At 43.4% G+C, this 61,080-nt stretch overlaps 1 protein-coding gene, 1 long non-coding RNA gene and 2 pseudogenes across 2 annotated transcripts; 2 read left to right on the forward strand and 2 right to left on the reverse strand.

The window, feature by feature from the left end:
• The first annotated feature begins 6,273 nt into the window (after positions 1–6,273).
• LOC134810233 (uncharacterized) lies at positions 6,274–11,403 on the forward strand. The gene is made up of 2 exons (XR_010157833.1): positions 6,274–6,365; positions 10,824–11,403. It is a non-coding gene; the product is annotated as an uncharacterized LOC134810233 (long non-coding RNA).
• A 10,028-nt stretch (positions 11,404–21,431) lies between these two features.
• LOC129144194 (protein capicua homolog) lies at positions 21,432–44,511 on the forward strand (annotated as a pseudogene).
• Positions 44,512–46,438: 1,927 nt separating this feature from the next.
• On the reverse strand, positions 46,439–47,640 carry LOC129144197 (putative uncharacterized protein FLJ44672; annotated as a pseudogene).
• A 1,814-nt stretch (positions 47,641–49,454) lies between these two features.
• Positions 49,455–50,752, reverse strand: LOC129144196 (putative uncharacterized protein FLJ44672). The gene is made up of 3 exons (XM_054685561.2): positions 50,630–50,752; positions 50,345–50,402; positions 49,455–50,251 (listed from the first exon to the last, which is right to left on the reverse strand). The coding sequence occupies exon 3, from the start codon at positions 50,173–50,175 to the stop codon at positions 49,552–49,554; it is 624 nt and encodes a 207-aa protein (XP_054541536.1). The 5' UTR covers positions 50,176–50,251; positions 50,345–50,402; positions 50,630–50,752; the 3' UTR covers positions 49,455–49,551.
• Positions 50,753–61,080: the final 10,328 nt, after the last annotated feature.

The raw sequence follows: 61,080 nt of genomic DNA on the forward strand, positions 1-61,080 counted from the left end.
CCGCTATCTGTATAAACATGGAAACATCTACACCGCTATCTCTATAAACATGGAAATATCTACCCCGCTATCTCTATAAATGTGGAAATATCTACACCACTATCTCTATAAACATGGAAACATCTACACCGCTGTCTGTATAAACGTGGAAATATCTGCACCGCTGTCTGTATAAACGTGGAAATATCTACACCGCTGTCTGTATAAACGTGGAAATATCTACACCGCTGTCTCTATAAACGTGGAAATATCTACACCGCTGTCTGTATAAACGTGGTAATATCTACACCGCTATCTCTATAAACGTGGAAATATCTACACCGCTGTCTGTATAAACGTGGAAATACCTACACCGCTGTCTCTATAAATGTGGAAATATCTACACCGCTATCTGTATAAACGTGGAAATGCCTACACCGCTCTCTCTATAAACGTGGAAATATCTACACCGCTATCTCTATAAAGGTGGAAACATCTACACCACTGTCTCTAAACGTGGAAATATCTACACCGCTATCTCTATGAACGTGGAAATATCTACACCGCTGTCTCTATAAACGTGGAAATATCTACACTGCTATCTGTATAAACGTGGAAATATCTACACCGCTGTCTGTACAAACGTGGAAATATCTACACCGCTATCTGTATAAACGTGGAAATATCTACACCGCTGTCTGTATAAACGTGGAAATATCTACACCGCTATCTGTATAAACGTGGAAATATCTACAACGCTGTCTCTATAAACGTGGAAATATCTACACCGCTATCTCTATTAACGTGGAAATATCTACACCGATGTCCCTAGAAAAGTGGAAATATCCACACCGCTATCTGTAAAAACGTGGAAATATCTACACCATAGTCTCTATAAACGTGGAAATATCTACACCGCTATCTGTATAAACATGGAAATCTCTACACCACTGTCTCTATAAATGTGGAAGTATCTACACCATTATCTGTATAAACGGGGAAATATCTACACCGCTATCTCTATAAACATGGAAATAGCTACACCGCTATCTGTATAAACGTGGAAATAGCTACACCGCTACCTCTATAAACGTGGAAATAACTACACCGCTATCTGTATAAACGTGGAAATGCCTACACCGCTCTCTCTATAAACGTGGAAATATCTACACCGCTATCTCTATAAAGGTGGAAACATCTACACCACTGTCTCTAAACGTGGAAATATCTACACCGCTGTCTGTATAAACGTGGTAATATCTACACCGCTATCTCTATAAACGTGGAAATATCTACACCGCTGTCTGTATAAACGTGGAAATACCTACACCGCTGTCTCTATAAATGTGGAAATATCTACACCGCTATCTGTATAAACGTGGAAATGCCTACACCGCTCTCTCTATAAACGTGGAAATATCTACACCGCTATCTCTATAAAGGTGGAAACATCTACACCACTGTCTCTAAACGTGGAAATATCTACACCGCTATCTCTATGAACGTGGAAATATCTACACCGCTGTCTCTATAAACGTGGAAATATCTACACTGCTATCTGTATAAACGTGGAAATATCTACACCGCTGTCTGTACAAACGTGGAAATATCTACACCGCTGTCTGTATAAACGTGGTAATATCTACACCGCTGTCTCTATAAACGTGGAAATATCTACACCGCTATCTGTATAAACGTGGAAATATCTACACCGCTGTCTGTACAAACGTGGAAATATCTACACCGCTATCTGTATAAACGTGGAAATATCTACACCGCTGTCTGTATAAACGTGGAAATATCTACACCGCTATCTGTATAAACGTGGAAATATCTACAACGCTGTCTCTATAAACGTGGAAATATCTACACCGCTATCTCTATTAACGTGGAAATATCTACACCGATGTCCCTAGAAAAGTGGAAATATCCACACCGCTATCTGTAAAAACGTGGAAATATCTACACCATAGTCTCTATAAACGTGGAAATATCTACACCGCTATCTGTATAAACATGGAAATCTCTACACCACTGTCTCTATAAATGTGGAAGTATCTACACCATTATCTGTATAAACGGGGAAATACCTACACCGCTATCTCTATAAACATGGAAATAGCTACACCGCTATCTGTATAAACGTGGAAATAGCTACACCGCTACCTCTATAAACGTGGAAATAACTACACCGCTATCTGTATAAACGTGGAAATGCCTACACCGCTCTCTCTATAAACGTGGAAATATCTACACCGCTATCTCTATAAAGGTGGAAACATCTACACCACTGTCTCTAAACGTGGAAATATCTACACCGCTGTCTGTATAAACGTGGTAATATCTACACCGCTATCTCTATAAACGTGGAAATATCTACACCGCTGTCTGTATAAACGTGGAAATACCTACACCGCTGTCTCTATAAATGTGGAAATATCTACACCGCTGTCTGTATAAACGTGGAAATACCTACACCGCTGTCTCTATAAACGTGGAAATATCTACACCGCTATCTCTATAAAGGTGGAAACATCTACACCACTGTCTCTAAACGTGGAAATATCTACACCGCTATCTCTATGAACGTGGAAATATCTACACCGCTGTCTCTATAAACGTGGAAATATCTACACTGCTATCTGTATAAACGTGGAAATATCTACACCGCTGTCTGTACAAACGTGGAAATATCTACACCGCTATCTGTATAAACGTGGAAATATCTACACCGCTGTCTGTATAAACGTGGAAATATCTACACCGCTATCTGTATAAACGTGGAAATATCTACAACGCTGTCTCTATAAACGTGGAAATATCTACACCGCTATCTCTATTAACGTGGAAATATCTACACCGATGTCCCTAGAAAAGTGGAAATATCCACACCGCTATCTGTAAAAACGTGGAAATATCTACACCATAGTCTCTATAAACGTGGAAATATCTACACCGCTATCTGTATAAACATGGAAATCTCTACACCACTGTCTCTATAAATGTGGAAGTATCTACACCATTATTTGTATAAACGGGGAAATATCTACACCGCTATCTCTATAAACATGGAAATAGCTACACCGCTATCTGTATAAACGTGGAAATAGCTACACCGCTACCTCTATAAACGTGGAAATAACTACACCGCTATCTGTACAAACATGGAAATATCTACACCGCTATCTGTATAAACGTTGAAATATCTACACCGCTATCTGTATAAACGTGGAAATATCTACACCGCTATCTCTATAAACGTGGAAATATCTACACCACTATCTCTATAAACGTGGAAATGTCTACACCGTTATCTCTATAAACGTGGAAATATCTACACCGCTATCTCTATAAACGTGGAGATATCTACACCGCTAGCTGTATAAACGTGGAAATATCTACACCGCTGTCTGTATAAACACGGAAATATCTACACCGCTAGCTGTATAAACGTGGAAATATCTACACCGCTGTCTGTATAAACACGGAAATATCTACACTGCTATCTCTATAAACGTGGAAATATCTACACCACTGTCTGTATAAACACGGAAATATCTACACCGCTATCTCTATAAACGTGGAAATATCTACACCCCTATCTGTATAAACATGGAAATATTTACACAGCTATCTCTATAAACATGGAAATATCTACACCGCTGTCTGTGTAAACATGGAAATATCTACACCGCTGTCTCTATAAACAAGGATATATCTACACCGCTATCTGTATAAACATGGAAATATCTACACCGCTCTCTCTATAAACATGGAAATATCTACACTGCTATCTGTATAAACGTGGAAATATCTACACCGCTATCTCTATAAACGTGTAAACATTTACACGGCTATCTGTATAAAGATGGAAATATTTACATCGCTATCTCTGTAAACATGGAAATATCTACACCGCTATCTCTATAAACATGAAAATATTTACACCGCTATCTGTATAAACATGGAAATATTTACACCGCTATCTCTATAAACATGGAAATATTTACACCTCTATCTCTATAAACATGGAAATATCTACACCCTAACACTACCCCTAACCCTAACCCTAACCCCTAACCCCTAACCCTGACCCTGACCCCGACCCCGACCCTACCCTGACCCTGACCCTGACCCAACCCCTAACCCTGACCCTGACCCTGACCCTAACCCTAACCTCTCACCCTCTGCACCCAGAGTGCTCGTGATGGCCAGCAGAGCCGGCCCCCATCTCCTCCGACCTCCTCCCCACCTCTCACCCTCTGCACCCAGAGTGCTCGTGATGGCCAGCAGAGCTGGCCCCCATCTCCTCTGACCTCCCACCTCTCTCTCTCAGCTAGTCCTCGAACATGTCTGATGTGGTCCCACCTTGGGACCCACATTGCTACTCCTCTGCTTGGAGGGTTACCCACAGTTATCCACACAGTTCACTCCTGTCTTTCAGGTCTTTGTGCAAATATCACCTTCTCAGTGGAGACTACACCTTCAGGACTTAGGCTGTGCCTGGCACATAGTAGGTGCTCAGTAGACACTGGGTGTAGGAAGGAACTACAGGTTGAAATAAGGAGATCATTTCCCTGAGCTTCCGAAGCTCATATTAACTCACCATTTGTTGTTTACTGCTAATATTGAGCACTACAGTAAAATACATAAAACCCTCTGCCAATCCAGGATGTGAAAATGACACTTTACTGTTTTAGTTTGCATTTCTCTGCTTACAAATGGAATACACACATTTTCATGTGCTGTTGGCTACTTATTCATTCAGAAAACATACTAACTGCTGGCTCTTTTTCATGTCCTTTATCAAGTTTGGATTATGTCATTTGCTGTTTTCTGTCTGATGTAAACTCTCAAAGTTTAAAGGGTATTGTCTTTTCCTGACACGTACATTGTGAATAATTTTCTGGCTTACATTTTGACTTTTAATTTCATTCACGATGTTTTTAATGAATAATTTTAATTTTTATGAATGCAAGTTAAAATAATTCTTTCATTGTGGTTCCTGACATGTCATGCAAATAAGGGTCTTCTCCTCCAAGAGCACAGAAATATTTGCCAATACTGTCCTTAAAATCGGTCACAGTTTCATTTTTTATATATGCCTTTTACTTCAACTGGGGCTTCATTTTACTGAATGCCCTATTTGAAGCAAGTTTCTCAGTTAATTCTTTTCTCAAAATGCTAAGTATGGTAGATTGCAAACATAAATGGCCACATAATGCTCCCACCTCCTTTGCCTCCTCTCCCAGGAGGAGATAGTCTCCATCTTTCCACTCCTTAATCTGGGCTTGGCCATGTGACTTACACTGGCCAATGGGATATTAACAAGTCTGATGTGCACAGAGGCTGTAGAACGTGCACTGGGGCTTGGTCTCTCTTGCTGCCCTGGAGACCAGCTACCCCACGAAGGAAACAGAGCCAACCTGCTGCTTCCTGGAGGAGGACAGTCCCTCTGTCCCTCTGTCTCTGCCAACCAGTTAACCTGCTGCTTCCTGGAGGAAGACAGTCCCTCTGTCCCTCTGTCTCTGCCAATCAGTTAACCTGCTGCTTCCTGGAGGAGGACAGTCCCTCAGTCCCTCTGTCTCTGCCAACCAGTTAACCTGCTGCTTCCTGGAGGAAGACAGTCCCTCAGTCCCTCTGTCTCTGCCAACCAGTTAACCTGCTGCTTCCTGGAGGAAGACAGTCCCTCTGTCCCTCTGTCTCTGCCAACCAGTTAACCTGCTGCTTCCTGGAGGAAGACAGTCCCTCAGTCCCTCTGTCTCTGCCAACCAGTTAACCTGCTGCTTCCTGGAGGAAGACAGTCCCTCTGTCCCTCTGTCTCTGCCAACCAGTTAACCTGCTGCTTCCTGGAGGAGGACAGTCCCTCAGTCCCTCTGTCTCTGCCAAACAGTTAACCTGCTGCTTCCTGGAGGAAGACAGTCCCTCTGTCCCTCTGTCTCTGCCAACCAGTTAACCTGCTGCTTCCTGGAGGAGGACAGTCCCTCTGTCCCTCTGTCTCTGCCAACCAGTTAACCTGCTGCTTCCTGGAGGAAGACAGTCCCTCTGTCCCTCTGTCTCTGCCAACCAGTTAACCTGCTGCTTCCTGGAGGAAGACAGTCCCTCTGTCCCTCTGTCTCTGCCAACCGGTTAACCTGCTGCTTCCTGGAGGAAGACAGTCCCTCTGTCCCTCTGTCTCTGCCAACCGGTTAACCTGCTGCTTCCTGGAGGAAGACAGTCCCTCTGTCCCTCTGTCTCTGCCAACCAGTTAACCTGCTGCTTCCTGGAGGAAGACAGTCCCTCTGTCCCTCTGTCTCTGCCAACCAGTTAACCTGCTGCTTCCTGGAGGAAGACAGTCACTCTGTCTCTGCCAACCCAGTTGACCGCAGACATGCAGGTCTGCTCAGGTAAGACCAGCACAGTCCCTGCCCTGTGAGCCAAACCAAATGGTCCAGCCACAGAATCGTGAGCAAATAAGTGATGCTTAAGTCACTAAGATTTGGGCAAAAGCTGAGCATTTATCCCAATCCCAATACTGTTTGTCCTTCTGTTTATCTGTCTGTCCTTCCCTGCTCATTTAAAATGACCCCACTGCATCTAGTACATTTTTATAGGATCAGGGATCTGCTCTTGGATTTATGTCGTGTTCCCACCTCGAGGCAGCTATGTAAGCTTCTGAGCACTTCCCAATTCCGGGTGACTTCAGGCGCTGGGAGGCCTGTGCATAAGCTGCTGCTGTCTGTAGCTGAGTTCCTTCACCCCTCTGCTGTCCTCAGCTCCTTCACCCCTGGGCCTCAGGAAATCAATGTCATGCTGACATCACTCTAGATCTAAAACTTGGGTTCTTGGACCAGGTGCGGTGGCTCACACCTGTAATCCCAGCACTTTGGGAGGCCGAGGCGGGTGGATCACAAGGTCAGGAGATCAAGAAGATCCTGGCTAACACGGTGAAACCCCGTCTCTACTAAAAATACAAAAAAATTAGCTGGGTGTGGTGGCAGGTGCCTGTAGCCCCAGCTACTCGGGAGGCTGAGGCAGGAGAATGGCGTGAACCTGGGAGGTGGAGCTTGCAGGGAGCCAAGATCACGCCACTGCACTCCAGACTGGGAGAGAGGGCGAGACTTTCTCAAAAAAAAAAAAAAAAAAACTTAGGTTCTTGGATGTTCGGGAAAGGGGGTTCTTTATCTAGGATCCTTGAAGCGCCCCCAAGGGCATCTTCTCAAAGTTGGATGTGTGCATTTTCCTGAAAGGAAAGCTTTCCCACATTATACAGCTTCTGAAAGGGTTACTTGACCCACAGATGTGAAGCTGAGGCTGAAGGAGACTGATGTGGTTTCTCCTCAGTTTCTCTGTGTGGCACCAGGTGGCAGCAGAGGTCAGCAAGGCAAACCCGAGCCCAGGGATGCGGGGTGGGGGCAGGTACGTCCTCTCTTGAGCTACAGCAGATTAACTCTGTTCTGTTTCATTGTTGTTGTTTAGTTTGCGTTTTGTTTCTCCAACTTTGTGCTTCATCCGGGAAAGCTTTGGATCACAATTGCCAGTGCTGAAGAAAAGGCCAAACTCTGGAAAAAATTTGAATATTTTGAGCCAAATGTGAGGACCACAACCTGTGAGAATGGAAAATAAATCCGGGGACCCCAGACTCACTAAGCCAAAGGGAAAAGCCAAGCTGGGAACTGGCTTATGCAAACCTGCTTCCCATCTGGTTCCTAAATAAGATAGCTATTACACAAAGACAAAAAAGCTACATCCCTGCCTCTACCTCCATCGCATGTAAAATGTGTATTCAGTGAACGCTGACCAAAGACTGAAGAATGCAACCATTTGCCTCTGATTTACCCACACCCATTTTTTCCACTTCTTCCCCTTTCCCCAATACCCACACTTTTCCCCTTTACTTACTGAGGTCCCCAGACAATCTTTGGGAAAAGCACGGACCACAGTTTTTCCTGTGGTTCTCTGTTCTTTTCTCAGGTGTGTCCTTAACCTTGCAAATAGATTTCTTGAAATGATTGAGACTCACCTTGGTTGTGTTCTTTGATTAGTGCCTGTGACGCAGCTTCAGGAGGTCCTGAGAACGTGTGCACAGTTTAGTCGGCAGAAACTTAGGGAAATGTAAGACCACCATCAGCACATAGGAGTTCTGCATTGGTTTGGTCTGCATTGGTTTGGTCTGGAAGGAGGAAAATTCAAAGTAATGGGGCTTACAGGTCATAGATAGATTCAAAGATTTTCTGATTGTCAATTGGTTGAAAGAATTATTATCTACAGACCTCCTATCAATAGAAAGGAGAGTCTGGGTTAAGATAAGAGACTGTGGAGACCGTGCATAGTTGCTTCCTGATCAGCTCTTTATTTGATTGAGAGTGAGGCAGGGAAGATTAGAGGGAAGCTTACAGTGGAATTCAGGGCTGAGGCTGCTATTCTTTTGCTCCTTGTAACTTCCTACAGTGTTGTCAGCATCCACATAATTCTCTGTGGCGTTGGTCTCAGAGCCAGGTTACCTTGTCTTAGGTCCAGTGGCACCCTGACTGGCTTGGTGTCCTTGAACAAGTTACCTAACCTCTCCATACATCAGTCCCTCAGCTGTAAAATTTAAAAAAAAAAAAAAAGAAGAAGAAGAGTACCTACTGTATAGCATTGATTTGAAGATTGAATGAGATGGTATTATACGTTTAGAAGCAGCGCCTGACACGCAAAAGACTCTGAACAAATACTATCCTTTACTAATATCCTGTGTGTCTGTATCAGAGCTGGTGGGGTGGAGGGACAGAAAGAAGTGGGCTTGCTCTTGGGCTTGCCCTTGGGCTCATCCCTTATCCTCCAGTATGTTAGAGCTTCTTACAGTGGTTTCAGGCAGCATCTGAAGACAGTAAAAGCAGAAGCTCCAAGGCTTCTTACATTCTAGCCTGGAAAATCACATCACGTTTCTTCCTTCATATTTTTTTGGCAAATCAGGTTGCAAGGCTTGCCCAGATTAGGGTAAAGAGGCAAAGAGGCTCCTTTTCTTTTCTTTTTCTTTTTTTTTTTTTTTAGTCAGAATCTCGCTCTGTTGCCCAGGCTGGAGTGCAGTGGCATGATCTAGGCTCACTGCAAGCTCTGCCTCCTGGGTTCATGCCATTCTCCTACCTCAGGCTCCCAAGTAGCTGAGACTACAGGCACCTACCACCACGCCCGGCTAATTTTTTTTTTTTTTTTGTATTTTTTAGTAGAGACTGTGTTTCACTGTGTTAGCCAGGATGGTCTCCATCTCCTGACCTCGTGATCCACCTGCCTTGGCCTCCCAAAGTGCTGGGATTACAGGCGTGAGCCACCGTGCCCGAGCAAGAGACTCCTTTTCTTGATGAAAGGAGTGGTGAAGTCACATTGCATGTCCTTGCAAAGGGACATGCAGACCACATTAGTGAGAGTATGTGCCTGTATTTTGCAATCTGTAACATGGGCATAAACTAAATGTTTTCCAAAGGGAATAGGGCAAAACAAAAAGGACCTTGACCACTCCTTTGGCCCTGAATAAATCCAGGAAGCCTAAGAGTATGACTATCCTGAGGTAGAAAGAGGGTCACATGCTGGATAAGAGGTACCTGGGCTCTCCACTTACAAGAAGAGAGCATGGTTACATTTATAATCACCATTCCCAACATGCTGTGAGTGCAGGCAGCTACCAGGAGGAGAACAAAGGAAATAACCAGGACACCCATCCCTAAACCTGTTAATTTAATCACATGGAACACTTCTATTTAAAATTCCCGAGAGTTAAGATGTAAGAATGCTTATCAAGGTAAATGCTGTTCACACTGCTTGGAGTGTCAGGCCTAGATCTCTATCCATCAGAAACAACAATATCAATAACAACAACAGCAACATGATGATGGGGCAATTTCTGAAAAGCACCATGTATTTTATCGATACATGTCCATTGCAGAAAATCCAGGTGAATCCAAAGAAGAAATAAATGTCTTCCACAATCCCATAGCCCAGAGCTAACTAACCACTATAAAGAACCCAGCGTGGTTTTAACTAATGGATCAAAAGATGCTCATCAAAGGCTCTGAGCCTTCCTGAGTGCTAACAGGAAACATCCAACATCACTGGTCCCTCCAAGGCTGCAGGTGTCTTTGCCCATAGTGCCTGTTTTGTGTCAGGGAAAGAATCAACCTGGGAGCCAAGCCCAGGAATCAGGATGACCAAGACATACTGGACAAGGAGGGAACAAAGCCATCCAAGGACACTCAAGGACAAATCAAGCAAATGAATTTAAGGGAGACCTGCTCATGGTCTGCTTTGCTGCTCAGCATGGCTGGGAGGCACAGTGGAAGATCATGCATCCTGCCCCTGGGACTCCTCTGCCAGAGCCTGAGAGCTTTCTCCTGCCCACAGGCTAGGGGTAGGACAGTTGGAATTGATCCATGCCTTCTAGCTAGACTGTGGGTCCCCTCAGTCTTGGGCATGGTGACAGCCCAGCATCAGACAGAGGTCAGTATCAAACTAGAAAATTTAATAAATGCTGTCAGATTTGTAGACCCAAGAAAATATAAACTGCCAATCACGAAGGAAAAAAATCTCTCAATGATCTCATCTTTATATGATTCCCTTGCTGCCTGGAAATTGACATTTCCTTGGGGATAATCTGGTCATAGGATTGGTGAAGGTGGAAGGGAGGCAACCTCCGAAGGTGGGGCCCTCTGCTCACCTGGGACAGGGAGGGCCTGAGGTAGGTGTCTGTGTGGGCTGGGGAGGAGGATGGGAGCAGTGCTTCTAGATGTTTCCACTTTCTCCTCATTAGATAATAACGAATGGGTGATTTCCCTAGTCACTGCAGTGTGAGGAAATCTACAAAATTAATTTCACAATACACTTTACAGGATAGGTGGAGAAACACATGAAGCACAACTGCAGTGGATTATAAAAAATGGCCTTTCGAGTTGAGCAATAAATTCGTTCAAGCAGCCATTCTGAAGGACAATCGTGGCTCTGTATTTAAGAGGGGCATTCCAGCACTTCTCTAGCCACTGGGTTGACAATGACTCACCAAAGCCTCTGGTAGCCACCACAGGACACCCAGAGCATATGTTTTAAAGCTGAACACCAAACTGCGGACTTCGGGAGTAAGTGAACTGACTGGTTTTTATTTTGTTTTACTGCTTTTAACATTACAGTAACTGTTACAGGTTCCAGCAGGCTAACTGGGTGGAAATGAGTTTGGTTTCACTTAGTCTCTCTAAAGAGAAAGCAAGTCGGTAGACTAATACCTAATAAAAGCAAAGCTGCCAACAATTGAAATTGCCTGGGCTGCTCTGTGTGTCCCACATGCATGGGTGTGGGTGCCAGTGTGTGTGCGTGTGTGCATGCATGTGCATGTGTGTTGGGATAGAGTGGTAAGAAAATGGGAAATAATAAGAATGTTCAGTCCATAGCCCTTCATTATAAAAAGGTGAGCTGTAATAAATACTAGTGCCACATTTAGCCAAAACTTTACTCCAGCCAAAGGTGATATTTTCATGATAACATCCTATGATTGCTTTGTTCTTCGTCTTTTATGTTCTTCCTAGATGGGCTCAGAACATACAAGAATTAAGTACACATCTTATTTTCCAGTGATAATGCTACCGGCAAATTCTGTTGTTTGTATAAACATCAGCCATATTTATATAACTAAACTAGTGTTTTGTTTTGTCAATTCAGCAAGAAATTAGACCAAATGGTGGCTTAATGCTGCATTGATTTGGCTATCCATTTCTTTTCACTTTTCTGCAAAATATTTAATACATTATTAAATTGAATTATGCTGACGCCACAGTTGTTCTTATCTCAATTGTCTTAAAATTCATTTAATTTTTTTTCCTTTGGTTTCATTATTCAAATTTTAACTTCAGTTCTCAAGATTTTATCTGATGGAAGAGATGGAGTCCATTACTAAGGACTCCATTGTGCTCCATCATGCCAGAGTTGTAAAATAGATCTTTTAAAGGAAATTTACTGTGATTTTTTTCTATTTAAGAGCTTCCTCTCCAGTTGAGCATGTAAGAAAATTATACCAGGAGAATACAGTAAACTCTATGAGGCAAGCTATAAACATGCAGCATTGTGATTAGGGCTGGTTCTCCTTCTAGAAACATGGTAGGACTGCAATTTCATACCATCCTTGAAGTTAGAGAGAGCCACGTGACTCATTTAGCCAATGAACTGTGAGCAGAATGACATGTCACTTCCAGCAGAAGCTTTAAGAATCTGAGAGACATTCATACGTTTTCCATGTGCTGTAGCCTTATACCCAAAGCCTGGGTTCCAAGTGACCATGACAGGCAGAACTCCCTGTTGAGCCACAGAGATTTACAGAATGTCTGTTAACACAGCATAATCCAGCCCATCCTGACTAATCTGATATTAACATGTATAATAAAGAATTCTATCAATGCTGAGGGAAGATGATTAGTTAAGGTCCTAGGTTGCAAGTCTCAAAACCTCTTCTAAGGATTGTAGACAGGAAATTAAATGATTTCTAGTCCCTAGAGTTCCCAATCTCCTACCATCCCATCCTAATATGACAGAAGTAATTCCTGAGTTGCTTCTGAAACCAGAGCTTCCCTCGGAACCCTTAGCCTGCCAGATGGCTTCTTGGAGAGCTCTCACTCACTTTTCTCCTTCTGCTATTGCTGCTCATTCATTCCAGCTTTTAAAAATTCATCTTTATCCATGAACCTCGCTCCTAGAAAAGTCATACAGGTGCTTCCAGGAGGCTACATGGGCACCCATATTTTTCTAGCCACATTCATTAGACCAATGCAGCAGAGAAGAAAAGCCTCAATAATTATTATGACATGGCATGTTAGGATACCAAGTAAATTGCATCTGTAAAATGTGATTTTCTGTTGGTGTTCACTTCTGCTCTACTGACATTTGGTAAGTATTATTGACTGACTGACTAACTAATGTGGTCATTAGTCTTCATAAAGAAAGGCTCTCTACAAAAACGGAGGGATGCCCTTTTTCTGGCATTTAATACGTAAGAAATTGCCTCCGATAGAAACCAGAGTTGCCTGATTACTATCAGCACAGGAGAAATGTATTAATGTGCCTTTCTAGTAACAGGTTTTTAGAAAGTCAAATATAAACAAATCTGTCTATTTGTGTGTGTGCATGTGGTAGTGGGGAGGGAAGAAAAAAGGAGGGGGAGAGAAAGAGAAATAAGAACCACGTTTATTATACTGTATTCAGGGGGAAAAAATTTTCCCAAGGTTCTAACAGAAGAGCAAAGTGCCACTGTCAACAGCCTCAGTAGTGTTAGGGTTGCTTTTATTTATTTATTTATTTATTTATTTATTTTTCCTTTTTTTCTTCTTTCTCATTTTTTCTTCTTTTTTTTTTCTTTTCTTTCTTTTTTTTTTTTTTTTTTTTTTTTTTTTTTTTTTTTTTTTTTTTTTTTTTTTTTGGACAGAGTCTCACACTGTCGCCTGGGCTGGAGTGCATTGGTGCAATCTTGACTCACTGCAACCTCTGCCTCCCAGGTTCAAGTGATTCTCCTGCCTCAGCCGCCCAAGTAGCTGGGATTACAGGTGTCTGCCACCATGCCTAGCTAATTTTTTTGTATTTTTAGTAGAGATGAGGTTTCACTATGTTGGCAGGCTGGTCTCAAACTCCTGACCTCGTGATCCACCCACCTTGGCCTCCCAAAGTGCTGGGATTACAGGCGTGAGCCACCGCCCCTGGCCAGGATTGCTTTTATAGCCAGTCTTCAGGTGCCCACTGTAGGAACAATGTCATTTAACCCTCGGGATTATTCTGTGCCAAATATGGATAATGACTAATATTCAACACAGATATTCTCAGCTCAGAAGAGCAATTAGCAAATTCATAAATTAAGTGCTTGCTTCCTTTTTATTCAAATACAAACGTTTGTTAAAAGATATTATTTTGCTTTACACTTTTTCTCTCAGAAATAAACAGATGCTTGAATTCCCACAGTGCTGCTTGAGCCTCACACCATGTCATCCTGCCAGGCACCCAGATCCAGTTCTAGAGTTTCACATGATCATGAGTGTTGGTTAATAAGTCAATGTGAACTGGGAGGGGAGATTTTTCAGGAGGGACACAGGGCTCTCCCTTTAATCACATACACTCCCTGCTTTCATTGGAAAGTGTATAATGATGTCAGAGTGCCCCAGAATGGAGCTAGTTGGAAGACTGCCATCATAGGGATGCCTTAGTGAATTAATAAGGTTTTAATTTCTGGCTCTCAACTTTGTAGATGTAAAAGTTGATTTATCAATATGTGAGAAAGGATGAATCTTTCTGAAGGTTATGTCATCACACTCACTAAGCACACAGAGAATAATGTCTAGAATCTGAGTGCCATGTTATCAAATTATACTGAGACTCTTGCAGTCACACGGGCTGACATGTAAGCATCGCCATGCCTAGTACAGACTCTCCCTATGGATGAAATTATATGGGATGCTAAATTATAATCAGAACAATGTTTGGTGAGCCAAAACTACAACAAGGGAAGCTAATTGGATGAATTTATAAAAATATGCCTCAGCCAAAATAGCTTAATTCAGTCCCCCTTATCATAAGGATAATCTTGCCTAAAGGGACAGTAATATTAAAGACACTAGGAATAACCTCTGTACTTTGGACAGTAGACCTGCATAGCCCATTAGGCCTCAATGAAGTCTTATGCAAGACCAGAAGCCAATTTGCCATTTTAAGGTGATTCTCCATGTTTCTGCTCTAACTGTGCTTCACAATACTCAAGACACTGAATCAGGATGTTTCCTGGAGTGCAGGGAGCTGTCCGTGTTACTGTGCAGTTCTCAGCAACACAAAGATCCTACTGACTCCTCATCAGACTTCTTTCTCACTGGAATTTTACACCTGGGCTGTTAACACCAGGCCAGGTCAAATTCAAAGGAGAGAAAAAAGCTCATTATGAAGGGTAAAATCCAAAACACTGTGCATAAAGATATGTGTGCACAATTTTTATACATAAAGATTTCATAAAGCCAAAGCATCAGGAAATGAAAAGAGATACAGAAAGAAAAATGATGGTAAATGAGACATTAATTTACCCTTCTAATCTCTATCACAGCAAAAAGATAATTAAAAAATCTATATGAGGACCAAAAAAAACACAAAAATTATGTAGAAAAGCCTATAGCCTGAAAAAGTATACATTGAAATTTGTGTGTCCATAAAATGTTTACAAAATTCAGTACATATTACACACCCCACCCTAAAAACATCTAAGCAAGGTAGAGAATGTAGAAATGCTACAGATTATATTCTCTGATTATGACACAACAAAACTAGAAATTACAGCATGGAAATTTAAAAGCTTTCTCTTAAATAATTCTATGTCAAAAAGAAATCCAGGCCGGGTACAGTGGCTCATGCCTGTAATTCCAGTACTTTGGGAGGCCAAGGTGGGCAGGTCACTTGAGGTCAGGAGTTCAAGACCAGCCTCATCAACATGGCGACACCCTGTCTCTACTAAAAATACAAAAATTAGCTGTGCCTAGTGGCGCATGCCTGTAATCCCAGCTACTTAGGAGGCTGAGGCAGGAGAATTCCTTGAACCCAGAAGGTGGAGGTTGCAGTGAGCTGAGATTGCACCACTGCACTCCAGCCTACGTGACACAGCAAGACTCTGTCAAAAAAAAAGAAAGAAATCCAAATAAAATTTCCAGAATATGTGGAAAATAGTGACAATAAAAATATTACACATGTGTAATCCCAGCATTTTGAGATGCCAAGGTGGCAGGATCACTTGAGACCAGGAGTTCGCAACCAGCCTGGACAACATAGGGAGACTCCATCTCCACACACGCCAAAAAAAAATTTTAAATAGCCAGGTATAGTGGTACTTCTTGTAATCCCATCTACTTGGGAGGCTAAGGTGGGAGAATCACCCAACCTCAGGAGTTCAGGGCTTCAGCAAGCCATGATCATATCACTGCACTCCAGCCTCAGCAGGAGTTTAATGAAGGGTCTCTTTCCAGGGTTAAGGGAACTGCTAGGGTTTGGATATTTGACCACTCCAAACTCATGTTGAAATGTGATCCCCATTGTTGGAGGTGGGGCCTAATGGGAGGTGTTTTGGTCCTGAGTGTGGACCTCTCACGAATGTCTTGGTGCCATCCAAGTGAATTCTTGCTCGCTCTTTTTTTTCTTTTTGAGATGTAGTTTCACTCTTGCTGCCCAGGTTGGAATGTAGTGGTGCGATCTTGGCTCACTGCAACATCCACCTCATGGGTTCAACCCATTCTCCTGTGTCAGCCTCCAGAGTAGCTAGGATTACAGATGCCCACCACTATGCCCAGCTAATTTTTGGTATTTTTAGTAGAGATGGGGTTTCACCATGTTGGCCAGGCTGGTCTCAAACTCCTGACCTCAGGTGATCCACCTGCCTCGGCCTCCCAAAGTGCTGGGATTACAGGCATGAGCCACCGTGCCTACCTAGTTCTAGCTCTCTTAATTCCCACAAGAGCTGGTTGTTAACAAGAGCCTGGAACAAACCCCTCTCTCTCTCGCCACGTGATCTCTGCACATGCCAGCTTCCCTTCCCCTTCTGCCATGAGTGGAAACAGCCTAAAGCCCTCACCAGAAGCAAATGGTGGCACCATGCTTCTTGCACACCTTCAGAACTGTGAACCAAATAAACCTCTCTTCTTTAAAATTATTCAGCCTCTGGTATTCCTTTATAACAACACACACACACACACACACACACACACATGCAAAAGCAGACTAAAACAGGAACTAATTAGAAATGGTGATGCACCGAGGGATTGGCACCGAGGCTCCCCAACAGGAACTGAGGCCATGGATAGAAGGACACATTCATGTTATTTTTTTCTAATGGTTAAGTAATTATTTGCTCTTACTCTCAAAATTTCTGCCAAGGCCTCCCATGGACCAAACTCAACTAGAATCTAGGAAGCAGAGAACCTGAGTGTTGCATTCAGCAGAAGTCAGCTTCCTAGGGAATCTTGCAGGAAGGGTGAAGGTAGAGAATCTGGTGGGGAAGCAAGCAAATGCCCATCACATGCACTTTCCTCCAACAGAGCGACTCAGATGCTATAAAACTTGCTAATGCAGTCTCAGGGCCTGATCACAGTAACATACAATCCAGGTTTTAATCATCAGAAATCACAGTCCTATTGTCTTCTGCACAGACCCAAACACACTTGGAGGTCATGTTCAATATGAATACCTCACAGAGAAGGAAATTTACACACGAGAAGTACATCTGCAGAAAGCCAGCTGGCATGTCAACCATTCAAAAATTCAGGGTGTTCGGGATAAAGAAGACTCAGGAAGACAAGTATGAAGCATAATCTGTGACATTCCATGCGGCAGACGTTAGACACATACAAGAGAGTTGTTGGAAAGCGGAATTTATCTTCATATAAACAACACTGAGCTAAATCTCAATATTTCAGATCTCTAGAACTATCCATCAGTGAAATGGATTGCAAATAGAAAGAGTAATACCATGTAACTTAAGAATACAATCATGGACAAGGCTGCCACCTGCTGTTGGGGGCCACTGCAGAAGAAATTCCAGAACACTGGACTGGAGAGCACCTCACTTTCCTTACAGCTCTAAGTTTCTGACTCAGTGACCTGATTCAGTACCATATACACAAAGACCCACTTACACAAATGACTGTTCTTCACACTAGGCCCATGGAGACAGGGATAAAATTCTGAATTTGCTCAGATACCTTCTCCGCTACTGACATCTAGGCATTACACAATTCATCTCTTCATATTTAACCTTTGAAGTTTGCTACTTCTCAGAGAGACTAATGAGTAGTGAGCAAATATCCTGAAGCTGAGAATGCTTCTACCTCCTCTCAAAACAACGGAATATTCATCAAAACACAGCAGTTCTGCACTTAACTTTAGGCCTTTTCTTACACCTTGTTTCTTGGCAGTAACTGTGGCCAGAATAGCTCTTTCCACAGATAAATGACCTTTTGAAAAGATAGGGTCTCTAGATAGAACAGCAAATGCCTCATTCCAGAAGGTCTTCAAGAAGAAAATGTTGTGGTGATAACAAACATAACTGATTATAATCTATTCTGTGAAAAAAGCTTATGAAACAGTAGATGTGTGTATCTAGTACATAAGAGCTGAATGTCAATATATATATATAGATATATACACACACTCAAATAAATAATAGTTATCTCTAACTAGAGAAATTCTAGTTGCCTTATATTTTCTTCTTTTTCCTTACTATATTTTCTACAATAAACATGTGTTTTTAACAAGAAAAGTCTTTTCTGGTGTGCTTTTTAATTTTCTTTGTTTAAGTGAGAGTGAGGCTACATAACTACATGGCTAGGTAGACTTTTAGAAAACTTGGCTGCTCTAGAAAATTGACATATCCTGATTTCTTCCATAGCTTGGATCTTGACCTAGAGGGAAATATAAAAATGTTGACTTGAACCTGAGGGGTGCCATTTTCACTGCTGAAGTAGTTACATGGATCACGAATTGGAGAAATGACTTCAGCAACACGGGTGTTAAAAACGGAAAGCACAAGTGACCCACAACAGATGATGGAGAACAAAGAGCAAGCTGGAAAAAGCAGTGGCCGTTAATACAGAAAAGAAGTATAGCCACAATAAATATTAGGCAGACAGCAGTTCAGCAGTTTATACTATTAAGCTGTTGTTTAGGGGAATGGTAAACTGACATGACCCTTGAGGTAGGTATATATAGGTAAATTCTATGTGTCCCTTGAAATAGGTGTATGACACAACTTCTGGCGTCTACATGGATTTGGTCACTCTAAAGTAGCCATGAGGCTTAAGATAGTTCAGCTGTTTGGGGATAAGTTAAACCATTTGTCGTTGTCTTTCTGCAATTTGCATATCCTACAGTTATCATTGCCATTACTGAATGGCACAGAGAAAAATTCTGGTCTAAAGTGGTTCTCAAACCTGGTTGCTGGAGGGCCACCCTCAGTGATGATGATTTAATCTGTAGAAGAGTAGAACATTGATAGTTTTTATATATCTCCAGGTAATTTTAATATATAACTGGGGTGAGAATCATTGACGTAATTGTAAGAGGATAATATTCAAGAAATGTGGAGATAAATAATTTTCTTCTCGACATTAAAAAAATCTAATAAAAAGTTTTATCTTTTCCCCTAACTCAGGGTCATCAGCCTTCAAGCTTCAGTCTCTGTGTGTTCACAGGTGCTGTAAACACACACATCATTACTAATATCCCACTTCAGTGCTATTGCTGCTCCCAAAACTCCAGGTATTTTTAACCTTATAAACCTCCAGAATAATGAGACCACTGGGTTCAGTAAATTGCTTTGTTTTGAAGCAGTATTAGACAAAGTGGGAGACTAGAAGATAAATCTGTCAATGACATGTCCTTTAAGACTACTTAGATTTTGTTGAATTTGTGGATCATTCCTTACTTGAGCAAATGGTAAATTAACTCTCTCTTTTCTCTCTCTCTCTCTAGCTGGCACACTTTTTCCAGTAGCCATTCTACTTGGTATGCTTACTTATCAGCTGTCCTCCACGGGCCTCACATTAGATGTTTCTCTTGACTAACCAAACATGACACCCAGCTGAAGTCAGAAAAACCAGATTGATAATTTCACTCAAACTATTTTCCTTCATTCTAACAATTTACTGGAGTACACAATTGTGACTATTTTTAGCCATAGGAACTCATAGAAAGACCAACTTCATTAGACCTACAAAATCGAACTGTGTAACAGTATATGCAGTATGTGTAGGAATAAAAAGCATTTCTCAAATATGCAGTACTGGATTTTGCAAAAGCACCTTACACTTAGCTATAAAGGAGTGGAAAACACAAAGATGAGTAACTGCACCTTTCAAAAGACTAGACACTGTGCTGTCACAAGCCAAGGAACTACTGGAAGGAGAGAAAGAGGACTGGAACAGTTCCTTCCTTAGCACCTTTTCAGGCAGCCTAGCCCTGCCAGCTTCTTGATCTGGACTTCTCACCTCTAGAATTGTGAGGCAATAAATCTCTGTTGCTTAAGTTACCCAGTTTGTGGTACTCTATTACAGGAGCCCTAGGAAAATAATTCATTATATAATCTGCTAAGGTAGATATGATCATTGTCTCCAATTTCCATATGAAGAAACTATGCCTCAGGCATTGTGTCGGTTGTCCAAAATCATACATTCCTGACTCACTTCAATGAATTCTTCATTCAGCAAAATTTTTAAGGTACCTTAAAAAAATTATGTTAACTCTTAGGTCCTTGCTTTAAAGCTTCAATGGGCTTTTCCTTTGCAAAGAATAAAATCCTAATACTTAAGCATAGCTCTCTTTCCTGGCTATGTTTCTGACATCCTCTTGTACCATGCTCCTCCTTAATCATTCTGAGGTTACATCTTAAGTCCTTTCCCCTTGCCATTCCCACTTCTTGGAATACTTTCCCATCAACTCTTCAAAGAACTGGCTTCTTTAAGTATTTGGTCTCAGTTCAAATGTCACTTCCCTGTAAAAGCTTCCTGGCCATCAAGCCTTCTTTACACACTCTATTTTATTTTTTCATGGTTCCTATAACAACCTAATATATTCTCAATTGATTAACTGTTTTGCTGACTACTGCCTTCCATAAGAATGGAAAGAAAACATGGCCAGATGCAGTGGCTCACACCTGTAATCCCACCACTTCAGGAGGCTGAGGCAACATGGCAAAACCTTCTCTTCAAAAAATTTTTTAAAAGTTAGCTGGATGTTGTGGAGGCAAGAGGATCACTTGAGGATCACTTGAGTCAATGAGGTCAAGGCTGCAGTGAGTCATGTTTGCACCACTGCACTCTAGCCTAGGTGACAGAGCTAGTCCCTATCAAAAAAAAAAAAAAAAAAAGAATGGAGAGAATGCTACATGAGAGAAAGGATCTTATTTATCATGTTCACCTCCCAAGAGGTGAACATATCCCCCAAAGCCTGATAGAGAGAAGATGCTCATTAATATTTAATGCATGACCATGTGCAGACTTGGGAGGAAAAATATGCCTCAGCCTATCAAAATTGGATCCTTAATAAACAAGGATGCTTCTGTATCATTTCCCCACAACACCGAACAAGTGTGGCTCACTGTGGATGTTTAAGCAAATGCATTGTTTTTCCAGTTATATATCTGGTAGAGATGAGGCCATTGATAGGAATGGGAAGACGATCTCCTTTTATTTTGATGACCCAGCATGGCTGAACACTCAGTGACTACCACTGCACTTTGTTGTACTTTCAGCATTAGAGATGCCAGCCCTGTAGGATATAAAACAGGAACATCTAGTCCTCAATTATATTCAGAATTACTCAAGTCTTAGAAGCACAACCTGTCTTTTTTCAAGGGAGAGAAATGCTCAAGTGATGGGCTGAAGTGAAGGGAGGGAGTCACTCACTTAAACGGTTCCCTTAGGCTGTGTGGATGCCAACAGCATTAGACAATGACGCTGACAGTGGGAAATGCACTGGAGATGATGATTGGCAAAGCCCTCCTTTTCTCCCCATCCACTATAGATACTGACAGCAAAGGGTTTGTCACAATGACAACTATACACTCCCAATATCACAGAAGAAGGAGGAATAAAAGGGTATATTATGAGTGACTGAAGTTTAGAATAAATTAATAAATATCATGTCCCTCATCCATAGAAACCACAAAGGTCTAGTAATGCTAAGGATATAACAAGAAAATAATATGAATATTTGCTTCCCCTTCCTAGTGTAATAGAGTAAGTTACAAATGGCTTCAGGAAGGGGAGAGAGGAAGAAGAGTGGATGAGATACGTAAGAGTGCCTGAGGGCTAATTTTATGAAAGCTTTGGGAAGTTTTAAGAAAAAGAAAAGCTATTTTTCAAGGTACATGTGTGTATGCGTGCGTGTGTGTGTGTGTGTGTGTGAAAGACAGAAGAAAGAGGGAGACCTAAGAAGATTATGAGACACTAAGAGAAAAATTAAGGTAAAAAAGACACACACTTAGAAAAACACACATAGGGAGGAGGGAGGAGGTTAAGACATTTTACTATGTGCTGTGAATGGAAACTACAAACCATTTTTGATATATGCAATATATATACATATATACACACATATACATATGTATTTAAAGATTTAAATTACATTTTCTATTTTTTTAGAGATATGGTTTCACTATGTCACTCTGCCCAGGCTGCAGTACAGTGGTTGTTCAGTCATGATCATAGCACATTATAACCTTGAACTCCTGGGCTCAAGCAACCCTCCTGTATTAGTCTCCCCAGTAGTTGGGATTACTAGCATATGCCACCATGTCCACCTTTATGCTTTTTAAAGTGAAAAACCATACTAAGAATGAGGCAGCTCAACTTAGTAATAAAAACATTTCGCATGTAAAGAAATTTACAAAAGAAAAACAATCAACCCCATTAAAATTGGTCAAAGGGAATGAACAGACACTTTTCAAAAGAATACATGCATGCAGCCAACAAACATACAAAAAAAAGTTCAACATCACTGATCATTAGAGAAATGCAAATCAAAACCATAATGAGATACCATCTCACACCAGTCAGAATAGCTATCATTAAAAAGTCAAAAAATAACAGATGCTAGTGAGTCTATGGAGAAAAGGGAATGCTTATACACTGTTGGTGGGTGTGCAAATCAGTTCAATCATTGTGCAAAGAATAGTGATTCCTCAAAGAGCTAAAAGCAGAGCTACCATTCGACCCAGTAATCCCACTACTGGGTATATACCCAGATGAATATAAACCATTCTACCATAAAGACACATGCATACAAATGTTCATTGCAGCACTGTTCACAATAGCAAAAGTATAGGATCAACCTAAATGCCCATCAATGACAGATTGGATAAAGAAAATGTGGTACATATACACCATGGAATACTATGCCGCCATTAAAAAATGATATCATGTCTTTTGCTGGAATATGATGGACCTTCTATTATCCTTAGCAAACTAATGCAGGAACAGAAAACCAAATACAGCATACTCTCAGTTATAAGTGGGAGCTAAATGATGAGAACTAATGAACACAAAGAATAAAACAGACACTGGGGTCTACTTGAGGGTGGAGGGTGAGAAAAGGAAGAGAAGCAGAAAAGATAACTATTGGGTACTAGGTTTAATACCTGGGTGATGAAATAATCTGTACAATAACCCCCTGTGACACCAGTTTACGTATGTAACAAATGCCCCTAAACTTAAAAGAAAAGTTAAAAAAAAAAGAAAATTAAAATCTCCTTATCATCTACCTGGTAATATGAAAAACACATATCTTTCATTCATTCCTTTCAACTGATGAGGAAACTGAGGCATCGGGAGTTAGTAAAAGTCCACATTGAGATATGAGACCCACCACTGGCTGGACGCAGTGGCTCACACCTGTAATCCCAGCACTTTGGGAGACCGATGCTGGTGGATCACCTAAGGTCAGGAGTTCGGGACCAGGCTGGCCAACATGGTGAAACCCCCATCTCTTCTAAAAATACAAAAATTAGCTGGGTGTGGTGGCAGGCACCTGTAATACCAGCCACTAGGGAGGCTGAGGCAGGAGAATCGCTTGAACCCAGGAAGTGGAGTTTACAGTGAGCCAAAATCACGCCATTGCACTCCAGCCTGGGCAACAAGAGCAAGACTCTGTCGGGAAAAGAAAAAAAAAAAAAACACCACCATCATTTTGCAAGTGTTACCACTATTGTGTGTTAATATTGTAGAAGTATTCCTAATTATGATTTCTTTGTATTCCTAATTGTAATAGCTTTGTATTTGAAAAATTATTGATTCATACTCTATATGTTATTATTTTATATGCAATGACAAGAGAATATATTATCATGCTCCTTTTGTGAATCTCATTCATAATATAAAGCATAAATTTGTGATTTTGCTTTAATTTGAAATATTAATTTCAAATATGTTATCACAATTTGATACAAATTATTGACAGTAAATCTGTGGATTAAGTAATGTCTTAGTAGGTATTGGGAAAATTTGAAACTAGTAACATGGAGGACTATTGTCATTGTTTATTTCAAAGCCAGTTAAAATTCTGCAAAGCAGTGTAAATAAAAATAATTTCAAGAAATTTATAAAATACCGAGATTATGGTGTATAAACAACTTTAGATTCTTTGTTTAAGAAATTCTGCCAGTTTGTAATATATGCTTCATTCAAAGTAGCTAAGGGCTGTACCTGGCTAATAGTAGGCATCTAATATTTGTTGAAAAGGAATACTGAGTAGCTGGGACCTCCTGAGTAGCTGGGACCACACACATTTAACCTGTATTTATAAAATTACTGTTTAGAGAATAACATTTGATGCAATCATGCTTTTACTTTCTGCTTATGACTCAATTGTTTGTACTGACATTAACATCCCAAATCCTTAGCATGGCCTACAAGGCCCTGAGCAATGTGGCACCTGCTGAAGCCTGCTGCCTCATTTAATAACTCTTTGTCTCTTTCCCAGATCCAGCCACTCTAACATTTTTTAGTTCCTGGACCAAGACAAGCTCTTCCCAGAACCTGACCTTTGTACCTGTTCTTTATTCCTGGAGTATTTTTCCCCTGACAAATGACTTATCATCTATCATAAATCAGGTTAAATGGCACTAACTCAGGGAAGGCTTCCCTAACTGCCTCCCTTCTCTAACCAAATTAGGAACAATTATATGGCCACATAGTATCGAATCAAGTTTATAATTTTAAAATAATTGGGAGATTTTGTTGTTTAACACTTGTTTTCACTATAAGACTGTAATTACATGCAAGTAAGAACCATGCCTGTTTGTTTACTCCTGCCACAGTCAGAATAGTGCCTGGAATATGCAGTAAGGGCTGAACAAACACTAAATAAATAAACAAGTGAATAAATGGATATTGTCTCATTTTTAGAACAGAGTACTAAATGGATCATGAACACTATCTGGTATGTCACGTAGGTAATTTACAAGGGCTACAATTTCAGCTCAGATTTACCTTTTCCTGGATACAGGTCTTGATAGGTCTCTTGATGTCATTTCACTTCAGATTCTTCTTTAGAAAACTTGGACAATAGCATTTGCTGTCTTGTCCAAATTGTTACTAAGAATCAAAAGAGATATCTGACATGAAATGACATTGGAAAACATTAAACACGATTGAAATAATGCTAGCCAATATGGTTATTATTAGAAACCAATTACATTTTCAACTTAAAAATAGTAATACTTATTGCAGACTCAAATGTGCTCATTCTAAAACAAGTAAATGTTTGCCTATGGTCTGAGATTCTAATCCACGGAGTTCATTCTAATTCACATTCAACACTATCATGTACCAGTGGGCCTCATAACCCACCTAGCCCTGTGATTTTTCAGGTTCACTTTTCTAAACTTGTGAATTAAATATTTATTTTCTTAGTTCAGAAGAGAAAAAAACTCTTGTAATTGCTGCCCATTTCAGGAGAAATCTTGCATATGAAAACAAGAGATAAATATACACAACTGAGGGCTGTGGTTTAAACGAAATCTTGAGAATGTTTTTTGACCTTATACATTTGTGCTTTAGTATAACAAAATGATATAGACAAAGGTAACTTTTAATAGAACCAGTCACTAAATTTAAAAATTGACAAATTCTTCTGCTTAGCTAAGCAACAGAGAAGGTAAAATACTAATTCAATTCATCAATTTAAGCAATACTCATTAAGAGCCAACTATGTGCTTACTGAATAAGCTGCTAAGGTTTGTTGGTTACAGAGTGTGCGGTGAAATGATGTCTACATCACAGTCCAACATTCACAGAGTTTAAAAGCCTACCAAGAATCAAGACAGACACAAATACCTAACATAGACGTTTGTATGTGATAAGAGAGCCAGAGTACAATTTAGGAGAAGAAATTGTATGGAAGGAAGGTTCATTTCCATTAGACCAGAAAAGACAGCACATTTGAAGGCCTGAATAAGAAATATTCTGGATAAGATATTGTGGCTGCCACCAGAATGGCTCTTGATGATCTCTACCTCTCGGTATTTATACCCTTATATAATCTCTTTCCTATAGTATAAGCTGGTCCCAGGTACTTGTTTCTATTGAATAGAATAGAACAGAAGTAATGAGATGCCACTTCTGAGATTAGATTATAAGATACTGTGAATTTCATCTTGTGCCCTCTCCCTCTCTCTCTTTCTCTTGCCCTCTCATTTGAATGAAGCCAACTGGCATGCTGTCAGTGGCCCAGTGTAAGTCCTGTTACAAGAAATTGATGATTACCTGTAGCCAACCCTAAGTGAAGAACTGAGGTCCTCAGTCCTACAAATGGAGAGAAACTGAATCTAGCTAAGAACCATGTGAGTGAGCTGGGAAGAAGATCCACCCTCAGTTGAAATTTAAGATGGCATATTGAGCAGACATACTGAGACACACTGAAAGTAAGAGAGCAGGAGGAAACAAAACCAGGGTCATACAAAGAACAGAAATGATTTTGAGATTCTCACATAAGTATTACACCTTCAGTGAGCACGTGTACTAGAAATTTAAAAAATAAATAAAATAAACCTTCAAAGAGAGCTAGCAAATAAATTTCCCTATGGTCTCAGATCTGAGTGGAGAGAGAAAATGTTCCCTGTGGAGTTTATAGCCAGAATCCAGCCCTCAAACAGGTTTCAGCCTGAACTCACACAATCTGTGTGGCTTCCAAATTTGAAAGCTGAGAATTTAATTCAAAATGGTCTCAGGTTGATAGGAGTCCAAAATGCTAGGTAGGAAAAAAAATCCTCTCTGGACAAATAAATCATCGAAGTAAGCTCATAAGAGCAGGTTTCAAAGGTCATGAGCTTCTAACACACACAAAAAAATCGCACACACAAAATGGGGGTAGCAGCAACATGGGTAGCGTATTCAAACTTGAAAAGACTTTAAATATTTGTATTATTAGATGTAGATTATGAAACACATATTTTAATGTGGTTAATTTTTTTAAGGAATCAAAACTATGAGTAAAGACCAAGAAAATTGTGCTGGATGGCCACTTCCACCATGGCTCCCCTCCTATTTAAGTCTGGGTACTGTGTCACCCGGAGTCTTCAGGCACATTGTTCCAGGTTTGGGTTTGCCTATGAAAGAAACTCATGAGAGCTGGAAGTGAGGAGTGAAGAGGAGGTCTTCACATAAAGCAGGCTTAAGGATTAGACATAGCAGGTTTGACAGATGTGATGGCTTGCAGAATTCTTTATGAGCTCCCACTGTCCATCTGGATAAGATTTACAGACCTTTCAGAAATTCCTATAAGCTTGGGTTCTGTGCCCACACTCTAGACTGTCAGGCTAAGATCTCTGATATAAAACAGACCTCTTCTGATTTTGTCTAGCTGCTTTTCTAATATCTATTCATCAAGCTCCTCCAATAATAGCATAAGGCCCTAATTAATATTAAACTTTTATCATTATAATACTTAGGATGTCTTCTGTTTTCCTGATCAAATTCTGACTACTATTAAAATATAAAGAATTGTCCAGAAATATATTTTAAAAATCACACATTGATCTTCTTTAAATGAAAATATAACAATTGTATGGACTAGGATGATTACAGTTGTTCAGTTCTGACTGTTATTTGAAGAAAAAAGCAATAAGAAGCCTCAGCAACTTAACAGAAGGAGCTGCCATTTACTAGGAGAAAAGATTGTGGATGAGAGTGTAGCAAAGGTCAGAATTCTGTGAAGCTTGAGATGTCTATTATAATGAATTATCTTTTATATTCACTACAATTTCCTAACAATTTTGGGGTTTATATTTTTGAAAGAGATATCCCTTTAATTTTCTTTCTTTGTACTATTGTTAGGTAACTTTAATGTGCAGATTATACTACAGTGAAAGTTGCCAATGACAAGGCAAAGTCACTTACATCAGACCCAAAGCAAAGTGGAGCCGGGTCATGAAAAAGAGGATCTTGTGTGTGTGTCCACGATAAGCACTATCACAAGGACTTTCTATAAACTCACAAGAAATTTCTGCCCACCCAGCACACTCTGTTTGTCCAGCTCATCCTGTAAGTGTCTCTATAATAGGACCTATCATAAAAAATTCCTCAAGACTGCAGCATTTCAGATAAGCCACCCTCACAAGAACACTTGCCTAGCAATGGCTGTTTCTGCCAGTAAGTTAACACCAGCTTCTGCATCAGGCCCTGTGACCAATGATGTTTGTTTCAAAACAGCTTGCATAGACTTCTTTTTGTCTTTAAATATTTTCCTTACCTCAACCTCTTGGGATGCACCTATGATTGATCATAGCACAAATATCTCAGATTATAATCCTTGTTTATTTCCAAATAAATTTATTTCTTTGGAGATCCACTTTTTCTGTTATTATACATTGACATTGTTATCATGAAATTGGTTGGGTGATGTGTCTTATTTTCTTGTCTCCAGAAGAATTTCTGTAACAGTGCAATTAAACGTTCTTTGCATGTTTGCTAGAACTCACCTGTAAAATTGTCTGAGCAACCAAAGCCTGGTTTTTGTGTTTAGTTTTTCTTTTGTGATTGGGGAGGGGGGTTTATCGTACTGATTCAAGGTGTGAAGGTAACATCATTTTGATTTTATACATCTTCTTCAGTCCATTTAAGCATGTTACATAGCGTTGTTTGTTCTTTTCATGATATTCTTTACAGTAGTCTCCTAAATTTTCCCTCTGCTTCTGCCATGAGCCCCTACAATCTATTTCAACTCAGAAGCTATACAGTTTGTTTAAAACATGTAACATATTATGCCACCTTTCTTACTGTAAAACATCCCATGGTTTCTCATAGTATTTATAGTAAAAGTGAAATTTTTATGATGGCTTGAGAAACTTTTCCCATTAGATGCCCAAGTGCTGGTCTGGTCTGATCTTCTCATCTTCCCTTGGGTGATTCTGTGGCAGTCACACTAGCCTCCTTGCTGCTCCACAAAAACTCCAGCATGATCCTACTTCAGGATATTTGCCATTGTTACTGCATCTGCCTGGAACCTTTTCTCCCATATAAACATAGAGATTGCTCTTGCCTGTCCTTCAAGTCTATTCTTAAATGTCCCATTCTCTGTGAAGCTTTCCTGCCCACCCTATTTAAATTACAGACTTCACTCCCAATTCCCCATCTACTTTAAGAGTCTTCATTTATCATTCCTTGACAAACTGTAAATATACATGTTCACTTTTTTATCATCTGTCTCCAAATACTGGAATGTTAAGTTCTGTAATGTCAGATATTTCTGTTTGGTTCACTGGTGTATTCTTAAAGCATGTTATATACTAGGTATACTCAATGAATATTTGTTGAATAAATATCACATTGGGCTTATTCCAGAAATTCAAGCTTGTTTCAATAGTTAGAGCAATCTACAAATGTAATTCATTACATTAACAAATTAAAGGAGCTAAATCACATCACCACCACAATAATGCAGAAAAACACATTTGATACAACTCAATATTCATGTCTGCCTAACAAATGTCTCATGATACTAGGAAAAGAGGAAGGGATATATTATTTTCATGTATAAAACACTAAGCATTGTAGCATGCCAATATACCCAAAATTCAATGAAATTCCTATCAACATCTTAGCATTCCTCTTAGTCCTCAACGAAGCATTTCTAAAATGTGTATAGAAGACCAAAGGGCCAAAAGAGTCAACGTCTGAAGAAGTGGAAAAAGAAAGTTGAGGAAATCTTAAAACGTTATTGAGCTTAAAGTTGCAAAAATAAACTCATGTACCATAATTCATGAGTAGAAAAATAGACTAGTGGAATAACATAAAAATAAAAACAATGCTTACATAAAATGTTGTAACTGATTTGGATGTCATTAGAAATCAGTAAGTAAATAGATGGACAATATAATGAAAGATGCTAGGCAAATAATGTGGTAGGGAGAATAATGGCCCTCAAAGATGCCCATGCCTAACCCTGGAACCTGTGAATATGTTACACTGAATGCAATAAAGGCTTATCAGATGTGATTAAGGATGCAAACCAAGATGGAGAGATCTTCCTGGGTTATCCAGATGGGCCCAGTCTAATCACATGAGTTCTTAAAAATGGAGAACCTTTCTTAGCTGAGTCCAGAGAGAGATGTGACAATGAAAGAATGGTCAGAGAAATGTGACATTGCCAGCTTTAAAAAGAGAGAGGAGAGGCAATGAGAAAAGGAATGCTGATGTTCTCTAGAAGATAGAAAAGACCAGGATATGGATTCTACCCTAGCCGCCATAAAGAAACATGCCTGTCGACAACTTGATTTTAGTTCACTAAAATTCATGCCTGATTTCTGACTTGTGTACACTGTAAGATGACAAGTTTGTGTGATTTTAGGTCACTTAGTTTGTAGAAATTTGTTACAGCAGTAATAGAACAAGTGGTTATCCATATGAGGCAAATTAGATTGGATACCTATCTCCAATAGAAATCAATTCAAGGTGAATTCCAGGAAAATACTTAAAACATTTAGATTAAAAATAAATGAGAATTTTTGTTACTTTTGGTAGGTCATAGAACCAAGAAAAACAAACATTAAGGAGGAAAAATGAACATATGACTACATCAAAATATAAAGCTTCTCTATTTGGATGATATCATAAGGTGACAAATCATAAACTGTAATATTTGCAACACATATATGAGTGAATAAATATACATTTAGAATATATATGAACTCCCAAAAATCAACAGGAAAAATAAGACATAGAACAAGCAAAATGCATAAACAAAAGAAGGCAAAACAAAAATAATGACTCATAATTATATGAAAAGAAGCTCATCTTCATAGATGAGCAGATAAATGCAAATTAAAACCACCCTGAGATGCTTTTTACATCCGTGAGCCTGATAAAAGTTAGAGTCTAAAAGTAATAATTAACAAAGATGGGAAGTAACAGAAAATCTTGTCCATTACTGGTTAAAGTATAAACTGATACAGCTACTTTATAGAATATTACATTATAGAATAAAGTTGTGAGTATGTATATGCAGTGACTCAGCATCTTCATTGCTAGTATGTACTCAAGAGAAACTTACAGGAGTGGACTAGGAAGTAAATACAAAATGATGACAACATTGTTTGTTATATCAAAAAATAAAAAAGACAACCAATTTTCCAGCAAAAAAAATAAGTAAAAATAAATCCTGGTGTATTCTAACAATGGAATAATATATAGCCATTAAAATAAATCAACTATTACTGTACATATGAATGTAAGTATCAGCAAAACATATTGTTTAGTGAAAAAGAAGCTGAAGAAGAATATATACAATATGGTTACATTTATATGAAGTCCAAAAACTTGCAAAATAAAGAAATGTATTTAGAAATAGATTCACATGTGAGAAAACTAGAAGAAAATTAATGAAAGGATAAAAGGGATAGCAGTAATTCTGAGTAGTTGAGGGGATTTCAATTGGAAAAAAATAGTATCATATTCTTTAAGTCAGGTAGTGGGTATTAGCATTTGTTTTACCATCATTCTTTATTCTTATAGCTACACTATATATTTTCAATGTATTTAATGTATTTTTTGCATAATTAAATATTATGCAATAAAAATGAGGAAACAAAAAAGTAGAAAATGATAAATTACAATTAAAAAATGGAGAAAAAATTATAATCTAGTTGAGTAATGGTATATTACATAGCTATTTTCTTAAGTAGATGTATGTACATGATGTATGCACGATTGTACATACATGTTCTTAATTATATATAAATATATGTGTACATATTTTTAATATAAAATACTAAACAAAGTACACCAAAATATTAGCTCCTATGTTAGTGAGATGTTTTGTTTTTTTGTATTTTAAGTTTTACATAGTAGGTGTATTTGTCTGTTTTCATACTGCTATAAAGAACTGCCCAAGACTGGGTAATTTATAAAGGAAAGAAGTTTAATTGGCTCACAATTCAGCACAGCTTGGAAGGTCTCAGGAAATCTACAATCATGGCGGAAGACAAAGAGGAAGCAAGCCAGCTTCTTCGCAAGGCAGCATGAAGAAGTGCCGAGCAAAGGGGAAAGAATCCCTTATAAAACCATCAAATCTCGTGAGAACTCACTATCACAAGAACAGCACAGGGGAAACTGCCCCCATGATTCAATTACCTCCACCTAGTCTCTCCCTTGACCTGTGGGGATTATGGGGGCTATGGGGATTACAATTCAAGATGAGATTCAGGTGGGGATACAAAGCCTAACCATATCAGTAGGCATGTGTTGAATTTTAAACTCAGAGAAAAATACTAGTGTTTTTTATAGGATTCTTACTAAAGAAAAACCAGAAACTAATAAACCATCTATGCTAAGACATAAAATTCAGTTGTTTAGTTACAAGATAGAATGTGGCCTTGTAAGAAAGCAAATTAACTTCTAACATACAAAGCCTTAGAGAAGATTCAAGTGACTGACGGATCTTAAACAGAGCTATTATTACAACTCAAACTGCAGTAAAATATCCTCAGCAACATAGATGTGTGTGTTTCACTAGTCAGAGCAATACAAATTTAATGAAACTCCATTGGTGGTGTTTTTAATCAGACAATTTCTGAAGATGTCCTGGCTTATTCATAGATGCAAGCCAAATCTCTAGAAGAGTACCATAATAAGAAAAAAAAGAATACAGGCAATTGAGAGCTGTTCCAAAGTTTAGGGAGTTTTTGTAAGGAATTAATAAATTAAAATGTTCTTGAAAGAGAGAAATTAATATGCAGTTCATACTGCCAGAATTGCAGGCAATTTATCAAACTCCCCTAATCCTCCAAAATTGCTATTTTTTTTGACACACACTTTACAGTACAGAAGAAAATGTCTCCGGCAATAAATCACAAAGTTAAAATTACGTAGTCTACAATTAACTAGACAGTGATGGTAAATCATTTTCTACCAAAAGAAAGAAATGTCTTGTCTATTCAGGTTCTGCTCCACTTAAAAGTTTTCCTTGTTGGCGAGCAAGCGGTTAGAAAATCATATTTTATACGTACATTCAGCTTAACTATCATTCAGCTCAGGAAGATGACTCAGGGCCTTATCTATACCTTCAAGTTTGCTCTTAGCAAGTAATTGTTTCAGTATCTATATCAAAAATGGCTTAAGTCTGCAACATGTTTCTGAATGATTAACAAGGTGATAGTTCTTCATTGAATCCTGGATGCTTTATTTTTCTTAATAAGAGGAATTCATATGGATCAGCTAGAAAAAAATTAAGAGGAAAATCACATGGAAAGTTATATATTATATATCTATTATATATATAATATTATATATCTATTATATATAATATTATATATCTATTATATATAATATTATATATCTATTATATATTATATATCTTTTATATATAATATTATATATCTATTATATATTATATATCTATTATATATAATATTATATATCTATTATATATTATATATCTATTATATATAATATTATATATCTATTATAGATAATATATATCTATTATATATAATAGATATATCTATTATAGATAATAGATATCTATTATATATAATAGATATCTATTATCTATAATAGATATATCTATTATATATAATATATATATTATATATTATAGATATCTATTATATATAATATTATATATTGTATATCTATTACATACATATTATATATCTATTATATATATTATATATTATATATCTATTATATATATAATATTATATATTATATCTATTATATATATAATATTATATATTATATCTATTATATATATAATATTATATATTATATATCATTTCCAAATTCCCCAGCATTCATATTTGTCAGTGCAAGTAAAGAGCCTTAGTGCTGATGAGGTTTGAGGTATGACCATTTGGCCAGAATTTATGAACTCTACATGTCGCTTGATGTGTGCTTCAGGGTACACTTTTTTTTTTTTTTTGAGACGGAGTCTTGCTCTGTCGCCCAGGCTGGAGTGCAGCGGTGCGATCTCAGCTCACCGCAAGCTCCGTCTCCCGGGTTCACGCCATTCTCCTGCCTGAGCCTCCTGAGTAGCTGGGACTACAGGCGCCCGCCACTATGCCCTGCTAATTTTTTGTATTTTTAGTACAGACGGGGTTTCACCGTGTTAGCCAGGATGGTCTCGATCTCCTGACCTCGTGATCCACGCGCCTCGGCCTCCCAAAGTGCTGGAGTTACAGGCGTGAGCCACCACGCTTGGCCAGGGTACACTTTTAAGCAGAGACACTACTTTGAAGGTCATAAAAAATATAATAAGAGATAAGGCTAATTTCGTTTAATAATAATAATAATAAAATCCTTTAATAAAAATATAAAGGAATAATATAATAATTTTCTTTAATAAAATATAATAAGAGATAAGGCTAATTTCCTTTAATAAAATATAGTAACTACATAGCAACAGAATTCCAAAAAAAGAAATGGAGAGGAAGGGAGCATGGGTCATTAATCTTGTCAAAAATATAAAATTATATACGAGGAATTCCTAGAAACTGTTTTCCTTGTCTGCGGCCATTGTGCTGCTGCTACACAACTACCGCAAGCAGCCCTTCACGCCTTCCTCCCAGTACAAAGCTAATTGACTTGTGAGAAATGTTAAGCTTGGAAGAGTCAGCATCGCTGCACTTATTTTTTTATTCTACTCTAACATTAGAATAATCCTTGAGTGGGGGAAAGGTTAAAAACCCCCTGGATAAGTGTTACTAATTAATGATGATTGTTTTAAACAATGTTTGGATAATTTTTCCTTGTCCCTTGACATAAACTTGATAAATAACTGAGAAGTGAGAAGGAGATTAGTGGGTTGCTTAAATTCCATTCAGGTACTTAAAGTTAGCTCCAAAAATTTAGCTATTTATAAATTGTCATGCATTGTTAATGTATAAGAGATGTAGATTTCATTTATCTTTGGTGGAGTGAGATGAAGCAGTGAATCATTGAAGACTGAAAGAAAGAAAAAGGTCTTTTCCCTTTTCTTTAAGAAGCATCATTAGTTAAAAACATGTTAGTTGATACCAGAGAACTATATTTAAAGGGACAGCAATAAGCAAATTGATTACTCTGGTGATTATTGGAGTGACATTGTCTTTTAGTTGTACTTTCACAAAAATTCACAATATTTGCCAAAGTCAAGTTATCCATTACACTATTAATTTGTCATTCTTTTGTTTATATAGTCAATATCTCTATCTCAATTGGATCTATCTCAACTGCTTCTAAACAAGCCACCATAGTCTCTCCCATTTCAACAATCTCTTCCAAGTACCATTTCATTTCTTCTTTTCATATTTTTGAAAACTTTTGAAAAACTACCTATTTTCCTCCTCCATTTCTTGTCCATTCCATTCTAGTGGACATGGAATCTGTTCCTCCTCCAAAACGGAATTTGGTAACCCTTAAATTACCAAACCCAAAACAATATGTTGCTTTTATCTTTACCTCTCTGTGGCATTTAATGATAAGACCACTACTTTCTTCTCTTTTACCCTTCTTTCTTGAATTCAGTCAGACAACGTACTTACCTTTTTCGTCTTATTCTCCATCTTAGAAACCACCTCAGCTTTCTCCATTCAGCCATAAAATTGTGCTTTTCCTCAAAGATTAATCTGCCTCTCCTCTCACTCTATACTATCTCTGTTAGCTAATTTTATTTGTGCACATTGCTTATACTGAGCATTACATACACATATGCATGTGTGTACATGTGCACACACACACTGTATATGGACATGTATATATACGTGTGTGTGTATATATATATAGTATATATATAAATTACAATAACATAAAGGTGGCATTTTAAATTAGTGGAAATTGCACTTTTATATTTTAACAAATTGTATTTCCCATATTGAACTGTAAGTCTCCTGAAAGGAGGAATTTTGTTCTTGCTCATCATCAACTTTTTCAACATCCAGTGCACCATTTAGAACTTAGATGTAGTCAATACAGGTTTGTGGAATGAAAGAGGAAAAGAAAGAATTAATATTCCTTTAAATTAGGATGCAAAATCGTATATAGAAAATTGGCTAAGTTGTGGTCCATTCATATTTGCTCCCAATTAAGGAGCACAGCTATGAAAAGGAAGGCTTCAAATTAATAACCAATAGATTTTTTAAAAAAGAAAACTGGCCAGGTACTGTGGCTTATGTCTGTAATATCAGCATGTTGGGAGGCCAAGGCAGGATTACTTGAGCCCAGAAATTCCAGACCAGCCTGAGAATTTGGCAAAACTCTGTCTCTACAAAAAATACAAAAATTAGCCAAGTTTGGTGGCATGTGCCTGTAGTACCAGCTACTTGGGAGGCTGAGGTGGAAGAATAGCTTGAGTCTGGGAGGTCAAGGCTGCAATGAGCTGTGATCGCACCACTGCACTCAAGCCTGGGTGGTAGAGTAAGACCCTGTCTCAAAAAAAAAAAAAAAAGAAAAATCACTAAGCAAAATAAGACATGTGAAGGATCATGTCAAAGGTAAGAAAAATTAGGGAAACATTAAAAGCTTTCTTCCCAAGCCACTAAATCAACTTGACTAACAAAATTACCACTTGATTTAGCATTAGAAAATTACATTACATATCAAACATAAACCCATTAATCAAATACTAAAGAAATTTCTGAGTTAAATGGTATAATGTTAGCTTATGCCAGAGCTGACCTTGAAAGATTGTTCAAATATGGCTCAGTGTGATTGAAACTTCTGTGTGAATATGTTTTTGGAAAGATAAAACAGCAACACCTTAGTGTATGTTTTTGAAATAAAATGTATCTGAGTAGCAGCAAAGTTATTCTCAAATTTCCATTTTATAGCTGGAGATGTTATACCGTGACATATATGATAGGACCCAATATGGATTAATCCCTTTTAGAAGTCAATCAGGAAGAGGGGAGCAGTTAAAACAGTTGCTTGGTTTACAAACATTAGAACAATTTTCTTATTCACACCATCTGATTGTATTTTATTTTTTCCCCAACGTTTAGACTACACAATGAGTTAAGAATGATAAAAATAAGCTCACCAATATACTATGTACATATTTACCAAAATCTGTGCATGCTTATACATATAAACACAGCTGATAATTTATTAGTTAGGCTCATTTGTAATTTTTGTCACTATAGACCAGTTTTTTATTTAAATTGAAGATTAGTATACATTTTAAATGATTAGTCAAAATAAAAAATCTAAAATGTGCTCTAAATACCTCTTAGGTCAGAAAAAAAAAAGTCAAAAGCTAGAATATAGAGAAATTAAGAAATGCCCCAAATTTCTAATCTGACAAAAATTCATACGAGATTGAAATATTTTAACGGAAAATAGAACAGAACTAATCACTGAAGAAATTATAGAAAGGAAACAAAATAAACAGATTATATGGAGGATTTTTAGAAGATAAGTAAATAAATTAATATACTAGGAAAAAACAAGGGAAATATAATTGATAAATAAATACAGGTAAGAGTTCTTTTGAAATAATGATAAAATAGAAAATCTCTGTCAAAACTAAAAGGAAAGATGCATAAATATATAAATAAATGATAAAACGATGTTGCATACATATATGACTTTTTCAGAATCAAAAAATGTAAATTTCTGTAATAAAATTTAAATGTTTATAAATTTAAAAAACTAGAAGAAAGAATGTTGACTGTTCACAATACAAATAAATGACAAATATTTGAGGTGATGGATATGCTAATTATCCTTATTTGATCATTGGACATTGTATACATGTATCAAAATATCACTCTGTATCCCATGAATATGTACAATTATTTGTCTCAAAAACAAACAAACAAAAGATAATGGGAGAATGTTGAAAACTCAGAGAGAAGAGCAACTCTCACAGATAGGGATCCAGATAACATTAGCAGCTGATTTCTCAGCAGAAACCTTGAAGGCCAGTAGGCAGTGGATTATATATTTAAAATAATGAAGAAACCTGTCAATTGAGAAATCTATAGCTGGAAAACTTATCCTTCAAAAATGAGGGAGAAATTAAGACATTTCCGGATTTTTTTTAAACTGAAAAAAAATCCATTTATCCCTGAATTTGCCATTCAAGAAGTGTTAAGTCCTTCAGGTTGAAATAAATGAACTCTAGGCAATAACTATATAAGTAAATAAGCAAGCTGTATGAATATACAAAGCTCTCTGGTAAAGGTAAATACATAAACAAACATAAAAACAGTCCTATTGTAATTTTGGTTTGTAACTCTGCTTTTTATTTTTTACATAATTTAAAAGGCAAATACATAAAATGTAATTGTAAATCTGTTAGCTGGTATACAATGAATAAAGATATAATTTGTTACATCAATAACATAAAAAGAGTAGAGCTATATGTATAGCAGTAGAATTTTGGTATGTGATTGAACTTAAGTTGAAATAAATTCAAATTAAAATGTTATAACTCTAGGATGTTATATGTAATTCTCATAGTAACCAAAAACGAAATATACATAGAATATAAACAAAAGGAAATGAGACTAGAAACAAAATGTGTCACTACAAAAAAATCAACTAAAGATAAAAAAGAAATAATTGAGAAAATGGCAAAAATCAGTAACTCTGACGTATTAAAACTTTCCATGCTACATAAATCTGAAAACTCTATTTCACAAAAAACTGGAGCTGAAAGAGACAAATATTTACCTATAAAGTTAAAAGTTATATAGGGAACAAACACTAATTTTTTTTAGAAAAAGTTCTAAAAAGAGTAAAAATATGCCTTATACTACCCCAATTTCATGTTTTACAGCTCTGGGAAAATAGAAAATAAAATGTTCTGTTAGCATGAATCCCTGTGTGCCCCCAAAAAACCCTATGGATTGCATCATTATTACCTAAAAAGTCTATTGTCAAATGCAGCAGAGTGATATTTTTTACAAGGTAGATATTAATTTTAGATATGGAATAATATTGGTGATTTCCATTTTATAACACTGGGTTAAGATGAAAGAATGAGAAGATAAAGGTCCCTCAGCAATATAACTCACAAACATGTTCAGAAGCAGTAAGAAGTTACATTAATTATCTTTTGAAAGTCAATAATCTACATCTTTAATGTATGCATATAGCATAGCTAATGTACTATCGCTGGGTCCATTTATTCAATGAATAATTGCCGCTATGTGTCAGACATTTTTCTAGGCCTAGGAATGGATACATAAGTGAACAAAGCAAAGATTCTGGTTCTTGTAGAGTTTCCATTAAAAGACCATTTAGTAAAACTTTTCTTCCCCCAAATTATAAAATCTGTAAGATGATTTAACAACATGTGTAAAAGTCATTGTGGGCCAGGCACGGTGGCTCATACCAGGTGTGGTGACTCATAGCACTCTGTCACCCAGGCTGGAGTGCAGTGGCACAATCTCGGCTCACTGCAACCTCTGCCTCCTGGGTACAAGCGATTCTCCTGCCCCAGCTTTCTGAGTAGCAAGGACTACAGGTGCACACCACCACGCCTGGCTAATTTTTGTACTATTAGTACAGACGGAGTTTCACCATGTTGGCCAGGCTGGTCTCGAACTCCTGACCTCAAATGATCCATCTACCTCGGCCTCCCAAAGTGCTGGAATTACAGATGTGAGCCACAATGCCCGGCCTTATTTTCTACAACTTTGGTAACTTTAGCATATACCCCAAATCTGTAAGACATAATATTATAATTCAAATGCAACTCATGGCTTCTCATTGTACTCTTTCTCTAGCTTTTGAATTATTTATTCTAATACCAGTTTTAATTCTGACACAAAAGCATGGGAGTTCTAATCAAAATCCAACCTTTTATCATAAAAACTATGAAGAAATTATGAGTAGAACTTAAAAAGGAAAATAGGCCTATTAATTAGATTTGTCTTTGTAGCATTTAACTCTATAATAAATAACATAATATTTTAGCCTATGAGTACCCAACAAAGCCTCCAGCTTCTATTTAGATATAAAATGTAAAAGTCACTACTGGATCCACAAGCAAGACTATGGTAAAGAAATTTCTCCAGCTAACCAGCATCTTTTACATGATGTTACATGTTTCTTTTGTTTTTTTCATTTTGGCAATTATCGATTGTCATCTTCGTGTTTGTCTATGTCCTAAGTGCTGGGATACAGAATCTGAAAAGATGGACACAGGACCTGCCTTCAAGTTCACCCTTTCTTTTTTTTTTTTTTTTTTTTTTGAGATGGAGTTTTGCTCTTGTCGCCCAGGCTGGAGTGTAATGGTGAGATCTCGGCTCACTGCAACCTCCACCTCCAGGGTTCAAGTGATTCTCCTGCCTCAGCCTCCCAAGTAGCTGGGATTACAGGTCCCAGCCACCACGCCTAGCTAATTTTTGTATTTTTAGTAGAGACAGCGTTTCATCATGTTGGTCAGGCTAGTCTCGAACTCCTAACCTCAGGTAGTCGACCCACCTCGGCCTCCCACAGTGCTGAGATTACAGGCATGAGCCACCACGCCCTGCTAGGAGTTCATGCTTTAATTGGGGAAAATATACAATAAGCAAGCCAGTTTTTAAAAAGAGAACTGCAATTAGAGTTAAATGCTACAAAGACAAACTCACAGGAAGATGGGATGTAGAATGATAAGGCTCTCAGAATAGTAAGAGAAACTATTGCTTCTTACGATGTTTGTCTTTCTTTGTATCGGTGCTCAGCTGAGTCTGCAGTGCTTCAGAGGCAGCTTTCATTTTATAAAAATCTATGATTTCTCCTTCCAGTTGTTTTTTCTCTTCCTCGAACTTCCTTATCTCCTCCTGTTGAATAATTTTAAGATGCTCGAACTTGTCCTGCAGCTGTGAAACCAATGTGCAGTTGTGACACCAAAGCAGTGTGGCTGAACACCTAAAAGAATATGCTTTTTTCTGATTATCAAACAAACCCAAATCATCACAGTAGAGCACGATCTTAATAACAATCTCAAAAACTCAGGAGTAAACACTCACATATGGAATTTTTCTTTTCTTTCTCTCTTCCTTTTATAAGATGGAGTCTCACTCTGTTGCCCAGGCTGGAGTGCACTGGTGCGATCTCAGCTCACTGCAACCTCCATCTCCCAGTTCAAGTGATTCTCCTGCCTCAGCCTCTTGAGTAGCTGGGACTACAGGCATGCACCACCACTACAGGCGTGTGCCACCACACCTGGCTAATTTTTGTATTTTTAGTAGAGATGGGGTTTTGCCATGTTTGCCAGGCTGGTCTCGAACTCCTGACCTCAGGTGATCCTCCCGCTTTGGCCTCCCAAAGACTTTTTTTTTTTTAATATAGAGACAAGTTCTCAGTATGTTGCCCAGGCTGGTCTCAAACTCCTGAGCTTAAGTGATCCTCCCACCTCAGCTTCCCAAAGTGCTGGGACTGACTGGATGCAGTGGCTCATGCTTGTAAACTCAGCACTTTGGGAGGCCAAGGTGGGAGGACTGCTTCAGCCCAGGAGTTCAAGACCAGACTGGGTGATATAACACAATAGTAAACTTCAACAGGAGAGAGAATCTGTAAACTTGAATATAGATCTTCTGAAATTATCCAGTCAGAGGACAAAGAAAAAAGGAATAAAAAAGAGAAAAGAAGGCTGGGCGTGGTGGCTCAAGCCTGTAATCCCAACACTTTGGGAGGCCGAGGCAGGCAGATTAAGAGGTCAGGAGTTCAAGACCAGCCTGGCCAACATGACAAAACCCCATCTCTACTAAAAATACAAAAATTAGCCGGGTGTGGTGGCACACACCTGTAGTCCCAGCTACTTGGGAGGCTGAGGCAGGAGAATCGCTTGAACCCAGGAGGCGGAGGTTGGAGTGCAATGTGAGCTGAGACCACACATTGCACTCCAGCCTGGGTGACAGAGCATGACTCTGTCTCAAAAAAAAAGAAAAAGAAAAAAACGAGACAGAGAAAAGAAAGCCAACAAGACACCATTAGGCAAACCATTGTCAGGTTATGGGAGTTTGAGAAGGAAAGTAGAGAAAGGAGAAGAAAGCTTATTTAAAGAATGGCTGAAAACTGCCTAAATCATGGGAAAGATTTAGACATCTAAATCCATGAAGCTTAAAGATTCCTAAAGAGGTTCAAACCAAATAGATACTCACCAAGTCACAATATAATCAAATAGTCAAAAGTTAAAGAAACTTTGCATGTCAGGACAGAATCGAATAATACATTCAAAGTTCTGAAAGAAAAAAACTGCCAGCAACTAATATTATGTCTGACAAAGCTGTCCTTCAGAAAGAAAAAAGAAATAACGTGTTTGCTCGACAAACAAAGCTGAGGGCATTCAGGACTACTAGGTCTACCTTTAAAAAATGCTTAACGGAGTTTTTCAAGTAAAAATGAATGAAGTTGGGAGCGGTGGCTCATGCCTGTAATCCCATTTTTGGAGGCTGAAGTGGGTGGATCACCTGAGGTCGGGAGGTCAAGACCAGCCTGGCCAACATGGCAAAACCCCACCTCCAGTAAAAATACAAAAAATTAGCCAGGTATGAAGGCCACTGAGATCGTGCCACTGCACTCCAGCCTGGGTGACAAGAGTCAAACTACATTTCAAAAACAAAAAACAAAACAAACAAAAAAAACAAAACTTGAGGCCTGGCCTTCTGCTCCTCTCCAACCCCCCTTCTCTGGGCCCAAGCCACCTTGGCTGAGGAGAGGGTGAGGAGGTGTGAGCCCCTGCCAGGAACCCCCTGCCCGGACCAAGTACTCGGCCCCCAGGCCTGCGTTCAGTGAGGCCTCCCGTGGCATCAGCATGTTCGTGTGGAGGAATGTGGAAGGTCACTCTGCGGCCGTGTTCCCCTGGTACTCCATCCCCTTCCTGACCCCTCCCTACAGCCACACGAGGCCAGCAACCTGCCAGTCACTCAGTGGCCTCCAACCAGAGAAAACAACCTGCCAAGTTGGCAGCTGTTGCTCATGAGCATCCACCAGGTGGGACAGGCAGTGTTGACCCTGGGCGGCCCCCTGGAGCCACCTGCCCTGAAAGCCCAGGGCCCGCAACCCCACACACTTTGGGGGTGGTGGAACCTGGTAGAAGCTCACCTCCCACCATGGAGGAGGAGCCCTGGGCCCCTCAGGGGAGTCCCTGCTGGACAGTGAGACAGAGAATGACCATGATGATGCTTTCCTCTCCATCATGTCTCCTGACACCCAGTTGCCTCTACCACTCAGATGATGTCAGGCCCAGTCCCTCAGTGCCCTGCGCAAGGAACAGGACTCATCTTCTGAGAAGGATGGAAGCAGCCCCAACAAATGGGACAAGGACCACATCCGGTGGCCCATGAGTGGCGGTCATGATCTTCAGCAAGCGGCACCAGGCCCTGGCGGGGCTCACCAGGGTCACCCCAACCAGGATAACTGGACCATCAGCCAGATGCTGAGCGAGCGGTGGTACACCCTGGGGCCCAATGAGACGCAGAAATACCACGACCTGGCCTTCCAGGTGAAGGTGGCCCGCTTGCAACAAGGACTGAAAGAAGTCCAGCTCAGAGGCCAAGCCCACAAGCCAGGGGCTAGCAGGAGTGTAACAAGGGCTCATGGGAGCAGAGCATATCAGAGACGGGCACTGGCACTGCCCCTAGGGTGTCCTCTGAACTCCTGTCAGTTGCAGCCCAAACACTCCAGAGCTCGGATACCAAGGAGCAGCTTCTGTGGGGCAGAACGGCTGCACACAGTCAGGGAACCTGGCTCAGCCTGGCCCAAGCCTTCTCCCACAGCGGGGTATACAGCCTGGACGGCATGGAAATAGACCGTCAGGCACTATGGGAACTGACACAGGTGGTGTCTGGCACTGCATCATACTCTGGCCCAAAGCCTTCTACTCAGTATGGAGCTCCAGGCCACTTTGCAGCCCCTGGTGAGGGAGGTGACCAGTGGGCAGCCCTGCTGCTGCCCACCTGAGCTGCTCATTCCCAGCACATGGCCAGTGAGGACATAGTGAGTGACGAGGAGAACACGGTCACCCATGAGGAGGAAGGGGTGATGATGTCATTGCTGATGATGGCTTTAGCACCACTGACACCGATCTCAAGTTCAAGGAGTGGGTGACCGACTGAGAGTGGGGACAACTCTGGAGAGGAGCCAGAGGGCAACAAGGGCTTTGGTGGGAAGGTATTTGCACCTGTCATTCCTTCCTCCTTTACTCCTGCCGCCCCTTGCTGGATCCTGAGCCCCCAGGGTCCCCCGATCCACCTGCAGCTTTTGGCAAAGTCTATGGTCCCACCCTGTCCTCCTCCTACACATACTCGGATGCTTCCTCCTCAACCTTGGCACCCACCTCCTTCTTACTGGGCCCAGGAGCCTTCAAAGCCCAGGAGTCTGGTCAAGGCAGCAGAGCGGGCCCCCTACGGCCCCTACCCCTGGGGAGGGGGGCCCAGGGATGCCTTCCAAGGTGACCTGTTTCCTCCCAATGGATCCCGCCACCTTCTGGTGCAAGAGACCTGAAAGTGTGGGCAACCTGGAGCTACCAGGCTCCTCAGTCATCAGGGTCCCTCCCAACACTAAGGCTTTCCTAGGCAGGAGCTGGGCTGAGCCACCCGGGGGGCAGAGCCTGAAGAGAAACTGACTGGGCTTTCGGGGTCGGGGCAGAGGGAACCCCACGGACATGGATCCCACACTGGAGGACCCCACCACGCCCAAATGCAAGATGAGAAGATGCTCCAGCTGCAGTCCAAAGCCCAACACCCCCAAGTGTCCCATGTGTGATGGGGACAGCTTCCCCTTTGCCTGTACAGGTGCAGAAGCCAAGGACAGGCGCAGGGAACCGGAGACCGAGAAGGCGCTGTCCTCTTCACTGCACGTGCCCTAGACCAGTGCCGGCCCTGATCATGCAGCTCTTCCAGGCCCACTGCTTCTTCCTGTCCACTAGGCCATAGCTGCCCTCCAGGCCCACTATGCACACATCTTCCCCTCCAAGGTTTGTTCTGCCCCTGCCCTGACTCCCAGCCCTGTGGGGGTCCTGACCGCACCTCACCTGGCTCAGACTCTTGACGCTGCCCTGGCTGCCCCACCACTGCCTCTGCCCGAGAGTCACGTGAGGCTGAGAGTAGGGGCAGGGGCAGCAGTGGTGCCAGTTGGGGGGCGGTCCAGTGGGAGGAGCCTCAGCCTCACGGGCTGCTCCGTGGGACTGATGACTGCATGATCTTCTGGGCACCTCACGGATCTTCAACTGCAGGTGAAACGGATGCTGGTGGTGGGTGCAGGGCCGCTGGGAGCTGCTGCATGGTTCCCAGAGGCTGGACTGGGGCAGGTGCCAACTGAAGCTGCTGGGGCAGCATGGGCAGGATGTTCTGCACACAAACCTTGGAGAAGAAGATGTGTGCATAGCGGGTCCACTGCTGCTGCCCCTGCCCTGACTCCCAGCCCTGCCTGACCCCACCTCAACCTGCTCAGGCTCTGGCGCAACCCTGGCTGCCCTGCCACTGCCTCTGCCCCAGAGTTGGGGCCTTGACAGCCTGGTTGGAAGGGGACACCCCAGCCCTGCCTCAACACCTGGGGGTCTCCATAACTACCACAGGCAGGTGGGCAACCCCAAAGATCCCAGGACTCACAGTACCCCCTGAGAATATGGACAGTATGTGGGGGCAGCAATGGAGGGCAGGATGGTTATCTTCTCCCAGGTAAAGCCATTTAATCCTTTCAGTTTGGGATGGAGTAAGGCCTGCCTCTTTTTTTTTTTTTTTTTTTTTTTTTTGAGACCGAGTCTTGCTCTGTCACCCAGGCTGGAGTGCAGTGGTGCGATCTTGGCTCACTGCAACCTCTTCCCGCCGGGTTCACGCCATTCTCCTGCCTCAGCCTTCTGGGTAGCTAGGATTACAGGTGCACGCTACCACGTCCGGCTAATTTTTGTATTTTTAGTACAGACGGGGCTTCATCATCTTGGCCAGGCTGATTTCGATCTCCTGACATCGTGATCTGCCTGCCTCCCCCTCCTAAAATGCTGGGATTACAGGCGTGAGCCACCACGCCTGGCCAAGGCCTGCTCCTCTTATCTATACCCCCTACCCCTGCAGCTGTGCCGGGGGAAAGCTGGGCAGTTTCCCTCCTCCGAGCCCCTGTACATACCATGAATTGTGGGACCTTCAGAGCTTTTCACTTTTCAGAAAATAGCTCCTGCTGGGCTACAAGATGGAGTGTGAAGAGGGCCTTGGGCCACAGGGAGGCGCCTGTGGACTAGGGGGAGTTAATGCACCCCTTCTTTCCCCAGAGGGGCTGGACTCAGGTGAGTATGGGGGTGGGGGCTCCTGCACTTCGACACAGGCAGCGGGAGGGTTTTCTCCCCATTCCCTCTGCACTCCCAACTTGAGCTATACTTTTTAAGAAAGTGGTTCACCCTGCCTTTGCCCCCTTCCCCAGAACAGAACACGTTGATCATGGGCGATATTTTTCATTGTGCCAAAAAGTTGCCATGACCGTCATTAAACCTGTTTAACAACAAATAATAAGGAAAATAAAATAAAAAATTCAGGCATGGTGCAGAAACTCACTCCAAATAAATTACCTACCAAAATATGTAATGGCGGAAATATTCCAAAATTCAATATTTTGGGATTTATACACAAAAGATAAACAAATTAGAGGCCAAGAGGCTGCCGGAAGGGAAAAACGGGGCCTGGAAAGGCCGTTGTGAGGAATGAGCTGGGCCTAAGGAGGCCACTGGCAGGCAGTAGCTGGACCTGCCGAAGTAGCCGAAAGGCAGGAGCTTTGGAATGGGGAGGCCGCAGTGAGGCGAGAGCTAGCTGGGCGTGGAGAATCCGCTGTGAGGCCGAGGCCGAGGCCGAGGCCGGGCCCGTGCAGGCCTTTGAGAGGCAGGAGGCCGGGCCTGCAAAGGCCGACTGGAGATCAAGTTCTGCGCCTGAAGAGGCTGCCAAAAGTCAAAAGCGGGGCCTGGGAAGGCCGCCGAGAGCCATGAGCTGGGCTGGGCCGAAAGAGGCCACTGGGAGGCAGGAGGAGCTGGGCCTGGAGAGGCTGACTCGAGGAAGTTTTGCACCTGGAGAGGCCGCCGAGAGGACGGAGCTGGGCCCGGGGAGGCCGACTTGCTGCTCTTCCAGGCCCACTTCCAGGCCGACTTGAGGACGACTTGGGCCTGCAGAGGCCGCCGGGAGGCCCAAGCTGGGCCTAGAAGAGCCCACCAACCGGAGGCCGTTTGGGGCCTGCAGATGCCATCGGAGGGCAGGAGCTGAGCCTGGAGAGGCCACCGTGAGGCCTGAGCTGGGCCTGGGGAGCTTGGCTTAGGGAAGTTGTGGGCCTACCAGGGCCGCTGGGAGCTGGGCAGGAGCTGAGTCCAAAGACGTTGTTGGGACCTGGAGTCGGCCCAGAGTCCGGCCCGGAGATGCAGCCGGGAGGAAGAGCTGGGCCCGGAGAGGACGCCGGGAGGCTGCAAGTGGGTCTGAGAGGCCAACTTGAGGAGGCCTGGCCTCCGCCTCCCGCATGGCCCAGCTGTTCCTCCTGGCTGCATCTCCCGCCTCCCAGCAAACAAGCTCTTTTGGCTCAGCTCCTGCCTGCGTTTGTAGACCCCGAAGTTTCTGCAACCAAGCTCTTCAGACCCACATCCCTTCTCCCAGTGACTGAACAGTCCCAGCTCCGGCGGGAGACGGGCGTCTGCAGACCCCGCTGTTGCCTCCCAGGGGAGTCCCCAGGCCCAGCTCTCGCCCCACCGCGACCTCCCGGGCCCAAGTCCCTGCCTACCTCCCAGCAGCCCGCGTGCGACCCTGCTCCTCCCTCACGGTGGCCTGTTGAGGCAGGGGCTCCCGCTGACCTCTCTCAGCGTGGGAGGGGCCGGTGTGCGGCAAGGGGCTCCCGCGGACCTGTCAGCGTGGGACGGGCCGGTGTGAGGCAAGGGGCTCAGGCAGACCTCTGTCCGCGTGGGAGGGGCCGGTGTGAGGCAGGGGCTCACGCCTCTGGGCAGGGTGCCAGAGGCATGAGTTGGGCATCAACAGGCCACCGTGAGGGAGGAGCTGGGCCGCACGCGGGCTGCTGGGAGGCAGGCAGGGACTTGGCCCCGGGAGGCCGCCGTGGGGGCAAGAGCTGGGCCTGGAGAGGCCCCTGGGAGGCAAGAGCGGGGCCTGCAGACGCTGTCCTCCAACCAGTGCTGGGCCTGTACAGGCCACCAGGAGGCAGGAAGTGGGCCCTCAGAGCTTGGCTGGAGAAAGTTCGGGGCCTACAAAGGCGGTTGGGAGCTGGGCAGGAGTTGAGCCAAAAGAGCTTGCTTACTTGCTGGGAGGCAGGGCCGGGAGAGGTTGACTTCAGGACATCTTGGGCCTGCGGCGGTCGCCGGGAGGCCCAAGCTTGGCGTGGAGGAGCCCACCGACCGGAGACCATTTGGGGCCTGGAGATGCCATCGGAGGGCAGGAGCTCATCCTGGAGAGGCCACCGTGAGGCCTGACCTGGGCCTGGGGAGCTTGGCTTGAGGAAGCTGTGGGCCGACCAAGGCCGCCAGGAGATGGGTAGGCACTGAGTCCAAAGAGGTTGTTGAGAGGCAGGAGTCGGGCCTGGAGACGCAACCAGGAAGAAGAGCTGGGCCCGGAGAGGACGCCCGGAGGGTGCAAGTGGGTCTGGAGAGGCCGACTTGAGGAGGTTCTGGGTCCGGAGAGGCCGCCGGAAGGGAAAAACTGGGCCTGGAAAGGCCGTTGTGAGGAATGAGCCCCATGGGCCTGAAGAGGCCACTGGCAGGTGGGAGCTGGGCCTGCCGAAGCGGCCGAGAGGCAGGAGCTTTGGACTTGGGAGGCCGCAGTGAGGCGACAGCTAGCTGGGCGTGGAGAGTCCGCTGTGAGGCAGAGGCTGGGCCTGTGCAGGCCTTCGGGAGGCAGGAGGCTGGGCCTTGTCGAGGCCTGCAGAGGCCACCGAAAGTCAAAAGCGGGGCTTGGGAAGGCCGCCGGGAGGCATGAGCTGGGCTGGGCCGAAAGAGGCCACTGGGAGGCAGGAGGAGCTGGGCCTGGAGAGGCTGCCGAAAGGCAGGAGCTTCGCCTGAGGATGCCACAGTGAGACACCATCTGGGTCTGGAGGGTCCACTGTGAGGCAGAGGCTGGCCTGTAGAGTCCAACAGTAGACAAAAGTTGGGCAAAAGGCTGATTTGAGGAAGTTTTGGGCTTCAAGAGTCAGCCACGAGGCAGGCACTAGGCCTGGAAATGGCCTCACAGTCATGAGTTGGGCCTAAATGGGCCAGTGTGAGGGAGGAGCTGTGCCTGTTGAGGCTGCTGGCAGGCAGGCAGAAATTTGGCCTGGGGCAGCTGCCATGAGGCAAGAGCTGGGCCTGGAAAAAGCCCCTGGGAGGCAAGAGCAGGGCCTGCAGAGGCTGTTCTCAAGTCAAAGCTGGGCCTGTTGATGCCACCGGGAAGCAGAAGGTGGGCCTGGAGAGTTTGACTTGAGGAAGTTTTGGGCCTACATTGGCCGCCATGAGCGGGACAGGAACTGGGCCAAAAAAGGCTGTTGTGAGGCAGCAGTTGTGCCTGTAGACCCAGCCAAGAGGAAGAGGTGGGCCTGGAGAAGCCCCCATGAGGCAGAGGTTGGGCCTGTAGACACTAACAGGAGGCAGGAGCTGGGCCTGGAGAGGTCAACTTGAGGAGATTTTGGGCCTTCATAGGCCACCAGGAGGCAGCAGTTGGGACTAGAGAGTCTGACTTGAGTAAGTTTTGGGCCCGGAGATGACGTCCTGGGACAGGAGTTGGGCCTGGAGAGGCCACCATGAGGCATAAGCTGGATGTAGAGAGGCCAGTGTGAGGCAAGACCTGGGCCTGTCTAGGCTGCTGGGAGACAGGCAGGAATCTGGCCAGGGAAGGTTGCCATGAGACAAAAGTTGGGCCTGGAAAGGCCCTTGTGAAGCATGAGCTTGGCCTAAAGAGGCCACTGGGTGGCAGGAGATGGGTGTGTAGAAGCTGCTGAAAGGTTGGGAGCTTGGCTTGGGGGGTCCACAGTGAGGTACATGCTGGTCGTGAAGAATCTGCTGTGAGGCAGATGTTGGGACTGTAGAGGCCGACGGGAGGCAGAGGCTGGGCCTGGAGGGGCCACCAAGATGCAGGAGCTGGGCCTGGAGAGGCTGCAAAGAAGCATGAGCTGGGCCTGGTGAGGTCGACTTGAGAAAGTTCAGGGCCTGGAGAGAAGGCTGGGAGGCAGGAGCTGGGTCTAAAGAGGCCATTGTAACGATGGAGCTGTGCCTGTGGAGGCTGTTGTGAGGCAGTAGCCTCATCTGCGGAGACTGCCGTGAGGTAGGGTATGGGCCTAAATAGGCCATGGTGAGTCATGAGCTTGGTCTGTAGAGGCTGACTGGAGAAAGTGCTGGGCCTGGAGAGGCTGCCAGGAGGTAGGAGCTGGGCCAAAAGATGTAAGCACATTTGCATTTATTAGGCACTTTATTTCCATTATTACACTGTAATATATAATAAAATAATTACAGAACTCACCATAATGTAGAATCAGTGGGCGTGTTAAGCTTGTTTTCCTGCAACTGGATGTTCCCACCTGAGCGTGATGGGAGAAAGTGACAGATCAATAGGTATTAGATTCTCATAAGGACAGCGCAACCTAGATCCCTCACATGCACGGTTCACAACAGGGTGCGTTCTCCTCTGAGAATCTAATGCTGCTGCTCATCTGAGAAGGTGGAGCTCAGGCGGGAATGTGAGCAAAGGGGAGTGGCTGTAAATACAGACGAAGCTTCCCTCACTCCCTCACTCGACACCACTCACCTCCTGCTGTGTGGCTCCTTGCGGCTCCATGGCTCAGGGGTTGGGGACCCCTGCTCAAGTGCATCCAAAGCGACCCTTCCCACACCAGTCTTCACAGTGGTCAAGGGCAGCAACCACTTAGCTCCCAAGACATGTGCCTCAGCTGGCATTTCATCACAATCAACAGTAAGTGGTAGCTTGAGTCACTGTGAGGTCACCTACTGGAAATCACCAGCATCCCATTTCCCACTGGCAAAGAGCTCAGCACTGCCCCCTGGGAAACCAAACCTATGCCCAAATCCCATCTGTGTGGGTTTACCTCCTGGGACCCTTCCTAACATATTAGTCAGAGTCCAATCAGTAAGCATAAACCACTCAAAAGTTTAAAGTGGTAAAATTTAATACAGAGAATTATTCATTATAACAGGTGAACAGCATAATGAGAGATTGGCTAGCACAAAGTAAAGAGAACTCTAGAGAATGTGGGACTAGCCCAGGCCAGGCATGGTGGCTCATGCCTGAAATTCCAGCAATTTGAGAAGCTAATGCAGGAGGATTGCTTAAGGCCAGGAGCTAGAGACCGGTCTGGACAACACAGTGAGACCCTGTCTCTATCCAAAAGAAGAAAAAAGTTAGCTGGGAGTGGTGGTGCACACTTGTAGTCCCAGCTACTCGGAATGCGGAAGTTTGAGCCTGGGAGGTCAAGGCTGCAGTGAGGCATGATTATGCCACTACAGTCCAGCCTGGTGACAGAGCAAGACCCTGTCTCAAAGAACAAAACAACAACAACCATTTACAGACAGAAAAGAAATAGAGCTAATAAGCTGAGGAAAGATGTTGAAATGTGACAAGTAAAGTAATACGAGGTCTTTTGTCTATGTAAAATAATCAAACAAAAAATGACTTACTAAATTATAATACCCTATGCTGGCAAAGGTGCAGTGAAATGGGCACTTTCTTACACTATGAGGGGTGTTTAAATTGTGTATAAGCCTTCCAGGGTAAAGCCTGTCAATTTTTTAAAATAATGGAGACAGGGTCTCACCATACTGCCATACTGCCTCCTCCAACTCTTGGCCTCAAGCAATCCTCCTCTCTTAGCCTCCCAAAGTGCTAAGATTATAGCTGGGAGGCACCCAAAACCCTGTCGATTTACATCAAGGGTAATGAGAATGTCCATTCACCATGACTCACAGTAATCTTACTTCTGGGGAGACAATTCAATCTAAACAAAAGGTCATCTGTACACACACAGTAAAAATCTGGGAGTAACTGAAGACAGAGTTGGTAAGTGAAATAAGAAACAGTTATAAGAAATTAAACTATGGTATCAATAGGCACCTGGTATAAAAGGTCAGTTGATGTTAGCTGCTACTTTTTTGTTGTTTTGAGACAGGGTCTCACTCTGTCACCCAGGCTGGAGTGCAGAGGCCTGATCATGACTCACTGCAGTCTCAGCCTCCCTGGGCTCAAGTGATCCTCCCACCTCAGCCTCCCAAGTAGCTGGGACTACAGGAACATGCCACCACACTAGGCTAATTCATGTATTTTTCTGTAGGGATGGTGACTCCCCCTTTGTTTCCAAGGCCTATCGCAAACTCTTGGCCTCAAGCCATCCTCCTGCCTCAGCCTCCCAAAGTGTTGCGATTACCAGTGTGAGACACCACACCTGGCCAGCTGCTACTTTTATCAATATTATTATTATTCCACTCAATTAAAAATTATTATTTTCAAGGCTATGCAACAGTATGTATCCTACAGCGTAATTGTAAAAACATATACAGTCATCATCCCTCAGTATACAGAAATAGTTCCAGCCCCCCATCTCTGCATATACCAAAATCCATGCTTACTCACGTTTCGCTGTCACCCCTCTGGAATCCATGTATACGAAAATTCCAAATATTAGTTGGGCATAGTGGCAAGCACCTGTAGTCTCAGCCACGTGGGAGGTTGAGGTGGGAGGATCGCTTCAGCCTGGAAGGTTGAGGCTGCAGTCAGCTGCGATAGCGCTACTACACTCCAGCCTTGGACAACAGAGGGACACCCTGTCTCAGAAAAAAAAACAGAACAAAACAGGTTAGAAATTGTAATCTAACCCTAACCCTAACCCCTTAACCCTAACCCTAACCCTACACTACCCTAACCCCAACCCTAACCCCTAACACTAACCCCTAACTCCTAACCCCTACCCTAACCCCTAACTCCTAACCCCTACCCTAACCCCTAATCCCTAACCCCTAACCCAAACCCCAAACCCTAACCCTAACCCCAAACCCCAACAACAAACTGAACCCGAACCCTACCCCTAACCCCTAACCCTAACCCCTAACCCTAACCCCAAACCCTAACCCTAACCCTAACCCCAACACCAACCCCAACCGTAATCGCAAACCCCAACCCCAACCCCAACCTGAACCCCAAAACCAAACCCTAACACTAACCCTAACCATTAACACTAACCCTAACCCTTAACCCCAACGCTAACCCTAACCCCTAACCCCTAACCCTAACCCTAACCCAACCCTAAAACCCTAACCCTAACACTAACCCTAACCCTAACCCTGACTCTGATCCCGACCCCAACCCCGACCCTAACCCTGACCCTAACCCTAGACCCTAACCCTGACCCTGACCCTAACCTAACCCTGACCCTGACCCTGACCCTAACCCTAACCCAACCCTAACCCTAACCCCTAACCCCTAACCCTGACCCTGACCCTGACCCTACCCCTAACCCTGACCCTACCCCTACCCCTGACCCTAACCCTAACCCTACCCTAACCCTAACCCTAACCCTACCCTAACCCTAACCCTAACCCCTAACCCGAACCCGAACCCTGACCCTACCCTGACCCTGACCCGGACCCAAACCCTCACCCTCATCCTAACCCTCACCCTAACCCTAACCCCTAACCCGAACCCAAACCCTGACCCTACCCTGACCCTGACCCTAACCCTGACCCTGACCCTCACCCTAACCTAACCCTGACCCTAACCCTCACCCTCACCCTAACCTAACCCTAACCCTGACCCTAACTCTGACCCTGACCCTGACCCTAACCCTGACCCTAACCCTGACCCTGACCCTGACCCTAACCCTAACCCGATTGCCTTGGTTTTCTTCTAGGGTTTTTATGGTTTGGGGTTTTACATTTAAGTCTTTAACCCATCTTGACATAATTTTTGCATAAGGTGTGAGAAAGAGGTCTAGTTTCTGTTTTCTGCATATGACTAGCCAGTTTTCCCAGCACCATTTATTAAATAGGGAATCCTTTCCCCATTGCTTGTTTTTGTCAGGTTTGTCAAAGATCAGATGGTTGTAGATGTGTGGTATTATTCCTGAGGCCTCTGTTCTGTTCCATTGTTATATATTTCTGTTTTGGTACCAGTACCATGCTGTTTTGGTTACTGTAGCCTTGTAGTATAGTTTGAAGTAGTGTGATGCCTCCAGCTTTGTTCTTTTGGCCTCGGGTAGTCTTGGCTATACGGGCTCTTTTTTTGGTTCTATATGAAATTTAAAGTAGTTTTTTCTAATTCTTTGAAGACAGTCACTGGAAGTTTGATGGGAATAGCATTTAATCTATAAATTAGTTTGCGCAGTATGGCCATTTTCAATATATTGATTCTTCCTATCTATGAGTATGAAATGGTTTTCCATTGTTTTGTGTCCTCTCTTATTTCCTTGAACAGTGGTTTGTAGCTCTCCTTGAAGAGGTCCTTCACATCCCTTGTAAGTTGTATTCCTAGGTATTTTATTCTCTTTGTAGCAGTTGTGAATGGGAGTTCACTCATGACTTGGCTCTCGTCTATTGTTGGTGTATATGAATGCTTGTGATTTTTGCACATTGATTTTGTATCCTGAGACTTTGCTGAAGTTGCTTATCAGCTTAAGGAGTTTTTGGGCTGAGACGATGGGGTTTTCTAAATATACAATCATGTCATCTGCAAACAGAGATAATTTGACTTCCTCTCTCTTCCTCTTTGAATATGCTTTATTTCTTTCTCTGATTGCCCTTGCCAGAACTTCCAGTACTATGTTAAATAGGAGTGGTGAGAGAAGGCATCCTCGTCTTGTGCCAGTTTTCAAAGGGAATGCTTCCAGCTTTGGTCCAAATTCAGTATGATATTGGCTGTGGATTTGTCATAAATAGCTCTTATTATTTTGAGATACGTTCCATCAATACCTAGTTTATGGAGAGTTTTTAGCATGAAGGGATGTTGAATAATGTTGAGTAACTGAACACCAACATGGCTTCATCTCCAACAGTGAAATTGCTCATATGAAGGTCACCAGTAAGCTCAAAAGGTCCCATCTGCCTTCATTATCTGACCTCTCGGCAACTTTTAAAGTATCAGATCATGCTCTATGATCAAGACATTTTCTTTTCTCACTTCTTGATGACACCACATAAAACTAGTTTTCCTTCTTCTTCACAAACAAACTTTTTGGGTTTCTTTTTTTGTTTGAGAGAGGGTCTCACCCTGTCACCCAGGAAATACATCCAAAATGATAGACTTGAATAGGAATAGTAATTAAAAGTCCAAGACCTCAGATCTGTCGGTAGACTCAAGCCTGGCATAGGTCACTTGCTAGCTGGGAGTCTAGGCAAGATATTTTATTTTTCTAATTCTGTTTCCCCATGAGCAAAATGTGGGCACTATAGTTATCAGTTGGTAAGGAGTTCGACATCTCTGTAACTCTTAATATAAAATATTGGACTGATGATATCGTTTGGCTCTGTTTCCCCACCCAAATCTCATATAGAATTCTAATCCCCACCCTAACCCTAACAGTCATAACCCTATGCTATCCCTAACCTAACTGAAAATGATGAGCCTAACAGTTGAGTGAATAAATGATGATTGATCCTAAAGGACTTAAGTAAATAATTCATTAGAGAATTATTAAAGAATTAAGAATTAATATTCCACAAATACTCACTGTGTCTCAATGGTGCTCCTTGATGCTCCTAGGCTTTGGTTAACCACCCCCGCTTAACCTTTGCAACCACCCCATGGCAGGTCCTAGCACCATCCCCATTTTACAGGTGAGAGGTTTGAGAACATGCCTAGGGTCACACACCTGGGCAGTATCAGGCCTAAATATGAGCAGGCACAGGTGGTGTCAGGAGAGACGCTGATGTCATAACAGTATAAGGAAAAGAAGGAGCAGCAGTGAGCACGGTGTGATGGCCAAACATGCCATGGGCTGACCCCACGTGGATCCAGCCCCACAGCTGGCCAGGATACACTTTCCCTGTCCTTACATGAAGTTTTCACTTCATCATGGGAAGAGCACAGAGCGCAGGGAGAGTGTTCAAACAGCACTGGTACGTACTAGGAACTAAAGATGTTGGCTACCACTGACTCACTGAAAAGCAATCAGACAAAATACTAGAAATAAACCACAGGGACAGCTGGCTTTCTCTTTAGGTGTCAGGCCTGCATGTGTTTCCTTCGAAGTCTGTCCCCTCATTCTGCAAAAGCTCATTCCACCGAGAGAGGGAGCGAGAGCCCAGCCGAGCCCCTGTGCGGACAGTGGGGATGGCACTCGGTGCACGGTGCCCTGGAGTCCGGAGCGAGTGCTCGGGGAGGCAGAGAGCGCTCGGCGTGGGCGGCACCCGCAGGCACTGCCTCCCCAGGCTGCCCCCATCCCCAGGCCCGCGCGGTGCCGGCGGGGCCATTTGCGCAGCCGCCCGCACACGTCCCGCCGGGCGGGCCCTTGCTCCACCCGGACAAAGCGCCCAGGGCCATCCTGAGTCCCTGCAGGGTCAGGGCCTGCGGAATCGCGCGGCCTTTGCCCCACAAAACCACTGTGTGGCGGAAGAGCGCTTCGGCCGCGTCGCCTCGAAACTGGACCCGCACATCTGAGCCTGCGTTTCCGTTTCCCCGAGAGACCCCGGGCTCCCTCCCCCAAGGACAGGAACGCGCGAGCACTGGCAGAGCTCGCTGATTGGATGGGGGAGAGAAGTGGGCGGAGTGAGCACTAGGAGATCCTGTCATTGGATAAGAAAGAGAAGTGGGCAGGGTGGGCACTGGTAGAGTCTCTACTGGTTGGATAGGAGCGAGAAGCGGGCGGGGCTAGCACTGAGATCCTGCAATTGGACGGGCATGAAGTAGGTGGGGCGAGCACTGAGGAGACCCTGCCAATTGGACGAGAGAAGTGGGCGGAGTAAGCATTGGTAGAGCCTGCTGATTGGGCAAGAGACAGGAGTGGTCGGAGCAAGGACTGCGGAGAAGGCTGCTATTGGATGTTAGGGAGAAGAGGGCGGAACAAGAAGGTGGCGAGCTCTGCAGATTGGACAGGAGAGATAAGCAGGAGGAGCAAGCAATGAATGGAGCCAGCGGTGAAAAGAGCCCTGATAATTAGACAGGGGAGAGCAGTGGAACCAGAATTCGGGTTACGGTCACGGTGACAGCCAGAAAGGAAATTCCAGCACGGATGCCAACCGCACCAACCCAAAACTATGACCCGAGTCCTAACCCACCCTAACCCGGCCAAAACCGAACACCAAACCCTGACTAAATGCGAAACGCTGACCCGGACCTGGACCCTGACCCTGACCCTGAAGGGGGACATAGAGGAAAGAGATTGAGAGGTTTGCACATTCAGTGACATACATTTTCTTCGTTAGTCGATGTTAGAAAGCAAAGGCTTTTATCTCGAGAAATTTCTGACCTAAAGAATGATGTACAATAAACTGTATTCAACCATTGATCAACATTTTCTAACAAGGTGGAATGAAAATATAAAGTGTGGGGATTGCTACTAGTCCTAATACACTAATCTGTGGTTAGGAAGGTTTATTTTTTTCCCTCCAAACCTAAGCAGTACATGTCTTAAATTACCTTCTAAAATGTACGACTCTTGGAGCCTCAGACGGGCTGGCGTTAGTCAATACTCCACGGCTGTTTGTTGGATGAGTGGACAACAGCATGGCCGAGAGGTCCTGGTGCAAAAAGTCTTCGGCTGCCTCAGTTTGAATCCTGCTTCTGCCATCGACCAGCCGTGTGATTCTGTAAAAGTATTTTAACCTCTCTGGGCCTTAGTTTCCCCATCTGTAACTTGAGGGCCTACCTCAAATGGGTTCCTGGTGAAGAGTAACAAGACTATATCCGGAGTAGGTTTCAGTTGCCTTTTCCTCCGTCTTTCCACCCTCCCCTCCTACCCTTCCAAATCTTTTTTTTTTTTTTTTTGACAGGGTCTCCCTCTGTTGCCCAGGCTGGAGTGCAGTGGCGTGATCTCGGCTCACTGCAATCCCCACTTTCCAGGCTCAAGCGATCCTCCTCCTCCTACCTCAGCCTCCTGAATAGCTGGGGCTACAGGTGTGTGCCACCACGCTAGGCTAATTGTCATTGTGTGTGTGTCTGTGTGTGTAGAGGCGTGGTTTCTCCATGTTGACCAGGCTGGTCTCGAACTCCAGGCCTCAAGCAATTCTCCCACCTCGACCTCCAAAAGTGCTAGGACTTACAGGCGTGAGCCACCGCCCCCACCCCCTTCAAATCTATTAAAAGGTGAGAGTCTCGCCAAGGCAATGAGATCGCAATATGACGTTTCCATTTACTTTGGATTATATGTCATTATAAATATTAACAAATAAGACTTAAAAAGGACACCTTCGGGTAGGTCAGACCAAAATACAAAACTTGTCTGTGGGACTGCAGTTTGAGGACAGTGTCTGCGACAGTGTCTGCAGCCGTCACATGGCAGCAAAACGGGGTTAAGCAGTGCACGAGAGTCTGTGTCGACGACAGCCAGAGTCCATGCATCGGGAGGTTCACTCGGTTTGCGAAGGAACAACGGGCACGGCATGCACGGCCCGGGCTCGGCGGGCGGACGGGCCGGGGCGCAGTTCCCCGCGCTCGCCACTAGAGGTCAGGAGGTGACCGCTTCGGGGCTGGAAGACGGGCCCGTCGGGGATTGGCGCAGGCGGCGGGCGGGGCGGCGGGCGGGGCGGTGCTGGAGGCAGCGCCTGGTTACTGACACCTGGAATGACTTTTTTTTTTTTTTTTTTTTTTTGGCATCAGATTTCCTGTCTTTGTGGGGATGATGGACCCGAGTAAAGATGCCCATTCGGGGTCAAAGGCAGAGCCGCTTCTGCAGCTTCTCAAAGCGTTTTTTGTTTTTTTTTTTCTGAGACGGAGTCTTGCTCTGTCGCCCAGGCTGGAGTGCAGTGGCGCGATCTTGGCTCACTGCAGCCTTCACCTCCCGGGTTCAAGCGATTCTCGTGCCTCAGCCTCCCCGAGTAGCTGGGACTACAGGCGTGCGCCACCACGCCCGGCTAATTTTTGTATTTTTAGTAGAGACGGGGTTTCGTCCTGTTGGCCAGGCGGGTTTCAAACTCCTGACCTCAGGTGATCCGTCAGCCTCGGCCTCCCAAAGTGCTGGGATTACAGGCGTGAGCCATCGTGCCCGGCCTCAAAACGCTTTAACAGAAAGACAATCTGCACGGGATCTAGAAGGGTGCTGAGATCCTAGGAAAGGAAGGTTTCCAAACTTCCTGGGGAGTTCCTGCCCGAGTGCCCGTGCTGCCCCTGGGCTGGCTGGCCAGTAAGCCTGCCTCCCAGCCTGACTGTCCCCATCTTTCGGTCCCAGCCCCATTTGCACAGCCTGGGCAGTAGAGAGCCCTGGACTGGGGGGCTGGAGTTCTGGGTTCTTGTCCCAGCTGTGCCCCTTCAGGCCCCTTATTCCCCATGTGCCTAATAAGGAAGTCATGGTAGGTGGGGGATACAGCCTCTTCTCGCTTTGCCATTCACTTCTGTGTCTTCAGAGAGGCTGTCAAATCTCCTCTCTGAATGAGACCCCCAAAAAAGCAAAGCTAAGAAGATACCCAAAGCTTAACTAGACACCAGGCCTTTTAGAAATAGACCACCTCTTACCTTAGGCCCCCAGAGGGTGCCCATTCTGTGTGGAGAAAAGAGGAGCCCTTGCCTCTGCCCCCAGAGGCTAGGGTGGGGTGGCTGAGTTTGGGGGCCAGGTTAGACACCTCTGGGGAAGCCTGAAGTAGCATGGATGGTTTCAAAGCCAGCGGATGAGGTGGCAGGACAGTGACAAGACCCCAGGTCTCCATCATGCACCTGAGCTTACTGAGCCTTCACCTGGTGTCTCTGCTGAGCCTCTGACAGACCAGGAGGGAAGGGACTGGGGGTACCGACCCCCAGAGAGAGAAAGTGGCAGTCAGAGGACCTGGGTTTGAGTCCTGGTTCACTCCTTCCTGGCTGTGTGGCCTTGGCAAACTACTCAGACTCTGGGAACCTGTTTCACCTGCAAGATGGGGATGAGAATCAAACCCACCTTGCAGGGCTGTGAACATGCGTTCAGACCAGTGCATGCAAAAACCTTCACATAAAAACCCTTCCTAAAGATGGGGAGACAAGTCTCCATGAGCAGCAGGTAGCCAGGGACTGTGTAGGGGCTGGGGTCCTGTTTTCCCTGCAACCTGGGAAAGGCCTGATGTGTGGGGCTGGAAGGCCCTGGGCAGGTCACCTGACCTCTCTGGGCCTCTGTTTCCATCACACACTGATGGGCTGAGCACACTGGGACTCTGGCTGTGCAACTCCTTGGCTCTGCATTTGTTCACCCAGCGTTCCTGAGGGGCCCTTGGTAGGCAGAGAAAGTTTGTGGGCTTCAGGCATGGGCCCCAAGATTCAGATACTCTCAAGCCTCCTGGGGAGTCTGACTCAGGGGAGCAGACAGGCCCACCAGCCAGGGTGATTCTTGCTCAGCTCCTGGAGGGTGGAGCTGGCCCCACAGGCCTCCCCAGAGACACGGCCCTGGACTGCCACTGATTACTCCCAAAAGGGACATCTGTGGCGGTAGCGGGACCAAGATGCCATGAGCAAGCACCCGGAGGCCCCCAGTGTGAGCCAGGGAGTGGAGGGGAGGGGAAAGGGCAGAGTCAGGACGTATAGGAATGCTTGCTTTTTTTCCAAGCACAAGGGACCCTTTTCTCCACCGCAGCTGACCTGATGCTTATGCCGGGAAGGAGGAGGGGCGGGCTCCGTCCTTGAGGTCCCTCAGGAGTAGAAAGAGATCAGAGTGGGAGACTTGGGTCTGAGGTCTGAACTTGAGCCTACACCAGTTTCTCCATGGTGTTTCCATCATGTCCCCCACCTCCTGCCTCGAGCCTCACACCTTCCTAACAAACCCTCCCCTGGAGAGGAGACCCCGGGTCCACAGCACCCCGGCCCCATTGGCTTTCTCTCTCCAGGCCGTTTTAGACCACTCCCACTGCCTGGACTGCTTTTAGAAGCCCCCACTCACCCTCCAAGGCCTTATGGAAGCACCGCCTCCTCCAGGAAGCCTTCCCTGACCTCCCGGCAGAGTCAGCAGAGCCCATGGTACTTGCAGACTGGTCAAGCTGGTCTTGGTATTTCTCACCCCAGTTGGAATGGTTTGTTCCGGCTTCCTGACTAGATGGGAACTCCCTGAGGGCAGGCCCTGTGTCTCATTCACCCCCAGGGCTTGT

This window comes from Pan troglodytes, chromosome 5 (genome assembly GCF_028858775.2).
Source record: "Pan troglodytes isolate AG18354 chromosome 5, NHGRI_mPanTro3-v2.0_pri, whole genome shotgun sequence".
In the NCBI taxonomy this organism is placed as follows: domain Eukaryota; kingdom Metazoa; phylum Chordata; class Mammalia; order Primates; family Hominidae; genus Pan; species Pan troglodytes.

What these genes read in the sequence shown, in the direction of transcription:
- LOC129144196 (XM_054685561.2), bottom strand. Translation starts at nt 50,175, where the DNA reads ATGGCCTATTTAGGCCCATACCCTACCTCACGGCAGTCTCCGCAGATG.